Source organism: Diadema antillarum, unplaced genomic scaffold, assembly GCF_040938485.1.
Source record: "Diadema antillarum isolate AM-2024a unplaced genomic scaffold, OU_Dant_1.0 scf00000032, whole genome shotgun sequence".
NCBI lineage: Eukaryota > Metazoa > Echinodermata > Echinoidea > Diadematoida > Diadematidae > Diadema > Diadema antillarum.
This window is the reverse complement of record NW_027270921.1, coordinates 1395074-1467162: the sequence shown is the minus strand read 5'-3', so window position 1 is coordinate 1467162 and position 72089 is coordinate 1395074. Positions and strand designations below refer to the sequence as shown.

Below are 72089 nucleotides of genomic sequence, written 5' to 3'. Positions count from 1 at the left end.
ACAATGCATAACTTTTTTGTGTGTCCAATTTTCCCACAAAATTGTCAACTATCTACTTATCTGTTTTTACAAAAAGTATCCTGATATCAGGATGAAGTTTCCCATCAACAATTCAGTATCCAGCAGTGTTCTGTGGAAGTGCAAAAATTATTATGACAATATTTCCTGCCATAAATTTGCATTTGTAGTGTAGTGACAGTCAGAATTTACATTACCCTTTTCACCAGAGTAAAGTCTGATCAGGAGGTGAACAATTATGTCACATGCACATTCATAGGAATCAAATTCAAATCCCACCCATTGAACAAGAGTACCTCAGTAAAACTGTTATCCCCTCGTGGGGAACCACCCGTATACTGGTACTCAGCTTTCATAATACACAGTACCTTTTACAGCGCAATGAAGATGCAATATTTTGCCGACAAAATTTTCTTTCATATGAGGCACCCAACCTGAAAGCAGCTCTAAAGATGTAAAGACACAATACAAATTGTATACTGCCCAATTAGACCTTTCTTCTTCTTTTTTTTTTTGGGGGGGGGGGGGGGGGGGAGGCGGGGTCAGAAACTTTGGTATCCACTGAAAATGGAAGGAATTTAATGAGTAATTCAGACATTCTCAGTTCCGAAAGTGAAAATAGATCTTGATGGAGCATTTCTGTAAAAGAAGAAATGTTGGGAACTTGAACGACAACAATGAAAATAGGATAGATAATACAGTGTATGTAAACACTGTCTCTTTGTACCCCTGTGACCTTTGGGGGAGTATGTTACCCAGCATGTTTTCATGGAGTTGTGGCTGCAAATGTATGATCAATGACTAACCACCCCAATGAAGAGAGACAGAGGAACAGACAGACAGAGACAGACAGACAGACAGGCCGACAGAAGTGGATTTTGGTTTATCTCTACAGAAGGGCACATGTAGAAGGATGCCGAAAGATATTCTGCCAGAATAAGCTTTTATGAACTTCAAGGAAAGCAAGCAATGGTATAATACATGTACAATGTATAAATGTCCTTACTATCTTTCAATTTTCCTATCATAATTTCATGGTTTTTACACATAGTTTTACCTCCAGGGTAGGTTTCATTGAGAGTGACGTGAGTTCTGCTATGTTTCCATAATAACCCTTTGGGGATTAGCGGATATTTCTATAAACACGTTTCCGTAGATACCTGCCCGAGTATACTACGGACTAGTCTTCAATAGGTTTCAAGAGAGATTGTGTAAGACACTAAGAAGGACACTGTATATTGTTGGCAGTCTCCTTGGAAATTGCAGGATGCCATAATTTACTGTAAAATTGGGGTCAAACTGTGGCAAAATGAATGGAGAATATAAAGGTGATCGGATTAACGCTCAAATTTTTTTTGCAACATATGCACCATATCATTGTAATCCAAACAACTTCTTGATTTCTTTGAGAGGATTAAGCAAAAACAAAAACAGAAACAAAGATGCTGAAACAGGAATAGTATTCTGTATCAAATCCCTCTGGTTCCAGCTGAATGGAAGGCTTGATAAGAATGTGATATCACAAACATATTTTGTTTGTTAGGAGATTTCCATGAGATGCTTCAAGCAAGATTAATTTGATTAATCCCGTCGCCATCAGTGCCCATATTACATTCTATTTCTATGTTCTATTGAGTCGCCTCTTTGCCTATTTCATTGCAACATAACGGTCATTCTGCACATTCCTGCATTGTCCTCTTTGCATATTTCTCATGAGCCTTCATGAGAATACAAGTATGTGAAATTATGTGTTGTTTACCTCCCAATAACTTCATGATGTTTGAGCACACTACTGACAGACCATGCATAGTTTGAGTTATTTAAAACTACTTGTAGGTTTGGTCTCTACTGGGCATGCTCCACAGAGGCAAAAAGCTTGTACCGTCCTTGAATGTAAAAAAAAACAAACGCGGAACAGCGTAAAGAAAAATATGCAATGCGCGTAAACAACATGAATGGATGTGATCACCTGACAAACTTCTCAAATTTTCAGCCATACACGGTCACACTACGTAAAATTACAAGAAATTTTGCAAGAAGTGAGAAACTTCCCAAGGGAATGCAAGAAGTTTGCAGTTACACTTCCCAAACTACTGTACACAAAGCAAAACATAGGGTAGCGAAAGTATACATTTGTAGTAAAATACAGCTGTACAGCTGCAGGGTAGCAAAAGTACAATGTATGTGTAGTTTTTGTGTCATGTAACCGCAGCTATTGTGCTCTCTCTGTACAACTGAACATTACAAACATGACACACAGTCAGAATTCCCCTTGATCATGCTTGCAAACAAACAGAAAAGGTTCTTGCAAAGCAAGGAGCCTTGTGTTTTTGGCATGCTGTTCTGCTTGTTCATACATTTATATGTACATACATGTATGTCCCTTTTGTATCCATTGTGAGATATCTTGTGTAATGATGTAGACTTGTTACAATGTGTAAGTACAGCTGTAGGTGGGTCTAGGGAAATTACTACCCCCTGGGCAATTACCCAAGACCCTTCCCCTGACCCTAACCCTATTCCTAATCCTATTTCTGAACCTAATCCTAACCCTAACCCAAACTCTAACCTAACCCTAACCTTAATCTTTACTCTAACCTTATCACAAACCAGTATTTAGGGGGGGGGGGGAGGGGAGGGTTAAAAACAGCATTGTCCCTTCTAGCAAAAGGAGATAACTGTTTTTGCTGCAGTCTATTTCATTGAACAATTTCAAATGTTGATAAATAATGTAAAGTACATGTATACAATGTATGCTTTATAGCCTATGGGCTATGATACATGACTTGAATTTAAATAGGCCTAGACCTTTCAATAAAATGAAAATTGGAGTTACGTGTATGAAACCATGCCCACGACACTAGCTTAATGACAATGTTTATATATTGTACAATGCTATATTTGTACATGCATACACTACATACAACGGTGTATTCTAGAAGTGAGCTGCTCTTTTCTGTGACTACGAAGTGTATACCATGGTATTGTATGGCGTGAATCTTATCTGCTAACTTTGAATGTCCAAGAGAACTTTGATAGCTTACAGGCAAGGCAGAACCTGTCATGTGAACTTTGGAGTGCATTTTGTAGGCTGATGTTTTGTCTCCAAATAGAGTTATGACGTAGTCCAGAGTCCAAAATTAGAGACTTCAGCAGTAGTCATGAGGTGTCATTCATAGCCAAGCAGACTTTACAGTACAAGGACAAGTACATGCATATGGCATGTATGCAGATACAATGCACTACCTGAATGTAAATTGTCCATTCAGAGTGATTGCAATCTAAAGGCATTTTTGTAGTGCACATACATTGTATGCATTGTTGGAATTTAGACATTTTTTGAATAGATCAATGTTTTTGTTCTGTTTTTTTTTTTTTCAGCCAGATCACTTATCACTGCTCTGTTTCCTTTGTTTTGTTTTGTTTTTTGTGCTTTAATGCCTAATAGCTTTGTGATGGAAAATCGATGTCGGGTCACATTTTACTATAAAGGTCCGGTTGCTTTAGAACACAATTGACAATGACAGAAAAATTGCAACAATGGTGGATTTGAATAGTATTCTCTGACTCATTCTGTTTGTGTTGACAGAATATGTTCAGTGATCCATATATGCCTTTCAGAAAACAAAATATAATTTGACATGTATTTTTCTTTTGTGACTGCAGGAACTGATCAAACAGACTAGCAAAGGCAAGATAGGAATCTACATAAGGAGGGAGTTGATCCACCCACAGTGTCTGGGGTGGGGCATGGCACTGACTCCAATACACAGGACCTGTGGGAGTTTCTCACAATATTACCAAGTTTGCTCAATTTGCTGAGTGGAGCACATGGGTGCCATGCCCAGAGCTGGTCCTAGGGGAGCAGTTTGAGTCAAGCCTGGACCAGTGGAGAGACAGACAGCTTGATTCTTGATGCTGGGTGGAAGCCTCATCAGGTGATAAGCGGTTTCAGAGCTAGCAGGGATTGCTCATCATCGTCCTTTCTGATCATCCGGAGTTGTAGGACTGGCGCCTAAGAGAGAAACGCGAATGTGTTGCCGTCTCATTTTTGCTCGGTGTTGCTGCTATGAATGCAAGAGTTGATGCTGTGGTTGTTAGCGTGTATTTCATGTCATCTTGCAACTACATTTGTAGCTTGTAGTTGAGTTTGTTATCTTCTTCAGACCATATAAAGTAAACTCTGACAATATGGCTTCAGCAGCAGGCTCACAGTCACAGAGCAAGAAATCTAAGTCCAAGAAGAAGACAAAGAACCCAGTGGTTAGCACTCCAAACACCATCTCATATGGCCCTCCTCAGCCTGTGTTGTCTCAACCGGGACCGTTTCCGGGCACCCATGCCCAGCCCCTCCCAGCCGGTGTCGTGTACTCCACCCCGCCTGGGATCCAGCCTGCAGTGTACCCGGTGTATCCTGCACCACCGATGGTGATCCAAGGTCCCATCACACCAGGCATGCCAATGGTGCCGGGAGGTGTACCTGTGGTACCACAGGTACCACAGCGTTCTGCAACTATGACATCAAGCAGACAATCACAGAGACAACTGGATTTCACCCAGGCCATGGCAGATTTTCAGGTACAGTAGATGGAACTTACTAAAAGTTGATCAACTGAAATCACAATCAGTACACAGTTATTAAAAAGTGTTTTGTGAATGAAGACACAAACATGCATGCCTTTTCTCACATGAGGTTCATTTCACGCACACACACTCCATCATTCTTCGCATGACACACTGAAATGTCATTTAAAATCCTGACACTCAGCTTGCATCACTTTGAAAACCTTAAGTTCAAACAAGCACAAATAAATTGTTAGGAAACATATGAAAACATGCAGAAATTATGAAGTGTCTTATCAACTGTAATGCAGAAAAGTGATGAAGTTTTGATTAGAACAAAATCACTCAAGTTTTTTCTCCATTGCCTATGAAAGTCAGGATGAGGCTTATCTGGCTGTGTTGTCTTATCAGCAGTGATCATGTGTAAATTTCTCTGCACTTTTGTAACATCACAAAATGTTGTGATAACCTTTCAATTCAGTAATGATGAAACCTGGATTAACCTAAATTTTCAAATTCCCTTCTTTTGAATGGATTTTGGATTTCCCTGAAACTTCATTGGTGTGTTCTACTAATTTGTGCACTCGCTGGATCCACGGTTAAAGCATTTGCCTGTTGATATCGGGTGATTTTGGTGCTGTATGCAATCTACATGTATACATACTATAGCGCAAGTTTTCGTATTAGGTTCAAAGAAAAGATTATTCTCCCCATGGCATTTCACCACTATGATTGCATCATAAGAATCGTCCCCAGGACGACAAGAGCTCAAATTATCTAAAAAATCATGAATTTTCAAGAAAGGAAAAATCTTTGTCATTTTTGCAATTAATACCAAAATAGCATCAGTGTAGACATCAACTAGTAGTTAAACATTGTTTTAGATTACATTAATATTTATGATGTTTTGAAACTTACGTTGGTATCTTTTATAGTTTAAATTGAGTTAGGGTTTTTTTGAATACCTGTGACATGTACCAATTGAGATACAAGGTCTTGTCACCCCAGGGATAATATTAATTGGGATGGAGGGTGAATGATGTTGTGATTCATGCCATATTATGTTCCTTCGTCTCCCCGCAGAGAATGTTCCCCTCGATGGACCGGGAAGTGATCGAGACGGTCCTGCGGTCAAACAACGGCAAAGTTGACGAGACGATAGACCAGCTCCTGGCGCTGAGTGCCGACGCGCCCTCGGGCCCACCCAGGCCCCCTCCCATGCACACGATGTCGATGTCCCAGCCTATACCCCCGTCACAACTGCCACCTGAGGTAATTCTGAACAACACCGTTCATTAAAAGTCCCTTGAAGTATTTCTGAAATGTAACCTTAAAAAGTTTCTCAGATCATTTCCCAGTCGACCTGGAAATGCTTGATTATTTTTAGTCAACAATGTTGATATCCATTTTATAGTATTATTCATGAGGGTTAATTCTTTTCTTTCTACGTTAGGGGTGTGAAGGTATAAAACTGACTGAAAGCCTTTTTTGTTTTTTTAGATTACTCGTAGTCTGGTATTTCTTTTGTACAGCATTGTTTGTTTCTGAATTTGGCATTGCTGAGGTGCAAAAAAGTTCATTTGCTGCATTCAGAAAACAACAACAACAAATGTCATAAAAGTTATCACTGGCAATAACCATTGGTCAATTCACTAAGTCACATGACTTTGAAGTCGTAGAAGCGAAGTGAGAAGCTTTTGAGATCAGTAGTTGCCAACTAGCTGTATCCTCAACACTTCTCAACAGTGTGGGGCTGTCGAGTCGTGTCCATTCTTTATGACTATGAACTCTGTTAACCTGCTGAATACAAATCCTTTTCATACTTGGACAGGTGTCTTTGGGAAGTACGTGTCATGATGAAAAAAGTCTGCTCATCCTCAGCGGATTAATCATTATTAGAGTGCACTTTAATGACTGCATCTAGTTCTGGGATTATAGGAAAGCCTCCTTTAAAGTGGTTGCTGTTGCCTTTACATCCATTCGCGTGTCTGCACACATGCATATACAATGAAGTGAGAGTCATTAATATCAATTGACTCTTGTCTTCAAGGGCCCTTTTCTCAATAGTAACATATGAAGAGACTAAATTTCATATGACTTATATTGTCTCTTAGGTGAGGAACATCCATTCTGTGAGCTTTTTAAAAGAATTTCTACTTATGCAAGTTTTGTGATGCGTGATCTCCTCATTTTAGTGACATGTACTGTAGTATTTTTTTCCTCATTTTGCTCTTTTTTCCCCCATGGCTTATGCTGCCTTTGTGCTAAAAATGCTGTAATTACAGCAATCATTCATCTCTGGTTTCATTTGCATTTCTTTTTTCTTTTTTATTTCCACTTTCCAGGAAAGAGGAAAACAAAACAAAAAACAAACAAACCAAGAGTCCCCAAACCCTTGCACGTGAACATTAATGTGAAACTCATGATTTATTGCCTATGCTCATTTTTCAAGTGAGCCATGGTACCTACAAGTACCATTGGTCGACAGTCATGATGTCAGTTGAGTCAAATATCATTTTTAATCCCTTTCTAGGTAATTTTTGTTTTGTTGTCCCACCTGGTGTGTGTAATTGAAAGTGACGGAAAGTATTTCAGTTTTCCTATAAATATATAATTATATTGTCTAACGCAGCACTATTTCCTTGTGTACCCGGGGGGCTTGGCTAGAAGAATATTCTTGTTTGTCTGAAACTTAGGACTATGGAGGATTTACTACACAATGTATCACATCAATAAATAATGGAATTTCATATAAACCTGTTGACGATTGATCATGATTACACTAATGTTTTGAAATACTTGTTTGTCATGACATTTGCCAAATGTGCTAGATTTGGTGGTTTTGATATATACTGTACCTTGGTTGTTTCTTTTCTGTACATACATCTTTATGCCTCTTTTACAGTTCATTCCTCCAGATGCTATGGCTGAGCCACCTCCTTACACACCCCCTGAGCCTGACAGTCCCTTTTCAAGGGTGAGAGTGTCACCTGTTTTCATTAGTTGTGTTTCATATCCACTTGTTGGTGAGAGGACAGCTGTCATCCCTTTGAATGAGTTTCTTTTCTTTTATTGCTTGGACTGTTACAGACTTTTGTCCTAATTTGTTTTTGTTCTTGCCATGAACTTTCCTTGAAAACAAAAGGAAGAAAAAAGTTTGGCATGATTTTTCGCTTTTAGTTTGATAATGAATTATTAAGAATTGACGGGGTAATATCACTGCTGTGTTGTTATCAAATCAGTACAGCAAATGCATTTGCTAAATGTTTTTGATATTTTAGCTGTAATGCCACAAATCAAGTGAGTGTTCATTTCTGTTGATACCTACTCAGTCGAAAAAAGATGCCTGTAGTCGTGTAAATGCAACCAGGACAACGTACTGTAAAAGTGGAAATTTTAGCAGTGTTAAAATTTTTGCGCATTTCGCACAACCAGAAACTAGTGCAAAAATAAAAGCATGTGAATATTTTTGCCTGCCATATGTTCCAGTAGTTGATGTTTTCAGTCCACGGAATTAAAAACACGCGAAACTCTTTTTTCTCGGCCGATGGCGAAAAATTAGTCGCGCGAAAATATTCACTTTTACAGTATATGATTGATGCCAATAGTCATATCCAAGTGTTTACAGTGTACATACACCCTGCCTACGTAACAATTAAAAGGAGGGCATTGTGCACACGTCTGTGTATACACGCCACGTACGTAACAATCAAAATGAGGGCCGTTTGCATGCTATAAGGGCCATTTAGATGCCACAAGGGCAGTTTGGATGCTGTAAATCTGCACACAGAGCAGGCAGTGGTTGAATTTATGCCCATGATTTCAAGCAATCAGAATCGAGGATTTATCAAATGAGGTATGATATAATTGCCAATAATAATACATTCCACACAGGAAGTGGCCAAGAGTCTAAGATGAGGCAGATGGAAGGAAGGAAGAGATTTGTAATAACTATGATATTTCCATCTATTTCCTTGAATATCTTACTCTCATCTTCAGTTTGAAGAAGTCTGAGTCTGTATAAACTATGTAAATTATATAAATTGAATGTCCTTTTCTTTGTAGTTCAGCACCAGAGCTTCCTCACCCCCCACACAGCCAGCCCCACCACGACAGACAACAACACCAGTGAGTGGAAGCAGCGAACCAAACTACGAGCGCACCGTGCGCCAAATGCCTCCCAACTTGCCTCCCCCGCGGATGACGCACAGCTGGTCAGCCGAGGATGCTGAGACGGCGCTCAGGGCCAACGAGTCGAATGCCGCGATGAGGACCGACTGGTCCAACTCGTCGCGGCAGTGGAACCCGCCTGTCGTAGGCAACCTCCCCAGCGACTTCCTTCGGCTCTCGGTGTCTGGGTCCACTCCCCCAACATCACAAGCTCCAACTCGAGCCCCAGAGCCCTCGCCTCAACAACAAGTGAGTTTTCGATTTATCATGACTGTACTTTCCAGACCCTTTCTTTGTCTTTTGTTGGGTATTATATCAAAATTCAGATGAGCATCCTATCTTCCCGTCCTGATATATATTAGTTATCAATTAAGTCAGATCATTTGTATATTGTGGAAAGTAGGCGAGAGATATAAAAGCCAAGTCATTGAAGAGAATTTTGCAAAGTCAAATTGAGCAAAGACATGTTGCAGTCAATGTAGAATACTTAAATGCCCTTTTCTTTTTTTTAAGTGCTGATATTCTCAGTGTCCCATATGATTGAGACTTTGATTACTCTTTTAACTATACCGGGGCAAAGTCATGTGTGTTTCATGCAGAATAAAGGAGAAGAGATAGAAGTGCTTTTGGTGTTTTAGATGTTATTTTATTAGAAACATTCTAGTATCTAGAGTTCTGAATCAGGAAAAAGAAAGAATGCATCAACAATGCATAGCATATGGGCTATACTTGTCTTAAAGACATGGTTGCATGGAGATTCATGGGTGGTCCAATTCATTCACTGCCCTCCAGGGTACATACAAAAACTGCAAACAGCACTGGACAGCGATTATGTGCATCGTTCATGTATGCTCATTGGTAACAGTCGACTCCAGGTCAGATTCTTTGGCTGTGTGTCTACCTACATAGAGCTCAGTGATATAGTTTTACACAATTCATCACAGGAATTCTTAAATATATCCAAACTGGGCCAGCCTTCCCTCCCCATGAATCCCCATGCTATCGAGTCTTTAACCCGTTGAGGACAAGTCCCGAGTATACTCGGGCAGGTCTCTATGGGAAATGCATGTTGTAGCAACATCAAACAGTCCTCAATGGGTTAAGAACATACTGTCTGCATTGAGTGTAGAATCAAGACCAGTGTCTGTAATATACATTCTGAAGGCATGATAGCATCTCATATCTCTCTCTCTCTCTCTTTCTATCTATCTTCCTTCCTCCTCTGTCCTACCTTGTCTTCTCTCTTTCTCTCTCTCTCTGTCTCTCTCTCTCTCTCTGTCTTTGTTGCCTTCTCTCCTTATCTCCATCAGACCCCCCAGCCCCGAGTGGCACGAGGGATTCAGGCACGGCTGGACCAGAACTCAATGCGGCAGCGCTCCATCCACCACGGTGATGCCACCTCTGCCCAGATGCTGGAGGATGAGCGCATCGCTCTGCTTCTACAGAACGAGGAGTTCCTCCAACGTCTGCAGAGCAATCCTGAGTTCATGTCTGCCCTGGAGAGAGGTCAGCCCTTGAGTCATTGTAATAGAAATGCCTGCCTAGCAAACAGGTTCTGGGTATATGGCTTGCGCCTCAGAAAAATCACAGAAAAATGATGATTATGATATATGAAAGAGCTTACAAAACTCTGTCAAATTATGTCACAAACCAAAATTCAATTTTTGGTTGAAATTTCATGCCGGGAAGCCAATGGTAGTGTGAATTGATTACACACGCACAATCATTAAAGCATTTGAATGTACACAGCGTGTGTGCTTAGAATTTTTTTTTTACATATATCATACGGGCAGAATTTTCCTTCCACATGGAGAGCATGTGCTTTACAATATTATTCGGTCAGCCTGCACTGTATGATTTGTAAATGGAAAACCAGTCAAAGATTTTCTAGTTTTGTTAGATTATTCCTGCCGTCCTTGATGCCATTTTCTTTTCTACAGAAAGTTTGTCACTATTAATCTTTTGTGTTTCAGTCAGTGACTCAAATACTGTAGCTTTCTTTTTATTGATGGTTGGTTGTTTTTTTCCCCCTAGCTGTCAATAGAAAGAGTTGAATTTGATACGTCATCAAATTCATTTTCCTATTCTCTGATTTCCTAAAGTAAATGTGTGAAGAGTTGTGTAATATCATAAAAAGTTAATTTTTCTCTTTTCTTCTCATTTCATATGTTGGTTTGTTTTTAGATTACCAAGATTCACTGCGAGATGGTGATGTCCAAAATGGGACGAGTCATGAGACTGCCACTCCCCCATCTCGAACCACACCCCTCCCAGCTCCGCCCCAGAACCGGGCCTCGACTCCCCCAAACATGGCCAACCGCCCCCTCCCCTCTACCCCTGGCCCAGAGCTTCCAGCCAGGCCCCCCAGCATGAGGAGAGATAGCAGTGGGGCATCCCTACCACCGCCCCCCTCTCCGGGACCGGGGCTTTCCAATGGGTCGTCGCGGAGAGACAGCAGCGGGGCATCCCAGCCCCTCACTTCCCCAAGATCTGGGCCTTCTGATGGCGTGTCGGGGGGCAGTGGAGGTGCAGCATCACCTGACGATATCGAGTTCAGGAAAAAGCTCAATTACATGGGCAAATGTAAGTATATCCATCGTTGCTGTTTGTCTCTCTCGCTCTCTTATTCTTTCTATCTCTATCTCTATCTCTCTCTCTCAACCTCTCTCTGTATGTTGTTTTCATAAATCTAAAGACAAAATACTTTGCATGATAAGTGTATTTACTCTAAATAATTCCATGTGTGCATTTTCATGAATGTTAGTAATATCATGATTCAGCTTATTATGCTAAATATTGGGTCAGAAAAAAAAAATCCCTGTTGATACCCATTGAGGATGAGGTGATTTTGCTCTAACACGCATTTCCTATAGACACCTGCCCAAGTATACTCCAAACTAGTCTCCATTGACTTAAGACAGGTTTAGTTTTGTATCATGGATGTCATGGTGACTTATTCATAGGCTTATCCAGTGAGAATCCGATTGTAAGATGATTTGTAAGAAGAAAATGTGGTAGAGCTGAATGAATATACTTTGTCATTAGAGAAATCATCTGAGGAAAAAAAGGGTAGGTGTCATATAAAGGAAAGGTATATACTGTGATTTGATTGTGCATATAATTCATAGAAATAATTTGGAAAGATTGCAATGTCATTTGGAGACTATTATACCCATATTACCATCTTTTTTGGTTCAATTTCCTTGCTCATTTTACAGCTTCCAAGACAAAGTTATCCATCTTAGCTGGATTCTACAAGAAGAAGAAACCATCAAAGAAGTATCCTTCTCTATTCAAATTACAAATGACCATAATTTTGAGTGAGGAGCTGAAGAAATCATGATTGACTTTTTGTGATTTGTGATTTGTCAGCCAAATGGTTCTTACTCATCGTTATGGTTACACTTGTTTCAGTGATAGGTTTTGGTTGCTATGGTTGCTTTTAGGATTATCAGGCTCCTATACCAACAAATGAAGTTAATCTTAAAATTGTGAAAGAAGTATAATAGAGGATGAAAATGCTCTGATGTGATGAGGTAACAATTCAAGTGCCTCGTGAGACAGAGAAAAGCAATCCGTAATTGGAACAAGAAGTGATAGAAGGTTTTGGTTTTCAACGAACGAAGGAAGATTAGGTTCAGTGGGAGCAGCAGTATATTATTTCTTCCAACTGCACATTGAAATGCACTAGCATTGTGTATTTTTCTTAAAGATGTTACAGATGTGATTTACCGTTAACACTCTCACATACACACATACATTCATTTAACTGTCTATTACCATCAAATACATCAGAAGCTTTTGCAGCGCAGAAGAATAAATGTCTATAAGTTTTGCGCCTTATAAATTGATATACATTATGCACTCATATCAGTTTTTCTCTACATTGGCATTTAGTGTAGGGCATTCTCAAAGTCGTAAAATAAATCCTGCTTCTCCTTCAGGGGGGCCTGCTCATAAGAATGAGATCTGCCAAAATGGAATAAGGCTTGACTATGTAAAAAGTAGGTCATGTATCCCTAACTTGAATCCTTTGTGTTCAATCAACATGTTGTCATTTGCAAAATGTTAAGAAAAAAGGTAACAGGTGGAGGAAAAAGAAAAATGAACAAACAAGGAAACAGAAATGTAGCCCTCTTCCAAACTTCCAGTGCACTTTCCTTAATTCTGGGGAACCCTCAAGGTATGCATCGGATGCGGGTGGGGCCACTGATGCACTCCTACAGGAGAGCATATATGAGGAGTTGAGAGAGGACAGCCCACTGACCAGACAGAAGAGCATTGCAGGAGATAACATCTACCACGAGGTGAGTGATGTCCGCCGCCTACTGGTGACTAATATCTATCATCAGGGAGCTTTGATATGTAACCCTCTTCATACCATATTAATTTCCTGTCCATAGGGTTGTTGTGTAAAATTTGTGCACATTTGACTCATAGACATTGACACAGAAAAGGTTAAATGGGTCCACCTCTCTCATGAAGGGCAGTATGATGCATTTGCTACCAAATCTCGTAGTTGTGGATGGTTTCATTCAGCCCTTGTGTGCAAATCAGTATGTGTTTGTGGCAAAAGGGAACATGTCTTTTGAGCAAAAGTGTCATTCATTTTAAATGTAAAGCCGAAGGCAGTGGCCCATCTTTTCCTTTATGCCCTCATTGGGGTTGTTGTAGTTGCTTGAGAATTGCTTTCATCTTAGAATGACAAGATAATTTTTCTCCATTACTCTGCATTGTATCCAATCTGACGCTTATGCCTGTGAAAGTAAACACCTCTGTGTTCCTACACCGGATCCAATATTTGTGTGTAACATCATTAAAAAAAAAAAAAGAATACAGGACACATTGCAACTGATTTATTCACTGAAACTTGAGTTGTAAAGTCCCCTGATTCTGCTAGGGTCTTCCTAAAAATGTTAATATCTCTCTAGTTAGAGAATATACAACTTTTCCTGATTCATGGCTTGTCTTTACACACAGAGATGCATTATAAAAAGTATCTCCCTGATGTTCTTTGGAATCTCCCAGATTTTTATGGTGATTTGTGGGTGCCCTGCTTGAATTATTCAGAGTTGTTGTTGTTGTTGGGTTTTTTTTAGAGTGAAAATTATCAAATGTAAGGTTGTGTGGTCAATGAAGAGGGCGTGGGAGTTGATGCGAGTTTGTGCAACTCATATCCTTTTGGGGGGAATTCCAGGAATGGTCAGTGTCCAGTTCATGTCATCACAGCTGAGCAAAGTCATCAACATTTAAATGTTGTGCTGTCATCATTGTTTTCTGTCAAAAGTCATGTAGATTGTCATGGTGCAACACCTACTAAATTCTAGATCAACCCTGTAAAGGCCACTATTAGATATCATTGATAGTGTTTATAGCTGATTAGTTGTCACTGGTGGTAGTGAGAGACCTTTGAATGATATTCACCACTAGTCTTTATTTCATATTCTTTATGGCACATTTAACAAAAACTACATCGGTTTCCGATGAGAGATCATGCGTATTAAGCGAATAGATGCTGTTTCAACAGTGTTGTGGCAGACTTTTTTTGCAATGTTCAAGTTCATTAAAAATCTCCCGTATATGTATACAAAAGTTTTGTGTATTGTGATGTCACTATCAAGAGATCTGTGAACAAATGTCAACTGTTGTAGCTAAACACTATTAGTACACGACTGTGTATTAGAAGAACCGAGTATAGTAAATCTGGTCACTCAGATTTTGACTTTTTTCGAAGCAGTTATTTATCTCCAATCCCTATACTTTTTGTAACTTCATATTTATGCAATAGCAGACTGAGAATCTAAAAGCACCTATGACAGTTTAGCTCAAGTTTTTAGATTGGAAACATTGTTGAACAGTGCCTTCAAACCAGAACCTTCAAGGGAATGTACATATATAATTTCCAGTAGAGTTTTGTACATGGCACAGCTGGCTCTTTTAGAAGCATTGTTTTATTGTGAAATTTTTAATTTTCTTTTCAATTTTTTGAGTGTTTGGCTTTTCTTTTCTTTTTTCACTTTTATCATTGCAAGAAATTAGGCAAAAGTACTCATGACTTTATACTCACATGTCTGGGTTGTTTATAAAAATAGTAGTCAAAGATGCATGTAAGCCACTTTGCATCATAGAGATAATAATTTTGTCTCATCGTGCTTTGTCTGGTTTTCCCACTCCACCCCATTTCAACTGAATGATCAAACTTACACCCACATAGTACATGACGAGGCTGGTTCTGAGAGAAAGTGATCCTGCTCACACGACCGGTATATAGGCTCAGTTTGATTTATAAATTTATAGTCCATGATATAAACAAGAGCTTCGGTGTAGAAAAGGATTTCATTCATTATCATTCCATGCTTATCCACTGTATCTCACTGCAGCACACTTATTGGAAGTTAACGAATGCTTTTCATTTTGATGGATTTCATCAATGAGAACATTTTATTACGAAGATGCAATTATGAAGTCATGCATTATAAATTCTGTCTGGCTACATTATCTAATAAAGTGTTAGTCCACTATTTGGGTTTATACATGTAATTCATGTTGTTCTATGGTCCCAACATCTCTCTTTCAAATCCAGTATACTCAGATGGCTTTTCATGTGTACAGCATACATGTATTTAGCATTGAGCTGTATTCTTTCAGTTGTTGGTATTGTTCATGTTCTAAAATCATTCACCCTGGCTCTCAGACATCTTTATGTGGAAAACTAGAATGATTTCTCTATGCTCCAAAGCTTATCACTTGCCTTAACTCTGTGAGTTACGGATGTATAATCCACATGCATTCATATCTAGGAGAGCCTCATTCACTTTTCATTATCTATGCATTGGTACCAGAGCAGGAAAAAAAGGTGAATATCATGATAATGCAAATGCCTTGTCAAATCCATCAACTGCATTCTAGCTCTGACAGGGCAATAGACCAGTTTGTAGTTCCACTTTGCACATGAGCAGAAAAGGGTCATTTGTACCAACAGGCATTTTGGTTTGTTGATTAGTCACTGAGATAAGCATCTTGTGATGTGATGATTATTTAAGTAATCCTTAGAAATAATGCTTGCCAGCACATTCACCAGACAGCAAGCGTAGTATTTGGCAATATCGAAATAAAGTTTTGTAATATTCAAAATGCATTTTGTACAAAACAATGAAATGTATGCTTCCTCAAGTGTCAATTGACAGACCATTCCAGTCTGTGCGAATTCAATTTTTGTGCAAGCAGGATTTTCATCAATTGTTATGTCGAGCAAGCTTTTGCATTAGTAGTAACATTCAGACGGTGATCCTTAATCTTGAGGATAAGCTAACTTTGATAATAAGCTCTATGGGGCGCCAAGTGTCAATCAGTCATTTCGCTTTGAAAATGAGTGAAGTGCCTGGAAACTGACAAAAAAAGAAAAGTCATTTGTACCAATGTGTACTGTATGGGCTTATTGCAAACTGGCTTATTGATATGGTGCAATTTATATCACTCTTCCCCCATCTCCCATGCTTCCACTGACCACCATCATGTATTTCCCAAAAGGTCGGGAAATCATCAAAGAAACGACACTCCCTTGGCCAACATGATCCTCTATTGCGCTATGATGACAATGACCCCCATTATTTCTCAAGATGAACGGTAACGAGTGTGAACATTTACCACTGTTCCCCGTATTGTGTTGCTTTGGTTTTGGTTTTCGCAGCATGATGTTTGTGTTGGTATCCCCTGTTTATTTCTGTATTCCATTCCTGCGGCACTTTGTATGGCTTATTTATATGCCTATTCCCATGCATTTTAGAGATCTTGAGTTATAAGATTGTTTGTGTGTGCTTCTGTGCATTTGAAAAGTTCATAAAGACGTGTGCTATAAAGTGTTCTAACCTGCTTGTTCATGTGTATTATACCTACTGAAGGGGGGGGGGTATTTGTTTTGATGTTTGTTTTTGTTTTGATTTGTTTGGTTGTTTTAGCTCTGCTTAGTAACTGTAGTACCATGTGCCCCAATCATGCTGCAATAGTGCAAAGTACTTGTATCTATGTGTCACACAGTGGAAAAGCATGTTTATTAACCCTCAAAACACCCCAAATTTGTCTTTTTTAGGCTTGCACAAATATGTGTTTCATCAAGTGTCATGTCAACTCTCGGGGAGAAACTTAATTATTCGATGTTCAATATAATTTTGATGCCACTAATCAAAAGAAAGTCATTATAGCACACTTGAAGAAGTTAAGCATTAAGATCACTTGTGAAAGATGTGCAACCTTTTAACCCATTGAGGACTGACTGATTTTGCTACAATACGTATATTCCCATAGACACCTGCCTGAGTATACTCGGGACTCGTCCTCAACAGGTTAAATCTCACATTAATTCTCAAGATGGTAATATCAGTGACCCAAACACATAATTATGAAAGCAAAATGAGGTAATGACATCATTGCCCCTTAACCCTCCAATTTGATTTTTCAATGGAAATTATGTTTGTAGGGATTGATTTAGTAACTAGCGGTTAACCCTTTCCTCCTGAAGAGTCCTCATTGCAAAGTCACAGCTCTGTTCTACAAAGAAAGTGATTCCCTCAGTAGATTTTGTTTGTACTTTCTTTTGTTTCAGATAATGAAGATTTATGACTTAGAAAAAGGCTATGGCAACATCACCTCACCTAATTTGCAAAGTAATGCACTTGTGACCAATATTCTGATCACTTTGAAAAAAAAAAATCCACAACTTTGTTATTTTATGTCCAGTTGATAAACATATTTTGAAGTGGCTGCTTGATTTAAAAAAAAAAAAGAGAGAGCACATAGAGATGAAAACCTGCTTGTCTATTCAGTAGTAGAGGACTCTTCTGCTTTTTGAATTGCCATGAGGAGTAAGAGTGCAGGGAAGGGAAGAGGGAGCATTCATGTGTTAACCCTTGCGTGTTTTGTTCACCAATTGCACGCTTGAGTGCTCTCTCCACCAGTAGACCCATGTCTGGAAACTGGCTATCAATGAATAGAGATTACCTAATCCACTAATCCCTATTGTGTCACCATGGCCTTCCTGTTGGACAGAAAAAGACACATGGCTGCACCTTTGAGTGGGCTTTGCTGATCTAAAACACTAGGGTGAAGTTTGGCTGAATTACTGTATGCTGATAAAAAAACTTCACAAGTCTAATTTGATATCATAAAGCTAAATGTCTTGGTGCATAAATAAGAATATGTGCACATGATGCAATGTTCACATTGATATCTGCCATACAATCAGTCAGTATTTACATACTTGTTCTGCCACGGTGAATGTCATGGCACATGAATGTTGCATGTTCATTGCTGATAGCTCCTTGGAAAGATAACTCGCCATGTTTACACAGGCTCTGCTTGGGAATACCTTGCTAGCCCAAGTGTGACATTTGACAAAATTGCTTGCTCACCAAATGTGACTTTGGCACAAACACAAATGCAATATTGTACATTTATAGTTCTTTCTTCTAGTGTACACATGTGTGATACTCAAAAGCAGTCATGCGATCACTAATCTTGTCTTCCTGGTCTCTCCCATTCATACTGAATAAGTGGTTAGGGCAGACTTTGTACAGATATATTGCCTTTTTAATGGTGTAATATGATACTGGACTGAAATATCAGTCTGTATATTATATTGTTGGGGGAAGATGTTCCACGGAGACTGCATCTGGCTTCACGGAATCCATCTGGAGGAGAACTGTAAAAGTGAAAACATGTTATAAAACTCTTCCAGACAGACAGATTTTTCTGTCCAATACATGTATATTATATATAACACTTGACATCCCTACAGGAGTTATATTTCTTATAAATTGTCTATATTCTTCATTTTTTCTATTCTTATAGTATATCTTATTTGTAAATTATATATTTATTTATGCTTTATACCTGGTGATCTCTGGTTTCAGTGGGGAATGAGTAATGATAGGTTGATATACAGGAGACTCTACCCAAGGGATTGTCATAATATAGTCTTCCTGTAGATATTAGATCACACCTCCCAACCGACAGCTTCCACTGGATTAGTCGTAGAGAATGGTACAATGTATGTCTCAATCAATCAACTCAAATGTTTTCAGCTATGGGAGAGACTACAGTGTTCCTTGTAGTTAGTTGAGTAAAGATAAAATATTAACATCACATAAGTGAGTACTATGCATGACTGGAAGCAGGGCCACCTACAGTTTGTAGAAGTGTGCTACTGAAAGTCATCCATTATAGTACAGTCAACCTTGCCTACAGTCGAATCTGGACTGAAGTAATAGCTTCAACTTAGAGAAAAATTTGACTTATGAGGGGTTACAATCAGCATAATATAAAGATGAGAGGACTTGAAAAGACCTTCAACTTAGGCTATTATTCAACTGATGCGAGGTTGATTTAAGTAAGGTTGACTTTGTTACAGTCATGCACTGTCAAGATTTAAGGCGTCCTACTTCCTCCAATAGTACCTGGCAATCATAGAATTGTTGACCTATACCCTGATAGAGTCACCAAGCTTAAAGCCCCCCCCCCCAAAAAAAAAAAAAAATAAAATAAAATAAAATAAATTAAAAAAATAAATAAATAAATAAAATAATAAATAAAATAATAATAATAAGTTAATTAAATGAAATTGATTAATTAGTAAAAAAATAGAAAAAAAAAACAAAGCTGCGATATAAATCAATTTGTTCTGCTAATAGACTTTGTGCCAGGCTCAAAATGTTGATTAACATGTGGTGACTGGCTCTCTTTCTGTTTATGACGTTTCTTTCTGGAAATAAAGTCGTGCAAAATTGATCATGATAGAGCTCTGATTCTGGAGTATTCTAGACTACAATCATTAGACAGTCAATGGTTGGTCATTTTGTGAGAGGTATGAAATAAACGGGTCAAGTTCATAATCATAAACAAAAAATATGTACACCCATCCTCTAGCAATGTAGTCTTCTGTTTGTATTTTGGACAACAGATTAGAAGTGCTCATATCCGTGCAATTTGTTATTCCCTGAGACAGAAATCGGCATTTATATTTGGGTTCATCCAGCTGTCATTATGCAGGGATAGATAATTAAAGATCAGGGTGAAAATGAATGCATGAATCTACAATTGCCCTGCTTGGAAGCCGTAGAGAAAGGGAGGAGGACTAAGAAATGGACTTTGATGAGTCAAAGTCAGTTTATTATCAAGGGAGGGAGGTTAAAACTGGTTGTTAGCCGATGTGAGAAGTGTATTTGTTCAGGGCAATTAACGATGACATTTCCAGTCACAATGCAAGGTAGTCCATTGATATGACAGGAAGAATATGTCAGCCATATTTTACACTAATGAGATGAGGTATATGTGTATATTAATACTGTACTAGGGTAATCATGCAAGGTGATGTTTCGTGACAAATTGTAAACTGCTTGTGTGTAAGTGATGCTTTGCTTTTGAACTGCCGCACCTCACATTTACCAAAACCTTTGATTGAATGTATTCATGTTAATTATATTATTTTGTCACTTCAGTATTTAGTGGTTTGGTGTGTGTTGGTTATTTTGCTTTGATGGCTGCTGGTACCTTTGTGCTTTTATTTGTATTATATGTTGAGCTGTTCAATAGAATTCCATGTATAAAATTAACATTAATTGCCTTATGTATTTCATTCAATGAAAACTGAATAGTGAACAAAGCAGAAGACCAGTGAAGAAGTATATCAATCTTGTATCAACAGCCATATATGACTGCTGCATACAACAAAGTGTATTGTGTTATATATATATATGCTGTCTTTTCTTCTATAACCACATGCAGTAGTAAATAATGGTAAAAAAAAATCTATCATTTTATCTCACATGCAAAACATATCAAAGTAGCCATACATCTGAGAACCTTTCCCATGTGTCATAAGTCCCGTGCTTTTCATCATCTGCCTTTTTGATAATTTCTGAATTATATCAGCAAGTCTTCTTTTACCTCCCAACCTCCAAGCATTTGTAACAGGCACTGAAAGTGAGCTGCTGTGTTGTCTTTGTTATTTATTCCCCCTTCTAATGTCCTGTCTATAAAACTGACCTTCATTCCAGACTCTGTGACATCTGACTCCACACATTGTTGAGGCACCCTGACCTGGTCTCACAGACTGGACAATCCTACCTACATGTATCTGATCTGCAACCGATGCGACCTTTCTCCGTGTGACCCCATCACTATGGTTACGGCTTCAACCAGAGGAAAAAGTTGCCCCTGTCAATTTCTTTGTCTTTTTTTGGAGGGGATGTGGGGGTGGGGGAGAGATGATAGCACAGATTTTTTTTATTTTTTAAAAAAAAACCCATAGAAATGAATTTCATTGCCAGATGGAAATACTGTATAAGTGAAAATTTTCATGTGAGTAATTTTTTGCATTCAATTGGGTGAAATGATTTTTGCACGTTTTTGATAGTAGAATCAAAGATATGACACAACACATTCCAAATCACAAGCAAAATATTTGCGCACTTTTATTTTTGCGCTACTTTCATCTTGAGTGAAAATTTCCACTTTTACAGTTGCTTTGCAGAGCTTAGCTTTATCACCTGCCTATTGCATGACATTAAACGTCATCTGCGCCTGGAGGAAATTGCAGAAATGCCATGCCTTGTGACCAAACATTTCACTACAACTTACAGGTAATGATGGCTTGAAGAATAGTGGACGGCAAGCTGTCTATTATTATCATGGATTATATTTCATGATATGCTCAGCTCGCAAAGGAAAGATCTATACCCATTGTGTATTGAAACGCTGCTGTGCCCTGTTGGGAATTGTGATATCACATAGGCGAAGGCTTAGCTGAATTTTTGATTGCAAAAGTTACATAGTTATCAAACATTTCACAATATGTGTGTTGATTGTAACCTTCATGTGATGTAATCTGTGCTACTTAGACAATGCAAAATCTTGTATTTGCTTGTATGAAGCTATTCTCCATTGTTTAAAAAAGTATTCACATCATGTTTCATGTAGACTCCATGTACAGTATATCTGTGGCCTTATACATGTAAGTAAAAATGTTTGTGAAAGGAAATTTGACTTATGTTAACACTCACAAACATGTTCATGCATACACACACAAACAAATAACAAATGATACTTTGAGACTGTGTGGGTAAATGCTGTGGACTTTAAGAATTATTCTTAAGTTTGTGCATTTAATACCGAGTGCAGGATTAGTTTGAAATAATTGCCAACATTGAATGAGACGCTTTTCATGCAGAGCACCCCGGACGACCTGGATGAGAATGAAGGGATGTCAACATACACGTACATTTACAGCCTTTTGAATGTGGCAAAAAGCAACACAGCTGACTGTGTGCTGTGCTATGTCAGTACTGATATACACACTTCTATAGTTTGAACCAATTAAGCACATGCATACATATTAAAACACACACAAACTAGTGATGACTGCTGTTGGTTTTCAAGTAAATGTAATGTTCAGACAACCTTGCCCTCAAAAGTAAGATCTTCTCAAATAGTAGCCTTTTGTCAAGGCCCTCTTGCTGTAATGGGCGAGCGAAGCGAGCCCAGCTGAGCACGCCAGCGCGATGGCCTTTTGAGATCTGCTTCACATATTATTATTCATGACATGCGAACCCTACTGAATATTCATATTAACGGGTTCTGGTTGACCAATGGAATGGTGCGCTCCCCACATCTTCAGCCTTTGTGTTGTCATGTCTGTTCGCATGCATCACTGACCACTGACTGGAGGTCTGTGGCGTGCATTCAAATTAGGTTCAAGCAGACAGACACGCTGGTTGGTCGACTTTTGCCCCTGAAATTGGGGAGCAAAAGTCAGTAATTCAAAGGGCTAACAAAAGGATGCGAAGCAGATCTCAAAAGGCCCTCGCGCAACCCCACTCAGCTGGGCTCTCTTCACCATACTGCGAGAGGGCCTCGACAAAAGATTACTCAAACAGCTACTCAAATATGCCAGCACTTCACCATATGAGCAGAAGTCATATTACAAATAGTTGACATGTTATTTGTATTTTTTTGAAGTCTTATGTTTTTGACCAATGCATGTACTTCTGCTTGAAATTTTTCTGTTTTGCACAATGACATGAAAACAAGGCATGTTTTCTGAGGGAAAATTGATAATTGCTAGTGTGTAGAATTTACTCTGCCCTATGCATTTAATCCCCCCTTTGAATGCCTTTAAATCCTTCAATTGTCCTTTCAGTTGGGGCAATATTCAGTATAAAGCTGTTGGTTAGAATGGAACGTATTGGTTCAATGTAGAAAATCTGTAATTGTCCACAATTTCTTTGGGTATTTTCATTAGCATGGCACTCTTGTGCTAGTATGCCTCTGTATGTGATGGCAAATATGTCTAGATATCTCTACTCTTGACTATAATGTATTGCATTCCAGCTTTGAAATTGAAGATATTTGAATTCTTCTGTCATATCAACTCAAGTACTGCTTTTGTGAATAAACTGAATTCTCATTCTGATTGTATAGATTTGTAGGCAATGTGATGAATGTTAAAAAAAAAAAAATCATGCTTTGCCTTTTTTGCTGCTATTCAGATCAGTACCTGTGTTATTGTGTCTGTCCCATTCAGTAAATGTATTCCAGAGTTTCCATCCACTTTTAGCATTATCAGTAGACCAGAAAGTCCATGAAAATACCACAATTTAGCTCCATGGGTAATGCAGAAATTACTGCAGAGCAATTTGTCAGTGTCTCATTCAATAACATATGAAATGTGTTCCTATGAATTATGTGTGTCTGTCATAAAAAGATTGTATGAAAGCAAGAAGCAGCTTAAAACTTAATCAGCAGGATTTTTTTTTTTTTTTTTTAAGTTTCATGGCGGGATTTAAAAAAAATTCATGTCAGTCACACGTCAAATGTATAAAAGTGTATTCAGGTATATTCAAAGTTATTTTTTTTGGTGAAAAAGAAACAAAAAATGTTATGAGAGAAAAGATAGGCAATGATATCTTGAGATTTTTATCGTGTTTGATAATGCCCTTGTGCCTCTAACCTTGATTTGAATCACCTTGTGTAATCTACCATGAAAAGTACATCAAAATATTTTGAAATGAAGCGCACAGAATGTTCATTCTGTATGTTTGATAATATATGATGTAGGTTGTGAATTTAGGATATATCAAACTCTTGAATATAAGCCTAAATGTTAGTCACCATTTTTATCTTTTTTTTTATTCATTACAGTCTTGCATGATTCGTAGTTAGGCAAAAATCATTCTTGTTCTCCAATTAGCCAGTAGGGAATTAGCGTTTTTCAAAATTTGGAGGAAAAGCCAATGATATTCTATTCATTCTGGTTTTTGGAAGGTCATGTTTATGGTAATTAATTCATGCCCAAACAGCCAAAGTAACAACTATTAAAGAGAGTATTTAGTGTAAATTGTTGTTGGTACGGTATTTTTACTATTGATAACTCATAAGCAAGGGTAAGACAACATGTTTCTGTTGATCAGTGTGAAATTTATAGTGCAGAATTTGAAGTCTACATTTCTTTCAAATGCATGGCTTGTTTCGACCATGTCAAAGCAGTAATCCACAATGTATGCTCCACAATGTATTCTTATACCACTTCAAGTTATTCAAGGAGTATTGATCTGTTGCTTGGTAACTTTACTATTTTGAAGTTTAGCACAACCAATATTTATTGTACAAGTATGTAGTCTGGTTTCTTGACAGTTCCTTGCAACCGCTGATATTAGATTATAATTATGCGAATATAGAACCATCTGTTGCTACAATAAATTCTACTGAAATTAGGAAATATATGAAGGGTTTGTTTGCAAAAACCGATAGGTCCATTCTTTAAGATTTTGAAGTACAGTCTCTTTCATAAAGTAAAAAATAATACCCTTTAAATGATATATTGGTCACTACTTATAAAGGTACATTTGTGAAGTTATGGTCAAAAGAAGCAAAAATTTTCTTATTATTCTCTTTATTTTTCTTGACCTTTAGTCACAAATATCTCCATTTCGCAAGTATGGACTTATCGGTTTTTGCGAACAAACTCTTCATATAGTGCTTAGTAAAAGCTGATCACTTTTTATTGAACATAATATTTTCTAACGGATGTCGCTTTTCTAGAAATTCTGTAGTTGACGTCAGCAAGGTATGTTTTCTATGATCTACTCATATAGTACTCAAGAAGGAATAATGCATTCATACATTCTAGATATACATTGCATTAGGAGCAAATTAGCTGGATATGTTAAACCTAATTAATCCATTGACCACACAGATACCTAGTTGGTTGTGTACAAAGTCTATTGGAATAGCAGTAACTGGTAGGGAAATAGTTAAACCAGCCACATGTTGTGCTGCATAATATGTGATAGTGCTATGTTGCACAACTTTTTGTCAAGTATATAAAAGGAGGGATATAGATGATATGGTTTCCTGATTATCAACCTACAGGCTACGGAAACCTGATGGATTACCCACAGGGTCTATGGGAACTTGAAAGGCTTGTGTGGAATTGGTTAAGTTAAATAGTGCAGACTTTTTACTTTAAGTATGCCCTTCACCCATCAAACTAGGTTAAAATACAAAGAACAGTCAACTCTACACAAGTAAAGGTGGCATTTCCAAGTTGAATTTTCCCTATGACATGTCTGACACCGACCTGATAGCTGACCAACACAAGTCGGATTCATCGGACTTTGATCCGATACACTTTGATGGGTGGTCAGAAGCAATAAATTTTGCTTCTGATGAGTGACCGATGAGAAAAAAATCTCTGTGGAATGGGGGTATTAGTGAAGTTAATGGGCCCTGTATCTTGGGAAGTGCATTATGCTGGAAGTGCAAAACATTATGAGAAATCATGCACAAAACTACCATTTTGTCAAGAGGTTTGAAAATGGTACAGATAAATTGATGCCATATGACACTATTGAGTAGAGCTTGAAGATCACCCAGATCAAGTCAACACATTGTTTTCAGGATGCCTTTCTTCAGCCTTCAACTGAACCATGATGTGTATTAATACCATGATGTATATTTGCTGTCTTTTTCAGTGAAGTTAGACTTTGCATAAATTTACCATAGAAACTGTGCTATGCATTTTCTAATGTTCAGAAAAACTTGTTTGTCTGGTACTAACCTTGTGAAACTTGTTTGTTTTCCTTAAGAAAGGAAGAAAGTAGCAGGCTTTTATCACTTTCAATTTATGAAATGGTGTATCATCTGCAGTGTAGAAAGTACTGTATGTGTATCAAACAGTAGTGTGTGTTTGATGCAAGAATTCCATACAAGTGTGTGGATGATACCTAAAGCCAGTATACCCCAGAATGGATTGGTGTGAAAAGTGACCGTGATTGAATCTTGAATGTCAGTTTGGCGTGATTTGATTGGCCCAAATAGTTATAGCCATCATAAATGTGTGCATTTTATCCCCGTGTGTAGATGTGTCATTCAACTATGCTTTGCTGTTAATGTGAGACTATTAGTACAGTACTCCATTTTCGTATTCTATATGAATTTAGTTTCTCTCAGAACCCTTTAAAGTTAGAGCGTACAACAGCAAAACAATGTCAAGTATCAGAACTATGTAATTGACCTTAGAGTTATACAGTTGAACATCTCTTATCCGGCCTCCCTTTATCCGGATCTCTCTATTATACGGACGCAATCTCGTGATTTCTTTTTAATAATTACGGGAGGAAAAGGGGATTCCCAACTCCTTGAGAACTCCTACACAAACACACATGAATTACATATACTTGGTACATTTCTTAATAATTATTAAGGTAAATCATCCCAAGAATTTATAAAAGAAAATGATTTCATTCTTGCAAACACGAACCTCTATTTTGGGGTCTGTTACTGAGTGTAACAATGAAAAGGTTGCAGTATACACATTAACTACATGTGGTACTACAATGGGCTACATCAGTACATGTGTATGTATTATGTACATGTATAAAGCATTGAGTCTCCCGTATCCGGCCAAATCCCTTATCCGGATGAGCCCTGGTCCCGACTTGTCCGGGTACGAGAGGTTCAACTGTATGTTTTATCACGTATCATCACTTGTACCTTGAGAATGTTGCAGCTTATGTATGGAAATTCCCAAAAGAGTCAACTCCATGTTCACCAAATGTCTCATTATGTGGTGTGGTCATCTTTGCAGTCAACGTTTCATGTAGCGTAAAACCAGAAACAACTGTGGCATGAAACTTCCGCATATTGCCGATTGTGAACAAATTCTGAGTGTATAACATATACTGGATTGTGTAAACAAAAACTTACAGCATGCATTTTTGCGAATCGTGGCTCCATGCAAAATTTGCCAGAGTTTCATGCACACAGAAATTTCTGGTTTAATAGATGTACCCACTGTTTGGGATTTTTCTTCTTGTGGCTGTGATTGAAGAATTTGCCCCAAAGGCAATGTTTAAAACAGTCTTCTTACACAGTAGATAAATATATGTCGTGTGCACATGTTCCTTTGACAAAATAAATCACATACTGTATATACTTTGAAATAGAAAAATGAAAGATTTGACAATTGGGATACAAATCATATATCATTTGATAGCCTGGAATTTGCAGATTAAGAAAAGAAAGAGATAAAAACAACCTGAGAGCATAGGGCTTTTGTGATGAACCAGGCACATTTTAGAAAGTTATGCCAGCAGAATTTAGGTGTCTGGTCATGATTCCGGACAGGACTGACCATACTGACAGGACATTGCATTAATTGACCGACTGATAGCGAGTTGGTCATAATTCATCTGTCACTTGGCTGGTTTTTCTCAAATTTTCCTCAAGCTGTTGTTTTGTTTTAATTCAAGGTAATGTCTATATAGGGAGAATTCTTCAATATTATATAAGCATTGAAATGAAGGTGCCATAGTGAATATATATTTTGATTTTGTGTAGTATTACAGTGAGGTGCAAGGTACGGTGCATGAAACATTTTGTATTCATCATGATAATGATCCTGTGGATAGCTTTTGTGGTTGTATTTGTTTTGTATGTGTGTTTGTTTACTTGTTTTGTTTATATGGTCATTAATGTACCTCCTGCTGCAGGGGTGTATCCAGGATTTTTTCTGGGGGGGTCGTAACCAAAATTTTTGGACCTTTACCTTTGCGAGGGAGCGGAGCGACCGAGCGGGGGGAGGGTGTGGGAGGGGGGTGTCCCCCCTTCCACGGTAGGGAGTTTTTGAATTCTATATCTTAAAATGGGGGAATTTGGTGCATACAAAAGTGACTTTTTCGGCATGGCAGTGCAGCTTAGAAATAAGGTAAATTATGGCATACTAAAACTAAGTTACGAAATTTACGAGGTTTTTGACAATTTGCTGGAACACCACCTGGTCACTTTTTTTTTCCTGTTGTAGGCCTATATAGAGTAAAAAGCCCTCAAAAAAATGTCTTTTACAAAAAGTGGACCTCTTGAAAATTTGGGGGGGTCGTACGACCCTCCCGACCCCCCCTTGCATACACCCATGTGCTGTACATTGTAATGATGACACCCATCCCCCTTCCATTTGAGTGGATGTTCATACTTTAGACAAATATTGTTATCCCCTATTCGCAGAATGAGACAAAACTAGATATTGAAATGTTTCAGAGTTTCCAAACAAAAAGAGACAAGGAAAGCTATGATTGAAGGCTCTATGGGCAGTTAGCCTTGTCCTTAATGTGAAGCCGTGAACAGAGAACAATGCTATTCAGTGTTCTTTTCGTAATACAATATATGTATATTTTTTTCCTCGTAAACTTAATGGTATGATATAGTGTTGTAATAAACTATCTTGTATTCAAGAGAAAAAATGTCTAGACTTTTTATTAAAGTCCAAGACTTCCAACACAGATGTGGGTATGTAGGACTACTGTATATGCATTGCAGGTGCCCCTATTTCCTTTCTGAAAATAGTCATTCTGTCAAATATTGGTGTATGAACATTTTTTTTTTTCTTCATAGACCGGAACTGTCACAATTATGTGTCATCTTTATTAGAGGTATGAAGTAAAAGGTAAACTTAAGATTCTTGACTTTGGGGTTTTTGGTAATGGTAGCATTCCTGAGGGATAATCATCCAAGCATGAGGGAGTTGTGTGTGGAAACACTGTTGGTGGTTTAGCATGGCTTTATCATATGTTGTTGATTTTGACTCATTCATCGTAAACAGAGAGCTGTTGTCTCCCGAAAGTTGTATTTTGTGGGCAAAGATTTCTGGTGTTTAAAAAGTTTTCTTTTTCTCTGCATAATTTCAAAGTTGGTTGACAGATTCTCTGTGCAGTGAGGAATTTCTGTATGTACTTGTTAATGGCCAAAAGAAAGCAAGAATCATGTGCCTGTTTGACTTCTTATGGTGTTCAAAACTTGTATTCAGTAGAACTATTCTGTAAATGTGTTGATAATGTGACCAACAGCTAAGCTGTGAGAAAATAATTACATTTTGGATTCTGAATCATTAGATCTTGTATATTCTAGGGCTTATGCGTGTATGTGTCTATCAAAGGGGGAGTAATGTCCACTTTTTACTTCTCAACAGTTTGAAATAAAGACACCACGTGTATTGTACAGTTTAGATACATTATACATGTACTATTTTTTTGTGAAGTAGAACTATAGAACTATTGCCGCATTTCCCGAGAAGTGACCAAAGTCTTTTTCCTGACTTCATATTTTTAATTGATCTTTTTGTACTTGTAACATAATTCTGAGAGTACTTTATCATGTTTACAAATATGGAGCTATATAACTGCAATAAAGTGTTAATTGGTGCATATTCTTGTGTTTGCACAATCATCACAATTTTTGTTTGGTTTTCAGTTACTTATTTGTGGTGTTATAGGATAAAGAAAAGTATTCTGAATAGTTTGTGTGTGTGTGTGTGTGTGTGTGTGTGTGTGTGTGTGTGTGTATGTGTGTGAGTGTGTGTGTATGTGTGTGAGTGTGTGTGTGTGTGTGTGTGTGCACAGATAAACAGAATAGTAAGTTTCACCTATTAAAATCAAACAGAAGATGAGAAAATATGGAATCTTAAAGTTTCAGGTTCCCCCCAAATAGCACCTAGTAAAAGAACACAAATGAAGTTGAAGAGGCAATTTCAGTGCCACATATTAAACTGACAGTACACTATTCTAAACTAGTTTGAATAGAAAAATATAGAAATGATGTGCTTCTGTGATGATTTAGCTAAAACTTGTTTTCTCTATTCGTCAACGCGAGGCTATTATATGACTTCAATGATATGATGCAAAGGAAATACAGTGCATCGTATAATTTATCAATTTCATAGAAAAATAGGAATTAAGGGAGGTACCATTGACTTTGATCCCCCCCCCCCATCCCCCACCCTGAAAAACATTCCACAGCCCCTGATATCAACACACATCTTAAAAAGTCTTTTCACACACTCCACATCAACAGATCTCTTTAAAAGTTTCTTCACACACTACATCAACAGAAGTCTTGAAAAGTATACTCCTAGAATAAGGCACAAGACACAAAATTGTGGTGTGTATACACTGTACTGGAATCTTTAATTGTCACAATATTTTACTCTGTATTACATACAAAAATATACTGCATATGAGGGAACAATACCGTGTCCATGCAGAGACAAGGAGTGTATCAACTATAGAAAGAGTATATTCACACTTGAAAGATTACTACACTGAAATGTACCATGGCTATATATCACATGTTTAATACTGCAAAAAGTCCAATGACAGAAATTATTCCTCATTAGAATACATGAGCAGATAATGATTGAGTGGGGTCAATGACTGAGGATACTTTGTGCGCATACAAAAAGAGGTCAATACACTGTATTATTGATGGAATCACAGAAGATAGGGATATATAAAAGAATTTAGGGAAATAGTGCCTAATTCACAAGGTAAAGTGACAATTAAAGCACTGGAGTTGATCACTTATCTTGGAGACCCATGAGGTGTAATAAATAAACCTTCGCGATATTACACATCATGTTTGGTTTCCTTGGTCCTTCCTCAGTATCTTGTACATACAGCTACAGTACTAATATTCCAGTACTTTGGTGCTCAGACCACAATTTGTGATGGTGTAATATCTAAGCCCTGCCGTCGTTATTGGCTTATGATGTATGCTTTGCAAATAATTCAAGTAGGTAGTCCCAGCCAATCTCACATCAAGTGCTCAATTATCATCTGTTCAAATGGTGGTCAATGAATCATGTACCATAGTCTCAGCCTTGCCTTTAACCCTTTCTGTGCCTTAGACTTTGGACAGTGTGTACAATGCCATGGGATTTTTCTGCGCACACCAGGTACACAGAGGGTTGATTAGACTGCACATAATTTTTGCATTATTGAACAAAATGCCAAACAGCCTATAAGTCAACTGATGGATAATAAATCACAAGACCAGTGAGATGCCAGGTACAGCATGCTAGGCTATTTTTCCTAAATTGCAGAGTTGACAGTTACGACAAGATATTTTCAATTTAATTTTCTCCAACCATACTCAGTATTCAGTCAAAGTTAAGTGTGGCATATAACCAAAATAATATGTGACCCCCAGCTCAAAACTAACAAAGGTAGGCCAAAAGCTCTAAGCTTTAAAAATTATATATAACTTGTTAAAATTGACTTTCCTATTAAACCCATTCAGAAAGTGATTGAAATAAGAGTTAGGAGGTGCAGTTTTATAGACAAGGGAGAAAACATGATTTAAAGACTAGAGCCATTCAGGCATTCTGTGCAGAAGTATCAATGAAAACATGTTCTATTTCCCATTGAAAGCAGTGCCTATCCAAACAAACAAAAAATGATCCTGGAAAACTGCTCACAATATCTCAATTTCAGTTTTGTTTAATTTGCCAAATTTTGAAGGTAGGTAGAGACAAGATTACTCTGCCAGGTAAGACAAACATTTTAAAAAAAAATTGAGTCTGTCAACCAAAATGATTATTTTGGTCCATTACAGAGAATCCTAATCTTGGACTTTTTGTGGGGTTTGAGCTGGGCTGTCGTATATACAGTTACAACAGCAAAGTGGCCTTCAGCATCCCCCTCATTATCCAGGCAGAGCATTTTCATCCTGCAGAAAATAGTCCTGAACATAGCAGTTTGTATGTTGGTATACTAAGTGCAGCTGGTATGAGTTGCAATTACAATCAAGTCAATGGATGCTGTAAAATGCATATCAAACTATGCAAATTGAATGCTAATCATGGCAACACTGTACACTTGATTCTGACTGGTCAGTATGAAGTAACATTTGACTGCATTTTCATGAGCAAGTGACTGTTCGATGTTCTATGTCAAGGGGCCCACCTTAAATTGATGAAGGTGATTATAATGTATTCTATTTTCAATCATTCCAGTAGACCAATACTCAATACACAATTTAAATTACAATTCCTAGTAAATATCACCAATAATACAACACATTTTCAAATAAAATGTACTTTCCACATGATGTATACTCTTCAAATGAAGTGTTTATATTCAGCATTCTTTACATTCACTCTTTATATTAAGATAGACATTCACAACTTTAACAATTTGATTGCACAGGGAATAAACAATAGGTCTCTAATGTTCACTGAGTAGGTATATCTTGTCTTGGTCTCTAAAACACACAACCATACAAAACAGAAAATACAGGATTGATTAAAATTTTCATTCCAATCCAAAGACAAAGATCTTTCACATGAAAACATTCAGTACACTTGTTTTTGCAATAGAATATCTGAGAACCTTGAACCAAGAACATCACACACACACACAGATACACACAATGAGGAAATACATAAAGATTGATCTGGCCAACATAGTACCATAGAACTTAACAGATCTAAGTATGACATATCAACATCTACATAGTGTAAATAACACAAATATGATTATATCAAAGTAAAATTCCTGCATTTAGTTTTGAACTAGTCAATCTATAAACTCTGGTCCAGCTGCTTGATGTGTAGATCACCTTTTGCTTTGCCAAGTTCCTCTTTTATCTCTACATCTCAAGTGACATATGGCTCAAGAAGAATAAGTAACATGAGAACTATGGTCTAAAAACCAAGTCCAGGGCACTGTTTCATGAAAGTTGTCAGCCTTGACATGTTGTCAGTCTCTGACAATTTAAGTAAAACCCTTGGTTTTGATTGGCTGAGAAGCTCTGGTCACTGACTGTTACTATGGTGATTGCAAGAGCTGATGACAACCTCTCAGGGCTGACAACTTTCATGGAACGGTGCCCTGAAGCACCAAGTTCAACTATTGTAACACAACAGAATCAAAGTCCAGGAAGACATATGACTCTCTACCTTTGGGCAGTCTCCCTGGGATGGAGAGATGAATGCTAAGTTATTGCTACCGGTCCTTAACCCATTGAAGACTAGTACTGAGTATACTCAGGCAGGTGTCTATGGGAAATGGATGTTTAAGGTAAATCAGCTGGTCCTTAACCCATTGAGGATGAGCTGATTTTGCTATAACATGCATTACCCATGGACACCTGCCTGAGTATACTCAGTACTAGTCTTCAACAGGGTTAATGGGTTACAGACGTGACACTTATAGCTCAAAGGTTTCCGGAGCTTGGCAACCATAACCCGTTGAGGACAAGTCCCGAGTATACTCAGGCAAGTGTCTATGGGAAATGTGTGTTGTAGCAAAATCAGCCCGTCCTCAACGGGTTAAGAGGTCACACAAATAAACAGCTTTGTCCCTGCACAGCAAGGTGTGCTGTGCAAGGCAAAACGTCATGCAAAGCACAGTGTCTGGTCAGGCTAACACCTGTCCAGAGCAATTATGTCTATGGAAGACTAATGTTGAGGCATGGTCATACTGCTTAAAGGCAAACAAGAGCTCCCAGAAGGTTCATGCTTTAAATACTGAGATTTATTTTAGACAACGCTGCACACTGGCGCTGGTCTGACGGTCCCTGACCAGTAAAAATCACTGTCGGACCAGTAACTTTTTCAGCAATGGACCAGAAAAAATTGAAAAACTGGGTACCTACTGGTCTGACAGAAAGGTTGGACCAGTAGAAAAAAACAGGTTAGGGTGCAGCCCTGTTTTAGAAAATGACAATCAAGTCTTATTTTTTATACGCATATGACAAAGCTTAATTTTAAGTGGGGAAAAAATATGCCTTTTAAAAAGCAGGAGACCCAACTAGAGCAGGAGAAATTCAAACTCAAGCAGGGGACCAGATTTTGAGGAAATGGCCTGTACTAAAGCAGAAGAGGTGGAGTCTCTGGAAATGTCTGCTGGAGACAGGGTACTAGGTCACAGCAAGAGAAAACATACTGGAATGTACCTCAGCATATACCATGGTAGCTCAGGGAGAGATTTTATGTCATTTCGTAGAGGAAATAAACAAAGCAGAGCATCTCATAAATCTTCTCACAGTTTTTTTTTTTCTGCACATCAGAAAAATAATGCAGACATCTATAAAACTTGTTAACACAAATGGAAAGAAAAAGCAAAGGATCCCCTCTATCCTTCAAGCAATAGGCAAAATGAATGTAATATGTTAAGAGGAAGCAAATGTCACATTATCTGGCTCTAAAATTCTCCCTAAACATTTGTTTAGACATTTTGCATTCATACTGAAGCTGAGAAAGTGTTAAGTGTTTTGTTAAAGACTTTTTTGGAACGAATGGCTCCTTAAATGGCGAGAGTCTATAATATGACCATGCAACAATTTTTCAATGTGTTTTGTATTTGTATTGGACAGTCAGGGCAGATACAAATACAAATTCATGCAATCATCATCAACTGTAGGAGGAATAGACTCATAAAACAGATAATACAGTGGAAACTCGATATAACGAGATGGTCGGGACCGAGTCATTTTCCTCGTTATAGCCGATGTCTCGTTATATCAGTAGGCATAAAAGAAGGCATAAAATAAAGACATTAATTTGCACATGTGGGACTACCCATCATATTTCAATCAATACTGATAAGGCCAAGTAAAAAAAGAAAGTAGTTTCTCGTCCGGGTTTTTTGAGCAAGGCGATGAGGGAGGTCCTTACTATTTGATATCTTACTATTTTTTCAAGGATCGTCAAAATGAAAGTAATATGTGTTTCTCGTCCGGTAATTCTGAGAAAGGTAACGAGAGAGGGCTTTACAATTTCCTATATTCAATTTATGAAATGAAACATCACTCTGGTAGCTGTGTTATGAGACCAGGTCCCAAGTGTACGTCTTGCCTGCACTCTGTGCATTTTCAAACAAATAGATATATGTGCCATACTTGAAATGAAACTTCATGCATGCAGAAATACATTTGGTTTTTCTTTCCACTACAGATGTCAAGGGAAAATGACCATCTTAATACTGGTATTTAGTGTTGTAATGGCTTTTCTGATACCAGTGTACTTGCAATTCTGATGTATTGTGCTATTAATTGAAACAGGTATAAAACATGTCTTTCAACAAATGTACGACTGAAATAAATTCCATGATATTCAAAACACTAGCTTTATTTATTGGTGTTTGTGACTTTTTGTGTCCACACAGCTGGTATGTTTATCTGCAGTTCTTCACAGTACAATTGTAGCACATTCAACTGGAAACTGGCTTGTACAATTGCAGATGGATGTCAAAATGATACTGATATGGCATTCTAGCATTAAACGTTTAAAGATGTTTCTTCATGTTCTAAAAAGACATTTGATAATCACTCATTATTTGGATGATGAATGATTGTATAACAGTACACACTACAGATGATACCACTCACGGCTGTGTCCGTGAATTTACATCGTGAAGAAAAGTATCCCGCAGAAATACGAGACAAACCAGAATCCGTGGAAAAGTTATTTATTTTGTAGATACACCCATTTAATAATTCTACATTTGCTGGAAAAGCGCATTCATTTTCTCTGCAAAATAGAATGTATCGCCGTGACAGACCAGGGGATGGGGACCCTGGACAGCTACAAAACACGCACACTTTGCCGATATACGGTGCGGCACGGCCACTGCACTGGCACCAGGGAGGTGTGGACCTCCCTGCTGGCACCGTACCTTCCGACACTGCACACACACTGCACATAGTCACAATGACATGAAAATGTATACAAACTCGATACCGTACAATCCTCACAAGCATTTGTACAGTACAATTCATCCGCTTAATATATCAGAAACGGGGAAAAATACGAACAACGCGCGAAATATGCGTGGAATAACAGCGATTGTTCGCAAAAATGTTGCCGCTATCGCGTTCACGACGTACCGAGTGCGCTGTACATCACAGCCCAGTAGGCCGGCCCGCCGCGCCGCCCATCCAACTACAGTGCAGTTCGACTGCTTTGTGGGTCATTCCTTCTTGCCGATCGGCCGAGCTCGCAGTGTGAAATGCATGCGTTATTACATACGCACTACACACAGAAGCTACAGCTGTACTACAGTCTACAGCTAAGTAGAGGACGCAAGGCGTAAAAATTAGAAATGAGACGTCACGATTGGTAGGTGAATTGTCGATCTTTTTTTTTTCGGCGGCCGAAAAAATAGTAAATATCAAAAAAGTCGATGCGGCAACTGAAAATCGATGCGGGCGGGGAGCGGGCTGGGACGAGAATTATGAATTTCTTGGTATTTTCAGCGCCATTTTGAAAATAGTAAATAGTAAAAAAATCGATGCGGCGGCCAAAATCGATGCGCGCGAGGACGAGAAACTGGTTTCTTTTTTTACTTGGCCTAACTTCATATTGTGTGTGAGGGAATTACTCACCTTTATGGGTAAGAAGATGTTTTTCGCCAAGGAAATCCAATATCAAGAATGTGTTTCTTATTAATTGTAGATGTTTGAATTTGTAAATTTATATAGCTTGCGATTGTATCAAGATCGTCTGTGGATTGGTGTGTGGTTATCGTACGGGTGTGTGTTGTGTGGAAAGCTTGAATATGGCCTGCACAGCACATTCTGTATGTACATTATGACTGCGTGTGTGTGTGTGTGTGAAGACGGGGAATTCCCTAAGTAGAAGGCCAATCACAGCATCAGATTGCCTCACACCTGCTAAACGTCATGATGATGTAATGTATACGTATGGCCGTCCCAACACATTTTCTGCATGTATCAGTGTGCGTGCACACACACATACTTCACACGTACAACATGTAGTGCTAGCTGGAGTGCACTTAAGAAAATGAATATGTGTGAACAAGACAGTTTTTGACGCATCAAGCTTTGTACATACAATCTCGGAAGATGATAGCACAGGCGAAGTAAAGCTTTACCGAAGGCATTTTGCTTTACCTCGCTATAGCAGGTTTGATTTACTATGTTTTTCTTTGTTTGGAAGTCACAAAATTTATCTCGTTATATCAGTTATTTCGTTATAGCCGATCTCGCTATAAGAGTAGCATTTTACATAGACTTGTGTGGAAGGAAATTTGGGACCGAGAAAATTTCCTCGTTATAACCGATATCTCGTTATAGCAGTGTTCGTTATACCGAGTTTCTCCTGTAGTACAAAACACAGCGGCAAGTATAGTTGTTCTTCATTTTTTCCTTCTAATTTTTGCCATGACATTGACATGGTTAAAGAACTATATCATTTTATTGTTGCTTTTTCTTGGTTTTTTTGTTTGTTTTGTCTGTATTACGCCATGGAACAAGTACTAGACTTTTTCTGGAGCCCTTGGTAGCTTGATATTGCTTTGGTCCTGCACAATCTGTCAATACTGTCACATACTTCTACATTGTAGCTCCACAAGGTGCTAGTCTCTGGCCAGGGTTTTTGTGCGTTATATATAAAACTTGAGACACTACAGCAGGAACTGGAACAATAATGGCACGTCGAGTGGAGTTGGCATCACACAGTCGCTTCACGAGGAAGCTAAAACAAAATACTGACGTGTTTGAAAGTACTCATTGCTTCCTCTCCTGTCACAGTTCTTCTGAGATGTCCAATTAAACCTGTCCAGCAGATTAGTAGTGATTGTCGTCAGCGTTCCTCCTCCTCTTCCTCCTTCACCAACTCGATGTGATGGAGGACCTTCTTGGAGCGAACCCAGCTGTAGGAGTTGTCAAACAGGATGACATCTACAGACAAACAGACAGACAGACAGACACAAGAAAAAGATTCAGGGGTATTCACAAGCTAGACCAACTTTCTTCAGCAGCAAACGAAGGGAGAGGATGCAATCTCCACAAGGAAATCATTCATAAAATATTATCTGGCACAAAGATGCGCTATATATCAATCTGGAAATCATTTACTATAAAATTTTGTGTGCTTATTTTGACAGATTTCTGAAACAGTACAACAAAGGAACTATTCTTTAGGAACAAACTTTTTTGTTGACATCAATGTCTGACAAGTTTCTTTTCTTGTACATGTATATCAAAATCAGATAATAAAATACAGTTATATACTGATCTACTAAGTATCTAGTATGTATTGCATTTGTATACATTGATATGTTTTGTACTTCACATTAGTTGGTTGGGTTTCATTTCATTTTAGCCACATGTTTGTACTCCAGGTTTACAGCTTACTGCTTGTTCCCTCCCCCCCCCCCCCCCCCACTCTTGCTGTTGCCATTTCACTCTTCATCTATTCTTTACCCATGTGTTCTCCCTTATCTTGTTTGATGCTGCCTCCCTATTCATCTTTATCCTTCAAAGGCTGCCCCCTATGATCCTTATGGAATCATCACTGGCTCACCTCTGCCTTTTGTCTGGTCACCCCCTTGCTTTAATCCCCCTTCCTTTTATACTTGTCTGGTTGCCTGCCTTTTACCTCTAACCTACCCTTTTGTTTTCTTTGTTCTGTGTCCCTAGCCCTTCTCTGACTGCTCGTTGTGTGTAGTCTCCATGTGTGTTTGCTTTATTAATACCCTATAGTACATGTTTGTCATTTTGCCTCTATCAAAGATTCTGCTAGGATTGAAAGCTAGCTCCTTTTGTCTCCATTTTACCATCACTTGTGCGCCACTATTATTGATAAGCAGTTTTCAGCAGATTTCCCATAGACACCTGCTCCAGTATACTCGGGACTAGACCTAGTCTTCAACGGGTTAATGAGAGACCATTTAGGAAAATTGGCCATGCTTACATGTGCCTGGCTTGGTGCAGGAGTGTCCTCCAATCTCCGGGACGATGTGACAGTGGCACCGTGTCTTCTCTACCACCGCTTCCCACTGGTCCTTGGAGGCTCCTGGCTCCGAGTGGTAGAACACCCCAAAGCCTATGTTGGCGTGTCTGGTCATGAACTCCCATCTACAGACAATGATACAAACAGTTAACAAGCATTCACTACTTTGAATGAATACAAAATGTATGCAGTACCCACTGTATATTGTAAGGATTAAAACCAGCCCTGGTTATCAGGCAGAAGCTTGTTAATAGTCTAGTGGATACAATGCCTGTCCAGTATATTCAGGAAGTGGTATGCTCCACTCCAACCAGAGTACGTATGCCCATGCCCATAGCTACACAGTACTTCTGAATCACTGAATAATCAATGCTTATTTACATCCATGAAGGGAAATTTGTCAATCAGCTGCAGTAACAAGAACTTCACATTCCTGAACACTTAGATTAAAGTTGTGAATGGAACATACAATGCAATTTTGAAAAGAAATAAGGAGTCACTATGATCAAACCTGTCTGCTGGAAAGTCAGAATAAAAGGCAGAGAGAAAAGACCCTGAACATGGACAATCTCAAGGGTATAATAACAAAGCAGTTTGTTCAAAAGATTCAGATGCATTCAAAATGCATGTATGAAACTACAGTCCTTGTAAGGACATAAGGTGAGCCTTACTTCAAAACTTCTTAAAGAAAACAACAATGCAAAATCAAGAGAACTTTAAGAGTGCTCACTTGAGGACATAGCCTGACCCACTGACTTCAAACGGCAGTTCAACCTTTGACCCTGGATGGACATGAATTTCTGTGAATCTGCTGTCCTGCATGAATTCATGTTTGAGGTAGTATGACTCCGGAACCTTCCCACCGAACCTGATCTGTAACATGATCAGAGAAACAAACGCGCTCATAAAAACTGCAAACATCATTCTGACATGCATTTACTCATGACACTGATCCTGATGACGTAATTTATAAGACATATTTTTGTGGCTTGTCAGCAACCCCTGAAAAAAGCTAATGGATATTGATTTTCTGATTTTGGCAGCTTTCAATTCTACAGACCCAACAAGCTTTCCAAAGAAGTGTCAATTGTCCCACTTTATTTCAAAACCTACATGTACTACAAAGCTTGAAACAAATCCAGCCACCAACTTAAGATGAAATGGAGAAAGTGTTGCAGTTGACATACACTCACGCATGAAGAAGACTGCAGAAAACACAAAAAAGCAACAAAAGTGTATTTCATTAAAAAACAAAATTCAAATCCTAAGGCATTCATGGGCTTTGAAAACTGGACAGGAGGCATTAGTGACATTAAACCTTTTATTTTGTAGCTTACATTATTTAGCATATGTGACCCTGCACCTCAAAACAAACAAAAAGTTGCCAGACATGAATTTTTAGTTAAGACCATATTCTGAAAGAGCAGACTTTAAGCTTTAGAATGATATATAACTCAAATCAAATGGACTCTCCTAACCTATCTAAATATTGGAAAGGAAGCACAAACTCGGGAACAGTGGGAACTGAGAAAAGAGGCTCTGAAGTACAGTGTCTATTCAAGCGCTTAATCTTTACCAAACCGTGCTGGCTGTGCAATGAATGGGACAAAAAACAGGAAGTAAACCACCAGAGTAACAACAATGAAGGGATTATCGGATTAAACTGAAATTAAGCATGCCTCATTAACACATTCTGTCCATAATTAATGCCAACTTTCAAGCAGTAGCACTATCCCTTCAAAAGTTATTAGAGTTGAAAGTGAAGAGTGTGGACAAGGTTTTTCAGAAATGAACTAGAAATGTCGCTATGGCGACTGGTGTATGCCTCTGCCATAATGCATGGTTCTCCTAATAGGTCTATAGTACAATGTCTTGACAATGTGTGATGACAGTTTTACACAATTGGCAAAATATTAAAATGACAGGTTTGCCACAAATGTGCTGAATGTTCACTTTCCTAGAACTAGGTTCAATTGGATGAATGATTAAAACGTCAGAGTGCAGGTATTTGGGGGAACTGATGATTTTCACTTGACTTTTGACCCTTTTATAAGTTTATGCATTTAGTAATTTTCAAGGTATTGAGAAAAAGTGTAATTTCAGTATCAAATGGTAAAATAGTATTATCTAAACCTGGCCTTTGACCTTTGACCCCACAGTTCCAAAAAGAATCACTGTTAGGTAGAACATGCATAAATATGTAAGTTTCATGATAATACCTTGAGTTACTTTCGAGATATGGAGGAAGAAGTGCAATTTAGCACTTTCACTTGACCTTTGACCTTTTGACCTTTGACCTTTTGGCAAGTTTTAAAAAAATCCTTCAGGCATTGCATAAATATAAGGAAAGTAGTGATATTTTGAGGAGTTGACCTTGACCTTTGACCCATGACCCCCCAACTTCCCTAGATAATCACTGCCCATCGGTACATGCATATATACTAAGTTCCATGAAGATACCTTGAACCATTTGCGAGATATGGAGAAAAACATGAAATTTCAACCTTTTTTTTCACAAAATAACCTGTGACCTTTGACCCCATGACCCTAAAATCGAAACAAAGTATTATCCCCCCAGGATATACCCTCATACCAAGTTTGATGCAAAACCACCTCACGGTTCTTGAGATATCGACAAAAACAAAACGGGACGGACGGACGGACGGACGACCCGAAAACATAATGCCTCTGGCCACTTCGTTGGCGGAGGCATAAAAAGGGATTCTAAAGACACACCTAATCACACTATTCTACCAAAAATGTTCGAGATAAACTGCTAAAAAAAACACACTTTCCTGCCCGTTTTATGATACCAAATTTTAGCACAATGTAAAAGAAGACCCGCTCTTTCAGAAAATATGAAAAAGTCAAGTTCGGCTAGGTTGACCCATTTCACTTATTTTCAGTCCTCACGCAAAATCAGTGTGTGCGACTTTATGTTCATTTTGAGGTGCACGGTCACATATGTGACTTAACATGGAAATAGCCACATACCATGAAGCTTGTTCTTGGAATAATGCCAAGCTAATAAGCTGGCCTAAATAAGAGATCCATCAGATTCAATACTATATGAAAATTTCTATATCTTTTGTCATTGGTCATTTAGAAAACATCCTATACACAAATTCTTCAGAAACATTTTCAAAACTGAAAAAATGGACACCCCCCCCCCCCCCCCCCCCACAAAATTACTTGCATTTTTATGTCCAAATACTCTTTGAAGCATCATGGATGCTTCAATCTTCATGTAGAAAACATGCATTCATGGCATGACTGGTTTCACCTTTGACACACAGCGAGGGTCACCATCGGGGTCACAAGCTGTGCCTCCAAAATAAGCTGGGAGGTCTTCTCCTATTGCATCCCGTAAGACAGTCTGATAGTTCCCTGATGGTGAATAAAAAATGATCAATTATGAGGCATGAGAATGTCATAAAAGTCATTATGACATGATAATGTGCATTGCATGAATATCTAATTAGTAGAATGTGGTCAGGATAAAAGAAAGAGGGGAAGGTAGTCAAGATCTTGGCACATATATAAGTTACAATGACAATGTTATACAGATATTGCCTCTTTAGAGATGTATAATACAACACTAGACATCCCAGTGGCAAAGTATAGTTGTATATTCTGCAGAACAATGCAGCCCAGATCCAGACAACCAAGGATTTCCATGTTTGTTTTGTTCGTACCTAGATAAATCGACAGCTGCATAGATAGATGGATAGATAAGGATATCGTATGTAAGCTGCATATACCAGTTAGGCTCGACACTAACTTTTTTCCCTGGTGGCCCATTCCAGCCACTAGTATCTTTAGATTTTAAAATGTGGTGGTCTGAAAAGAAATTGTGAAGTCCAAAATAAAGGGAAACATAAAAATAGATATTGAATCCTATTCGACAGATCGGGCCACCAAACAACGTTTTTGGAAGTCTGGTGGCCCAACATCAATTTTTGGTGGCCCAGGGATACCGCTAAAGTCAAGCCCTGTATAGCATGTATATGTACAAGTATATGGTTTGATAGACAGAAACACCTGCAAGTCATCTCATCAAACATTGGCCTTTCAACCTAATTCAATGCCCATCCCTCCCCCCCCAAAAAAAAGAACCCTAAATGTCTCAGCACAACAGATTAATGCTGCAGTGCACCTTCCTCCTTCCATATGTTTGTAAAGCTCAACATGAACATATCATTTGACTGTTTCATTACCATTTGCCAAACAAAGTACACTGTACGTGACAATTTTTTTAGTACTTCAGCTCATATTGACTGCAATATCTAAACAGGCGCAAATCACTTGACATATAATGAGAGTATATCATGTATAATGCCTAAAGTGTGAGAATTAGTTTACAGGGTCTACATTTTATTTCTTTGTTTACACAGTAAGCCTAGGGCATACCAATGATAAACTTTTGTCTGGAAGGCATGTATTTACTCACTGTGCCCTGCTGATGCTTCATTTTATGTCATGTCTTTGCAGCATGCATGCATAGTACAATGTGATTTTGAAAATCTTTGTTACCTTCTCAGTAAATTGTTATCAGTGTACAAAGTTGAATGTACCAGTAAAACAAAAATAATCACTGCTGCACAGTTTGCCCACTCAGAGGCCATATCACGGTCATGAACCATCTCTGCTTGCTTGGCTCTGAACTGTTTTCACATTACATATTGTACAAGGTGCATTTTCTCTCAAATTAAATATCCAAGGTGAAAAGGCAAATGCACACGTTTATTAAACTGCAAACTGCACAGCAGTGCAGAAATGCCACTTTTATGCATAACACGCAAATGAAAATTTGATTATTATTCTGATCTCCTAGTCTTCAATGACAGCGACTAAAAGAGCGATAAATCTGGTGAAGGCTGGAGTCAAGTGTTGATAACTGCTCTACATGTAATCCCCTTTGACAAAACATAGTACATAAATAGGATTTTACTATATTCTCTCTCATGTCTTTGGAATATCTTTGTTTGTTTGTTTGTTTGTTTGTTTGTGGGGGGGGGGGTGTGGGAGGAACTGCTTTGTTATCTCAGATCATATCCTCCAAACAGGTCCAGAGTTCATAAACCTGTATGAAGCTTACACTGAAAATGACAAATATAGACACATATTCCTTAGATTTGCTTGAATTAACAAGACGATAATAATTATGATGATAACAACAATTACAATGATAAGTGCATCATTTGAAAGTAGAGATAGCTTACAAATTTGTCAGAAGATATTTGGTTTGTGAGAACAGAGACAAAAAAAAAAATATCAAAACAATTCACAGCTACTGCGAGCTGAGTGCTCAATGATTCACTGGTCATGATTTGAGATGACCTGTAAAGATATAGCCCACATTCAGTGTAGATATAGCCCACATTCAGTGTACAGTGAGCAATATCATAGCATGAGGGTGGCACAGAAAACATACAGTTCAGAATGGAAGTTGAGCAGCTCATCAAACATTTGAATGAGTACACCACAGGCCTACTGTAAAGCACTGACCTCCCAGGATAGTGACTTTATTTTTTGTTTCTTCACTCAGCAATGGCTTGATGAGGTTGAATCCCAGTGAAAAGAAGCCTGGAGCTGTAAAACAAAGCACAAATATCCTACTGTTACTACCTTCACATAATAACACTTTAATACTAGGGATCAAATTTTCCTTGATATTGAAGCTACAATTCACTACAGTTAACAAAGCGCAAGTATGAAATTACATGTTACGCAGAAATCATGATGAGTAAAATTTTAGGGTAATATTGTAAGGATGATAACCCCCCCCCCCCCCCCCGAGATTTTGCATCTCAAAACATATCTGATCAATATCGTCCTTTGTATTTATGTCTGATTTATATCAATTGATTTCTCTATTGTTATTCAACACTATGCACACCACTGGCACATAATAACTAGCAAACAATCATGACTGTAACACACTACACCATCTGTCAAATGTGGTTTTCATTACAAGACACACCACACAGGGTCTTCGAAACGAAACAAAATTTCGATGTATAAAGAAAAGAAATCTTCCAGTCCCATGAACTTTGTTGTAACACGAGTCCACTAGCTTTTATATCTAAAGAGCAGAATGCATCAACTAAGTTTGAGGAAAATCGGACAATTGGTTGAAAAATTGCAGTTATCACTGGATGAGAAGACTGCTACAGTTTGTGATGCCATGTATGTACGATTATGTAAAGAAATCATAAAGAGAATTCCATAAAATTTCATTTCTTATGAAAAGTGCAAATTCTCTCACAGTTATTAAGTATGTTAGGAGTAATATTATTCCTCCTTTCTGAAAAGGGAAGTCAAGTGCTCTTTCATTATGCTAGAAAAGTGAAAATATGTTGCATTTTCTTCGTATTATTTTTTATCATTGCCCATACATGACGTCACAAAGCCTTCAAGTTTTTTCATAAAGTCTTCAAGTTTTTTCATCCAGTCATGACCACACTAAAACTTTACAAACTGATATCATTTGTAAGGTAGTATTGTTTGATTTTTCTCAAACTTTGCTGATGTGTTCTACCAATATTACTGCACTTCCTCAATTCATATTATATATTTGTGGGGTTCATTCTGCTATAATATCAATGGCCAGCAGTACTGCTACTTTATTTCTGTTTTTTCCATAGTCTGTATACATTACCATTGATCACAAAGCACTTTTTCAGCATCTCTGGGTAGTGGGCTTCAAATATTGCAAGAATCAAATTGTATCTGTCGATGAAGGGCTTCCATATATGAGAGAGACCAACTTTCTGTAAGTCAAAGACAATCACCATGCGGTCCACACGCTTCTGCAGCTGTTGTACAAATACACAAATGTATGCACACGGATGAGATTATTGCTAGGGTATTCAGTGTTTGTGGGTTAATAATCCATCAAAAATGCTTATCAACTAGTAATAAAGTAGTGGCACTATGTAAAATAATCCTTTGAAAGATGCACATTCATATGAGGTGGAATTTACTTCTTCAACTTTTTTTTTCCAGAAAAAAAGGCAAATACAACCTTTAAATAGTCAAAATGAGGATGGCAACTTAATAATACTCTGTTTTAACCACATCTTTCTTTTTTTTTAATACAAGAGCAAAATAAAGTGATAATGGGAAAAATGCCCTCAGTAACACTGGCATAGAAGGTACTAACTCATAGCCCAATGAAGACTAGTCCAAAGTATACTTGGGCAGATGTCTATGGGAAATGAGTGTTATAGCAAAATCAGTTTGATCTCAGTGGATTAAATACATTGAATTTCAAAGACAAATAAAGTTAAAAAGGGCTCCTTCCCCCAATGACAAACATTCAGTGCAATCAGATCAGAGGATATTTATCATATCACACTGAGTCTTGCAATTATTACAACAACAAAAAAAAAAAATCACTTGCTGACACACAAGACGAAGCATGATTAATGACGACCTTGCACAACACTGCTATGTTGCCTTCACACTCTATGACTACAGACGCTTAATTATCATCACAGGCACAGTGCCCTGGGTGCAGATTTCATGCATAAACTTACATAATCCTAAAGGTTGAATCCACAATGTTAGATGCACCAGAGTTAAAAACAGCACATCTTTGTACATTACATTATTGTTGATGTCCACTTTTTGTACTTGCACAGTCAAATGTCCAACCCCCCCCCCCCCAAAAAAAAAGAAAAAAAAGAAAAGCAAAGCAAAAAAAAAAAAAAAAAAAACAGAACAGCATTTACATTAGAGAGCCTACCCTAGGCAATGAAGACTACATGTGACCTGCCATGACTTGAATGATCAATTAAGTCACAAAACATTAATTTCCTGGTGTGGCATTTTAAAATTACTACAAATTATTGGAATAAATGTTCAAACAGGACAACATATTATGATGCATCACCACGAAAGCCATATAATGTCAGGGGATTTTTTTTTTCTTTTTGGTGGGATATGAATTTTCCAGATGCTACACTTTAACCTGTTGAGGACAAGTCCCGAGTATACTTGGGCAAGGGTCTATAGGAAATGTGTTTTGTAGCAAAATCAGTCTGTCCTCGATGGGTCAAAACTGACATAATTAACCTACTTTATTGCTAGGAAAATATCTTTTTAAAAGGGATCAGAAGTTAGAAAATTGTAAAGGTTACATTGCCAAAGTCAGCTCTATGTGCATTTTCGTTCTTTTTATGACCTCCAACTCTATGCGGGCAATGTGATGATGCACTACATGTACAGGAATCACGATTTGTTCTATTTCATCAAAAAAGTTGTTGCAAAACAGTTTGACAGCCAGCCACTGGATAAACAAAAGTTTTGAGAAAAATGGGCTTGGAGGTGATGAGGTATTGAAATTCAACATTTCTATACATTTTGTTTGGTTTTAAAAGCTGCATTTTTATCAAGGTAACTGGACTGATGAATTACATGATTTATTGCTATCATCATCATGATGCACTGCAACTTGTCAATGACATAACAACTGAACATGCTACAAAATGTATGTCTGTGAATGTTCTCAGTCATCCAGGTAAGTAGATCATGAAGAATATCAGTAAATCTAGTCTACTGGATTTACTTACAACTAATTGCTGCTTCCAAATATCAGCTGGCTTGACGAAGCATCCCAAAGAGAACATGAAACGTCATTACTCCAAAACACAAGACCAGCTGACTTGATTTACTGATATACTTCGTAATTGGACCTGTCGTTTTCCTCACCTTTTCTGTTTGTGATCTGAGGTGGCTGAGAATATCTTCACAGATGACAATCTTCATCTTCTTCAAATCTCTAGGCGTACTGGAGAGGACGATGCCTTTCGGATCAAAGTGACCAAAAGGTTCGTACCACACCGGTGACCCTTCCTTGTCATAGCCACACAAACCCCCTACCATGTACTTGTCCAGGACCTACAGAAAAACATTAATGCAAAAATGAAAGGATGAAAACATAATATATATAAAATGGCTTTTCACATTACTAGAGTTATGAAAACATGCTGGGTAGATAATTCCCAGGTTACAGAGCTACTGCTCATTTTTTTCTTTTCCCAGTGAAAATACACAATGCTTGTCTAATCATACTCTACCATAACAAACTTCATAAAAGGTGCTTCACTTAAAAGTTACAGAATTCTCTCAGAGGCAAAAGATATGACCAAAGTTTTTCCACATGATACGATCATACATTCTTCTGATATACTGTGATATACATTAAACTGCTGTCAGTAATGTAAGTTAGAGATGAAAGAAGTATTTTGGCTTACAGTTCAAGTCTTACAATGGCAATGAGTTACAGTTACTGATTATGACATCTATGATAAAGTATAACTTACCTCAGGAGGTTGCCAGTTGTCAACTAGTGATTGTACATTCCACTCTTCCCTGAATGATATATGCTGGAGAAATAAAAAAAGCAACTCTTATTCAGACAGGAAGGAGAAGAAAAAAGATGTGTCTTACACACAATGCAATTGACTTTTCACTTTCCGGCTATAAAGAGGAGCAATTTTGTCTGAAAAAACAAACATAAATAAACCCACCCAAATCTGCCTGACATTATTCATTTCCACAATTTTAAAGGTAGAGGGGTATTGTTGCTTACATATTTACACTGCATCATTCATACAGCTATGATTATGTACACCATACCTCAAGGTTCAGTTGATCTGTCTCTACTCCACAAGACTGGTGTGGAATTTTCAGTGGTTTTCCCCCCTTCACTCTAACAATTACTGAAAAAAAAAAAAGTCCCCTCACTGATGAAGTCTGATGACTGCGACATAATCACAAATGAGCTATTTGTATTTCAAGTGCATAAAGTTGATACTGGATGATCTTGTTGGACATAATGGCAGAAACGACTCCATGAAACTGCAAATGGACAATAAATCACATAACACTGTATGGCAACTTCAGTACATTTTGTCACTATATGTTACTCAGGTGTGTTCTTAACCAGCAGCCCCAAAGTGGGCCGCATGAAAGTGGACTTCATAATCAAAGTTAACTGCTCTCTATGACAACAAGAATAACTCACATCTCTGAGCATCTTCTCTGCTTTGTCGACATTGAATCCTCTCGCTGTAAAATCATACAAGAAGTGAAATAGTCTTTGTTACAAAAGTCAAGTACAAGTACCCATGAAAATACACCAACCAGAATTCATCATTCTACAGCATGATTGGTACCAGTATATCATGATCACAAGTTTTCACAAGCTAAAAGTACTGCATTTGCACTATGAAATGTCAATGCTATGCTGGTGAGAAGTGTGATAAACAAGAATCAATGATGGTTATTTAGAAGAAAAAAAGCAAAAACAAAAAGTTTAGTTTGATGGCTGAGATTCTTGGAATTTACTTTTCTAGATACACAGAGTTTCTATTTGCTTGAAACACAAACAATTTTATGGGAATTGTAGTTCTCAATACGACAACAGTCTGTTTTACTGTTCACTTCACACTTGATCTGGTAAATCAGGCATGTGTCTAGATCTATATGTGATCCAGGAGAGAAAGGTATTTTACATTACAGTATATCTAAGATCCATTTTTAGAGGGGTTTAAAAAGATATACCGGTAAGTGAAAGTTCGAGCAAAAAAGCAAACAAAAACAAAAACAAAAACAAAAACACACTTCATGGCACAAAGTCAAAAGGTGACATAATATAGGTCTACACGATCTAGTTGGCAATGTGTTGATGTCATCACTTTTTTTTTTTTTCAAAAATGAGAACTTACCCCGTAGCCATTTCAGGAGATAGTCATCACCAGACTCTGGAAGGGAGATGCCATCTATTCTGGATTTTAGCTGGATGGAATCAATAGAAATCCAAAACACAGTACAGAGCAAATCAAATTAGACCAAAACTCTAGATTTTGACAGTGTTGTTGAACCTAGAAATTGATTAGGATTGACCATAAAAGTAAAAGAGAGGATGGGAGTTCTTCAATTAGAACTCTAAATTTACTTCTCTAACGTTATTAGTATGGTAGGTGTCCAACCTACCGACCGGGTCCATAAAGACCGGCCGCGCATTATAATGGCATTGCGCGTACAGAAAGAAAATGTACGCATGGGACTACGCGCAACGGTGTTCGATTCTTCACTGGGCTACGCTACCGAGTAAAATGTGGCAAAAACAACTAAGTATTCCCTCTAAATTACCGAAATTTAGCAAAATCGAGTAAGGTTTATCGTGTAACTACATATAACTAGGCCTACCTTTGCTGACTCGTTGTTAGATGTAGAGTATCCTTCCGTAATAAATTTGACGATTTTGACCGCAAAATTGTCACCGCCGCTTGTACGATCGTGCACACACGTTACACATATACATGACACAAACATTTTGTCACCCGCTACGACCGTACGAGTTGATGCAGAAACGAGAAATGAATGTGAAACAACAAACCGACTCATCTAATTTATTTCAATTACGAAGAAAAGTTTCCTAATGAAAATCAAGTCAAATTCATCAAACAGTCCTTCAAAAGTAATATCGAAGGATTCAAAATATATTCAAATATTATTGGGGAAAAAATGACGGCTAGAAAAAAACAGCGGCCTGTCGAAAAAAACGCATTTAAGTGCCCTTTATACGCATTGTCAGGGTGGTCGGTTGAAATGAGCAGGGCAACTGAGTGCGGAAAAAATGACACCCCCACGCGTTCGAAGACGCCATCTAAGAGCGCGTACCTCAGATCGCATTTTTAGTGCGCGCTTGTGAATCCGGAGTATTTTCTCCACACGTGAGTAAAATTTCAGTCAAATTGTGAGATTTTTCACATTTCTATTGATAGAAAAAAACGTTAGGTGTCCGGTATTATGAACACCCAACCATACATTTTTTGTAGGTTCTACCTAGTAGCTTCTGAAATAGAATCTAAAACTAAAATTTACTGTACATATAGTAACGTTAGACTAGCTGTTCAGTTAATCAGAGTCATACACAATTGTAAAATTAACTATACACAGCCCTGTCGCTGTATACAAGGGTCGGGCTAAATAATAGTGAATACAGGCGTATACAGCTGCTGATACAGATTTGATGTATGATGAATGAAACTATCGAAAGCTTGCAAATTGGGTAAAAAAACAAACAAACAAACAAACAAAAAAACTCCCTCCGTCAGTGCCATCGGGTTCTACTATTACTAGCTACAAGGAAACCATCTATCGGTATCAAGATGTGATGCTGATCAAACTGAGACACCCTAGGATTTGCTAAAACGTAAAAGGAACCGAACCTACCCTAGTCGGCAGAGAAGGTAAAAAATCAACACGTCATTACACATACACAGATATGCATTAATGGGACTACAGATTGATACTACGTCGTCTGTTGCCTTGCCCTGAACTTTACCTCAGATAACGCTTTCGATTGAGAACTGCTCAAATCTCCAACGAATCCACTCATCCTGGAGAGGTTACTTCCGGCGCTGTATAGTCGACAGGTAGGTATTCATCAAACAATTGTTTCTGTCGTTTTAGAGCCAGCGTACATCATACTCTAGACACCATCAACATGACCAATGGTTTCTTTTTGACAATAATGATCACCCCATCTCTCTGACCTCTGCTCATTGACCCATATCCGCACTACATCCATGCGGGCAGCTAGCTGGTTATTCGTTCGTGCGTGTGAGTGGTGTGCTCATGCCTCACATTCATCCATGACGTAAGAGAAAAATGTTCCACCTATCCAACACTTAACCACAGAAACCTGAAAAATAAATCCACATGTATTGATAATCACTTTAAAGGGATGGGGTATAGTATTGGTGGAGGTGGAGACTGGGTTTTTAACTCTTTGCGAGATACATAAAAAACCACACTGATTAAATAATACAGAACATGCCATCAAGTTTATTTGATGAAAATTGGTTTTGGGATGACTGAGACATCCAAAAACAAAGTAAAACAAAGCGAGCCTAATAAAAGGTGGGACCCACCTTTTATTACGATTGCTCTGTTTTGGATTTCTCAGCCATTTCCAAAACAATTCTCATCATATAAACGTTGATCCTTCATATTTCAATAGGTTTCTCATTATCTCCCCCTCCCCACCCCCCCCCCCCCGAAAAAGTTGGAAACCTGAAATTTGGTCTCAACCAAAACTATACTATCTCTTTAAGAACGTCACCGACTTTACAAAGTCCCTTTTTACTTTATTTGCATGATGGTGTACATGTGCTAAAAAGTTTGTTTCAATGAGAAGCGGTTCCTGTAAACCAGACTATAGTGTTCCGCGCTGCCACATAGAGGACTTTATCCCGAAATAGACACGGGCGCCACCTCCCTGGGCAATGCAATGAGCAGCGTTCTGTTATCACATGGAAATCCAGTCCAAATATAAATTAGCTTGATAAGAAAGAACAAGATATTACGAGTTCAACGGTAAAATTTTGATCGAAATCGGGTGAAAAATAAGGAAGTTATGACACTTTGGAGTTTCGCTAATTTTTCGGGAAACAGTTCTTGAACTGTCAATGAATACGCCAATGGCAAAGTGAGCATGGCGCATTGTCATACCCTCACAACTTGCCATATAGTTATGATAAACTTTGTACGTAGAATTTTGGAATTTCTAGTTTTTCATTCAAACGCAATTATGCCCGGTGAGGCTCAGATCCTGATATATCTAACTGATCACTATTCTGAAGTTATTCAACCAGGATACTAAGTTAGCCTTCAATGACAGAAACATTGAATTTTCATCATTTTTTTTTTTTTTACACGATCAAGGGAAAATTGTGAGTTTATGACATGGTCAGCACATTCATTTGCATATTCTATATTCTATATTATATCCATAACTAACATCATCATCATCAGTACCCTGCAGAACAAGAGTAGATTACAGAAAAGCGTCCCGGTGTGAGAGAGGAAGAGAGCTAGAGCTTTGGAGAAGGAGAGAGAAAAAAAAGAGAGGGAGAGAGTTATGAGGAGGGAGCGGGGCGGGCGGAGAGAATACTGCGAGACTCTTGGACGAGCATCGTCAGTAAAACCCTACCTGCATAATAACAGCAAGTGCAGATACACTTGTATAATATCATTATATGTTACTTCAGCTCCTCGTATATGGAAAAGGGGCTATGAGGTCGGAAGGTGCTGTTCAGACAACGCCTCGTTAGAATTGAATGGTATATACTCTCTAAAAAAAAATCGAGTGAAGATATTATTCACTCTTGAAGGAGTGAATACAAAAAAGAGTGAATTTAGAGTGAAATTGGAGCGAATTTTGAGTGAAAATGTTCGTTTTCACTCGTTTTTAGAGTGACGTCAGGGATCACTCGAAGATTTTGGAGTGATCCCTGTGATGAGGTCACTCCAAAATGAGTGAAAATGAACATTTTCACTCAAAATTCACTCCAATTTTACTCTAAATTCACTCTTTTTTTGTATTCACTCCTTCAAGAGTGAATGTTTTCACTCGATTTTTTTTTTAGAGAGCATATATCAACTTTTGTGATTTACTGCGAAAAGCTGCGATCGTAAACGTGCGAGGCCAAAATGTTCCACTTGTCAGAGAACTCCGCTGACCTTCCATGAACTTAGAAGTCTGTTTTGTTAATACAAACATGCAAAAGTTGAATCATTGCTTGCCATAAGCCTATTCTGGCATTCACTTTGAAATTGAAGCGACTATAAAAAAGAAAAAGATTGGTTGGATGAAAGCTTTGATATCTAAACAAATCTAGACCTACTCACAATATTCAACAAGGTGTACTTTAAATTGCGTCATTTCATCGTTGGTATATATTATAATGTTGAATCTAATTATTTTGATGTACACTTTGTGCTCAAAAAGTTGCATTCATTCTTGAGGAAATGTGTGCACTGTTTTAATCTGCTAAGTGTCTATGCAGATTGCAGAATCAATTAAACATATAATTAAAACCATAACAAAACCGCGTGACTCGAGAATTATTCATCATAATCATTCACACATTATTTCCGTATTGGGCCCTAGTCTCCACGATGCCACCTATATTTCTTTTCCTAAATATAGACGATGGTCCAGGATCTCATACTTGTATAACGTCTGAAAGACGAGGAGGTGTTTGTGCGAATTCGGACAAAGATTTTACTCTATATCTGGTATAACGCTTACAGCTATAAGTAAACACAAACGTATGAATGAAGTTCTTGCTTAGATGTTGGAAAAAAGAGTTATAAGAAATGTCAAAGGGAAAAGTTATGTTATTGTCATCGCCAAAAACCTTTAAAACTAAGGATATTTTTTAACCTATAGATATCGATGGAACAGGCAATTGATGCAGGAAACAGATACACAATTTCAAGAGAGAAAACACACGATCCTGCAGACAATGATATTTTGTCATCCGTCAAGAACCCCCCCCCCCAATATATAGGGCCTACTCGTTCATTTTGTTGTTGGCATGCTGTCAATGTTGGAAGATCAGTTAGTGCTATAAGATACTTTATATGGAAGTGTTTTGGTACACAGAGCATTGTGTGTTAGCAGATATATTTGTGTCACCATTGTGAATAGAGAAGCAATGTCAGGAGTTGATAGACACACGTTTTTGCTGATGCACTCTCTGTGTCATGAATTTGGGACGTGTTTTTTTTTTCTCTCTCTCTCTCTCTCATTTCAGATTCTAAATCAAACATACTCTGTGGACATTATCAAATGTGAGAGCAGGGGCAGCTTGAACTAGTCCGTTGAGTAAATAAAGTTATCCAACTCCAACGAGATCCGTGGAGTAAAGTCCGCTGTGAATGCGACAAAGCGTCCAATTAGTGAACCGTGATACTGCAGCCGCAAACGAGTGTTGTTCTACATCATGTAAAGCTAAGAGAAGTTGAAGTTCATCCAACATTGTCCAAGCCAGACCGGGGCTATACTCACTATAAGGCCTTCTTTGTTCGCCTAACTGTTTTCTATTCTGGTAATGCAGCGATAAGTCTTATCCCAGCAAGGTCCATAGGATGCTATTCCGATGTTGTTGGTGATATGCACTCAGTGAACTCAGGCAAGGATTTCGTGAACGAATCATGCACGATTGTACGATGATATTGGATTGACAAGCGGCAACCCAGCCATCAGCTGATTACACGAATCGGTCTGCATCGTCTGCAACCCGCCAAGACACCGGGACAAACGATATGACAGAAGTGTCCTCGAGACTAATTCTTCTACGTGTGATTCGCTTGCCCAGCCAACTCTAGTATCTCAACATCGAAGCTTTATCATCACTGATTTAAGTGACGATACCCCGCTAAGAACAGCTTTGTCGAAGTAAAGTTATAGTTTCATATTTCTCTTTGTAAGTTCTGATTGTCGGCATGGCCCGGTGGTGCACTAGCCCAGCAGGGAGGCAGACACACCTGAGCGATAACTTCAAATGGTTGCTCATCATCCTCTTCGTGGTGTTGGCGAGAATAGCCAGTGTCACTTCATACTCCGATTATTTCCGTGAGTGTCATATTCTGTAACCAAGAAAGGAAAGTTACACATTTTATGTATCAAGATTAGTTAGCATAACACTTCACTATAGGGTCATTGCAATTCATTGTGAATTCATTCTAATCAATGTGGCTATCAAACGTGACCGACGTCTCACGCAACTTATCAATCAGTTAAAAGATGTAAAAATTGCTTGCCCGGCACCAATCGACCTCTTTTGCTCTTAGTTACCTATTAACTCATCCAGCTCAGAAACCATATTTTGTTTGGCACGGCCCTGTATTTGTTTCTTAGCATAGGCTTTGATATTCATCTTTAGTGCTTCACACAATTAAAAGAGCTGAAGGGGGGGGGGGGTTATTTGGTTCATAATCGCTGGTTTAGGTGGCGGATGTTTTGTCAAAAGCTTCTTGATTACTATGAATTTAACGAATTTTTAAATTGGCAACACATCTTAGAATCGAATTGTTTTTCGCCGAATTTTGCCGTTTTTGATTTGTTTTTCTGATTTTGCGCAGATTTCATTGATTCAACTCATTCTATCCAATCCCTTCCGCAAAGAAAAAAGAAAAAAAAATGGTAGTGAAATTCATAGCTTGAACTTTAATACACACACTGACAAGAAGATTATAACCCCCGACACAACTGATATCATAGGACTCGATGGATTTTCTTCAAAAGTTTTTCTTATGGGGGCGCTGTGGCATAGTGGATTGACTCCCGACTCCCAATCGGACGACCCGAGTTCGAATCCAGCCCAGTGGTTACGTCTTTGAGCTTTACCCACAATACTCTCGACCAAGGTGTATAATGGGTACCTGGCAAGGCCCTCTGGTAGAGCATGCAGTGGCATCACTGAACAGGCTACCCTTAATAAATAAGTAAATAAGACATATAGAATTATAAACATTATTATTATTATTATTATCATTATTATTATTATTGTTATTATTATTATTATTATTATTATTATTATTATTATTATTATTATTATTATTATTATCATTATTATTGTTATTATCATACTGACGAGTCAATTCGATCCTTGGAGATGGAATTGGCTGAGAACGCCGCGGTGATTGCATGAGACCACTATACAATCATGTCAACTTGGCAGAGAATAGACAAATATGCACAATATCAATCGAGGCTGTCTGATCGCAATTTGTGTACTAGCTGTCACATTTGATGTATTTCATAGTTCTTGTTTTTTTTTCTTTGTTGTTGCTGTGTTTTTCGTTTTGTTTGTTTTGTTGTTGTTGTTTGTTTGTTCGTTAGGTGTTTTTTTTTTTTTAAGGGGGGGGGGGGGGGGAGTGACTGCGAGCCGTGCGTGCATCGTAGACTTTAACCCCAGCAGCCACTGTGTCGGGGAAAACACACCACAAAACAAAACAAAACAAAACAAAACGAAAAACGCTGCTAAGCAATATCAATTAACATTGTATTATGTGTGCATACGGCCGATTTAATTATCAGCGCACCGAAATATGTTATTATCTTATGGTCATAATAATATTGAAAAGAACAGCGCCATTCATAAAAACCTAAATGTGAGAAATGCTTATAGCGTGGCACTGAAATCATACCTGACGATACCTCAGGCCAGGAGGCATATAAGTTAGGCGCTCAGACTAGTATTTGAGGAGCCGAGACGTTATGTTGACTGGCCATTTACAATTTCAGACAATGGGAACCTGTTTCATGCATTTCATGTTATACTCTGATACGTGAATTCCATTTCATTGTTATTACGCGATGGTTGGAAGTATAATGGCATGGCCGAACAATCGCCGTATAATGTCGGATTATGAGACAAATCGAGTCAATTTCTGAAAATGTACTCAGTTCGTGCTTCATAAGTTTCTGGTATATCATAGTTTTCTGTTCAGTGGTGGCCCCCAATGTTACAATGAACGACTTACAAATAGTAATACTTGTAATGCATGCCGCGCAATCCGACGCGACGCACCTTGTTTTGTACTTGTATAGTGACATCCTGTTTGAGCTTTAGGAGTGATGAAAGCAAATTGAATGCAGGTTATACCTAAATACGAGACACGTAACATAATCTGAACATACCTATTTCATTAATTACAGCCTTTCACAGAATTATTTAGGCCTACTTGACATTACTAGATTGGTAATGGTAATACACTCAGCAAGAAAAGAAAGTAAACACTTTTTCGAGTTCATATTTTTCATAGAAGATTTTTATGAAAATTAATGTATTATGTACCATGTTAAACTTAATCTAATTGGCTATAAGGCAATTGCTTTATTACAAAGAAAACTTTACGCATGAGTGAGCACATTCGTTTTTGTCCTCCAAGGCACAAAATCAAAAATTGCAAAAATTGACATGTTCTCTTTCACTTGCAAATGCCCTTCACGATCAACATTGACAACAAAAGACCAGTTTAACACATTGAGAGACATGAATGAAATATGAAAAATAAGGTTTTTTTTCTCTATATGTCTTTATAACCTCTAAGAAAAACAAAGTGGTAAACTAAAGGGGAAAATAAGAATTTTCTGTCAAGTCATACCTCAAATGACATAGTGAATTAGAAGCATAAAGATGATTAAACGAGCAGAATTTCTTTATCTATTTCTTTTAATCTAGCGATTCAAGAGTCCATGTGACAATTTCAAGACCAAAAATTATCTACAATTTCCTAATTTGAAAAAAAACCCTCACATTTCTACAATTTTTGCTAATTTTTACTTCTTCTCTTATTTCATTTGAATTTAGATTAGTCATTAAGATGCTTTATTTTCCTCCATTATTTTAGCTTCATTGATCTTTTGGGCTTTAAACATATCAAAGAGATCAAAGGTTGATTTTCAACTTAATTCATGTTTCTTTTGTGTGAAATTTGTTGTTTGTTCTTTATTGCTCTATGGAAGAGCACATACGTGTGAATGGCAACTTGTTGAGTTTTGCAATTTTTACTTTTGTGTTTACTTTTTTGTTTTGGAAGGGAAAAACAATAGTGTTCACTCATGCATAAAGTTTCCCTTTTTGTTGACCTACCAAGTTGATAGCCAATTAAATCACCTTCAATATGGTATATAATACGTTAGCTTTCAGCCAAATATTCTATGAGAAATCTAAACTTGAAAAAGCGTTTACTTTCTTTTTTTTGCTGAGTGTAGATTTTATTTATTTATTTATTTATTTATTTATTTATTTATTTATTTATTTATTTATTTATTTATTTTAGCATATTTTGACAGGATAACAAGATCAGCAGGTGAATGCTGTTTTACATTAAGTATTTACATCAAGGTACTGTACAATCCAACTGTATAAATATAAAATCATGTTACGTAAATATAGTCAATTTTCAAAAAGCATCACAGTTTTGTTTTTTCATCCACAGGTTGTAATAAAAATCGAGAGGAATGATGCCCTATACTGATGTTTTCCGATTTATTAACTCTTAAATCATAATCATTTTTGCCTTAACCTTATTGTTTTGTAACGTCTAAATGTTGTCTCTTTGATGATGTGAATAGAAAACGACGAAAAGGTCTTAATATTTGGGATGGTTTTACAAAAACTGAATGGGACCTTTAATCAGCATTCCCTAAAAACGCGCCTCGAATCAATAAGATAGTGAGCACGAAACTGTGGGTGACACTAATTAAAACCTGTCTCGAATTTCACGTTGTATTATACTTAAAGGTAATCTTTGGACTGCTTAGGTCTGAGGATCTATCAAACGCAAGCAAAATGCGCTGTTGGTGATCCGACTTAAAGAGGATCACGATGTTGAGGACAACATGTTTTTATCTTATACCTATCTATAATTATGTAGGACTTTGCATGTATGCATTATGTATAAAAGTGTGTTTACGTGTGCGAGTATGTATATATATATATATATATATATATATATATATATATATATAAAGATTTTTAGCTTAACACTTTTAAGAACACTTTACATGTTGTTACTCCTTCAACCTTTTGTTAACTGTTAAATCTAAAATTTACAAAAAGGTTGCAGGAATGATAACATTCAAAATGTTAATTTATCACATGAGAGTGTATAATATGTCAAAGAAGGACAGAAAGATACATTTTAGATATAGATAGACAGAAAGATAGATAGACAGAAAGATAGATGGATAGATAGACAGATAGACAGATAGATAGATAGCTGAATAGAAGTAATGACTATTTCTGTTGTGGAGAGAAAGGGAAATAAGATAAGCAGGTATAACGAGGATTAAACTTATGATATGCAGTGCAAGTGAATATGCGCATGCAAGTATCGTGGAGATAAAGTTAAGGTATAAACTTTAAAAACAAGTATACTGTACATATTACTACACCTCCAATATGTTTTCATATTACCTGCATCATATAATCATATTAGTCATAAAACTGTAAATATAGATAAACTTTGGATACATGATATGATATTGTTTCCTGAGTGATTCACGTTTTGCAACTCCGCTTTTCTGTAGCTAAATATCTAACATAGATCTTGTGATAGATACCGGTAGATAAATAAATAGCAAACCATACAATTTCACGTAAAGTCTAGTAAAATCATTTCTTGTAAGCTCATTACCTACCCATGCCCATTCCTCATTTAATTACTTTGCTTATGAATGCAACAGAATATTCGATGATAATTATCATAATAAACCAGTTATCTTATCAGGCATTCCACTGTGGTCTATAGTGATTGTGACTGAGTGAATGTATGAGGGGCCAGCCATATATCTATCATATACACTGAATACGTAATTAAAAGTAACCCATATCGATGACTGTTTATTGCATGTTTCTATAGCTACTCCGAGTCGCTGAACTTGACCGCCGGGTTCGTCGTCTATGTCATGGTAGAGCTGATAATGATATACGCTCTCGACTTGAATGTTTGAGATAGCGCAGAAGTCATGGGTTGTACAAGGTTCATTCCACCATATCACACAGCGTGTGCCCTCCTGCCGCCCTAGATGTACATTTCTGCAATGCCATCTCTCCTCCCCAGGTCATGTATCAGTATACGTGCGAACAATCCATGCTAATGATTCATCGTTATATTGACACATCAATTCTTGTACAATGATTCAGTCCATGCTATAAAACCATTACAAAAGACTTGAACTCTTTGGACTGTCTTCCGTCCGCCGTAGGCCTATACTGCTCAGGGTCCACAAGGAGGATAGGGAGGAGTGGGTGGGGGTAGGGAAGGTATATCTCTGTCACACTTGCATACAAGTGTATTAAAACATTTCATATATCTGAAATAAAAGATTTGCCGGTGAACCCAAACTAATCAACCCAACGCAACTACCAATGACTGTATCACAAATAGCAAGAAACAACACGCACAAGCACATCCGAAACTTAAATACACAAACAAGTCACTCAGCAAGAAAGCAAGAATATGACTATAGAGAAGTAAGAAATGTTCAGAAATTCAAAATTCGACGCGCTTTCTCGATACTGATATCGGTGGCAGGTACTTGTCATAACATGCAGATGGGACGAGGCTCGGATATCAGTTCTCCCATCATGCAATGGTTTGAAGAAAAAAAAATAAAGATCAAGTCTATGGCCAATGATGTTTTAATATCAACTATAGAAACATATTTAATTTCATTTTCATTTCATTAAATTTATTGATTTCATTTCCGATTTCTTTTTCTCCCATCATTTGCGGTTGCATTTGTATGCACGTAATCTCACAAATTCAGTAAAACTCTATAATAAAGGAAAATACATTGCGATAAAAGTTTTGACAACCCTCCAAGAATTCAATACGGATATATTTCATCCATTTTATCTAATTTCTAAGCTAGAATTTCAGCGTGTGTAGCATACATACCTATTGTGATAGACGCATGAGGTAATACTCATATCATTGCTTCATCCATGTTAATTTGACTGAGACCACTGTCATTGTGCTAATGGAAGCTCGTGTAAAGCCTGATAATGTCACAACTCCCGTATAGTATTCCCGATATCATTGAAATATTTCACTGTAAAAACATCGGTGTTAGATTTAACACCACGGGTGTTAAATCTAACACCGATCAAACTTCAATAAAGGACCACACCCACAGGTGTTAAAAATGCACTGTGATGGTGTTGAAAAGTGTTCAACTGGCACTTCGTGGTGTTAATTTGACACTGTACCTTGTGTTATTTTGACACTGGATACTGGTGTTAATTCAAAAGTGACACCACATGGTGTTGATTTGATATTTGTTGGTGTTAATATCAATGGTTTAACACCCGTCCAGCTTCAATAAGAGACCACACCAGCTGGTGTTACTTTGGTGTAAATTTATTTTCACATTTTTTCAAAAATCTAGTATTTTAATGTAAAATTCTTGATCGTCTTGTTCAAATTAAAAATCAACAAGAAGTGCAGTTACTAAGAAACTCTTCAACAAACAGTTTGAAATTTGGAAATGACACCCGGAGGTGTTAATTTAACACCATAAATGAGCACCGAAAATTTAACACCAGCTCGGTGTTCACTATTTAACACCGGACTTTTTGCAGTGTTCTGTCCTGTTTTTTTGGTGTCTGCTTTTATCACTAGCATTCATAGAATTAGCAGAGGCAAAATCAGAAGGGGGGGGGGGGGGTTATAAGTAGACCGACAAGCGCCTCTTTCTCAGGTGTGTGTATATTAAAATGGCGATAGCCGCGGCACCCAGTGTATACCCGAGTGTCATCATCTCGATCAATCAAGTCAGTTGATTGGGCCTCAGAGGCGATGATGAGGTGGAAAGAAGCGGCTGTTGGCCCAGCTAGTCATTGATCACCCCGAGGGACATTATAGAGGCCTGTTCTATCATCGGGGTAAACCAACCTTCAGTATATATATATATTCGTGGCATGTTTCATCTTAAATGTCTCTTGGATTCTTAAATGATGTAACGTTGAGTACCCCGACAATCATCTCTGTAGATAATGATCTCTACTCGCGATATCAATCATGATGATAATAAGAATGACGACCCTACTAACAACATCATCAACAACAACAATGATTAGAATGATGACGATGATAACAATGATAAGGATAAAAACAATGATAATGATAATGAAAACGCTATATGATAGTTATAACATTGATCATGATATTCATATAACGATGATAGGTTCAGAGCCATATCCGTCGAGTTATGATGCCAAAGGCCTCTCGTATGATGCACACATTACACTCCCCGACGAGGTCGTCAGCCAGATAGCCAAGCTTCGTATTTTATAGTTAATCCATGCACGTGACACCAAAGTAATTTTTCTCTTATGCATTCACTATTGATCGAATACAACATAATAAAAAGAAAATGTCATTGACACCATAAAGAAACAGTGTGATGACGTAATGTCAATATCAAAGCGATGTCCTATGGGGAAAAACAGTGTCATGCTCTGGTATTAAATCATTAATGGTCTTTTCGTGATTAGTTGAAGGATTGTGTCGATTCTCTTCAATTGCAATACCAGACTCCTCGAGCATACACTGGACTTCCCAAGAAAGGAAAGTGAAACCGTGTGCCGTCGATAGGTATTCATTTTGAGAGAATGTAACGACTAAACCTTCACAATATTCTGGTTTGGGGAATTCGTCCCAAATGCTTAACTTAATTTGTGAGAGGGTTGAAAGATGGTATGAAAAGGTTTTACCGTCTTCACATAATTCACGAGAAATGACCATCCGATATCAACTATGAACTCCACCTCATTCTGTTAGTTAGAATAACGGGGAAAATAGATCCTTTATCCTTCTGTCTTTTGAAGATGTGAGGCTCTAGAACTAAAATGTTCGTGTTCATGCATTTGCAAGGATGTGAGCGTGCGTGTATGTGTGTTTGTCTATTAACATTCTACATATACATGTAGAGGTTATCGGTTTTATAGCTGCATGTATAATACAGAGGTAAAGTTTTAATGAGACGTCTCTGCAAGACAATATAGGGCCTACGTATACATCCCGAATAATCGGAGATATACCGTTTGAACCCACCTCCCCCCCCCCCCCCCCCACACACACACACTCACACACACGCAAGCACACATACGTATACACTCGGTATATATTCCTTGTGAGGTGTTTGTCTCAGCAGTGACCACAGTACTTCATTCCGTCAAGCTTCTGGGGTACAATGACCAACTCACGGGGAAAAGAGAACATTAACGAAAGCGTATACCCCCACACCTCAATGTGTGTGTGTGTGTGTGTGTGTGTGTGTGTGTGTGTGTGTGTGTGTGTGAGTTTTGTCATGAAACTACAAAAGCTGCGTGGTGTTACTTTCAGTTTCCATTCAATATTGTACACTTGCATCGGTTTTGATTTCGGTTATGGATGGTGAACCGTGCGTGATGTGACGGTTGAGATGAAAATAACGGATTCTCCTTGCACGTAATATTTAAAGAAAATACAATGATAGCGCAGCGTCACGCACAAGTGACTGTTCATGTTCAGGGTAAATATTTGATGACTCATCGTTACAGGTCTACATGTCTCTTTGAATTGAGGATGTTTAAGACGAGATACAATAATTGCAAGTGTACTCATTCTACTACTTATGGGCTTGTTATCTGTATACATCGCTGTATTCTCCATGTATCAATTTCGCTCATCTATAATGCTTTCGGTTTTTTTTTTTCATTCTTCTTCTTCTCTTTCCAGAAGAGAACAGAAGCGAGGACTCATTTGGGCGCCAATTTTACATCGTCCTTCCGGTCGAGAATAGCACAAGGATACGGATGGTCCACAACCTACGGATATCATCTCGGAGCAGGTAACGCCGTATCACACGCATATCATGAATGTCAAACGTATCATGAATTAACACAATGTAACATGCATTTGCATATAGTTCCTTTACCATGCTAGTGACATGGTGCACGAACATGCTTCCGCTGTGACTGAAGGAGCATTGCAATCATCATCCGTGGTTCAGTCATTCATTTCATTTTATTTCATTTCTGCCATAAGTATACAATACAATATGACATTTGCTACAAAAAAAAAATAGAGTACAATGTGACTTTTGCATATTCAAGCGAAATTAATGCAGATCATTTTTTTACACAATAAAACAAAACATACAATGTACTTGTAGTTTAAGGAAATGCATTGTCAAACTGTAACTGCTTCGAGTACTGTCATGCTAAATCCAGTGGTTGGCCGTTCAAGGTTATAACACCAATGCTGTATAGTTTTCTACAGTTTTGTTTGGAAATAGTTTCGATTTAGAGTTCCTTCTGTTACGATTTAGAGTTCCTTCTGTTTTAATGTGTGCCAAAATTCAAACGAAACGAATGACTCTTACTCACAAAGATATATCAGGTCCTTGTCTAAATTTAGTCCATCAACTAAAGTGAGACCCCCGTCCCCCCTCCCCCCACTAAAAGCGTATATCGTTCGTGTGCGTGTCAACGTGCTTTATTTTAGGATGTATGTTGGTGTATTAGCTGTGTTGTGCTTAATCCTCAGACCACATTTTAAACTCCCTTTGCGACGTCTGACGCGTGTCTGGCGCTCATACTTCATCATCAGATAGGCCCTGTCTCAAGTTACTTCAGCAGTAGATGTTGAATTATTAACATGCGTTTCGAAGTGTTCTTTTGTTCTGAGGATCATTAAAAGCAAGGGATTATCAAGCAGAGGGGTGAAGATTGAAGTGTGAATTTTCTTCAATTTTTCTCCGTCTATACAAATGAAATGTGCAAGAACGCAACTGCTGATCTACATTTTTTTTTTTTACGTTTGTTCATTATTGTACAAAGGGAGACAAGTTGAAGAAAACTCATACCTCCAGAAGATCATTATTATCATCATCATCAATGTCCTCCGCGATTGATGTATCCACACTTATTGCTGGCGCAGTTTCCATGACAACGGCTCCGAATCACCTCCGCCCAGCGGAGCAGAAATGGCCGCTAATGTAGAAATCAGGTGTGACCCACAACCGGGCATTTAAGATGCAGCCATGGAGTTGCTCCTTGGTATAATGACGATGAAAATCTCTCCCCTCTCTCTTCCTACATCCATCTCACCCCCTCTCTTTCTCATCCCCCACCCTCATTACTTGTCTGCACATCTGTACGCTGTTTGACTTGTTATTCCAGCTCACCTTCTTTATTTCCCTACTTGCTATTCCTCTTTTCCCCTTGGGAAATAACGTTGCCGTGTGTTATTGACCAACACAAAATTTCAGCAGATCAAGAGAGAATAAGTGATATATTACCGCTGGCTCCATGCAATCGTGATGATTGAGTCGGTATAGTGGTGGGCTTGAAGAATAACTGTAATGGTTGCTGAGGGATATATATTATGTCAGCAACTTTGTAAATTGCATTAACGCGGTCGGTTGAGTCATAGTTTTGTTAGGTCTTTTTGTTCACAGTATAATACCTATTTCATCATTTTCTGGTATGAATGATATAGGACTCAATCAGTATCATGGATTATGAAAACCATAAGACAAACTCACTTTATGTGGGCACCGTAGTCTACGTTATAAGCAGATATAGATACTTTATGCAAGATATTCTCACATGATAGCAGTCCAAGTTTGAAATTCCTGACAAGATAATGATTGTCCTTTACGAACAATAAACATGGAGTCAGTATCCAATAGGACTGGCCAATTCTCGATTTTGAATATCCCCTCTTTCTTCTTATCTATCTTTCTATCTATCTATCTATCTATCTATCTATTTATCTACCTATCCATCTCAACTAGATACTGTTTTGATAAAACATTCTGCTGTAGTGAGAAAGCTGTATGTGGAAGTTTGAATGACTGTTACATGCCTAACTTGCCGAAAATAGAAGCAGTGAAATTCAGTTTTAAATATAAGTTTTTGAGGTGTAAAACTCTATTCAAAACTCTGTAACATTCAGAACTCGAAAGCCTCGTGTTTCTCCATAGCAAAGGGTATAGTATAGGTATACTACGTACCAAAACTGCCTATAATATCGATGCCATTGTACGTGTGTCTGAAGAGTGGTGAAAAGGGAGTAGATACAAGTAGCGGCTTATCGGGGCAGGGGCCATAGTTCCGTACTTGTAACGTATACTCTGCATTTGTTTTTGAGACAATCACGAATTTGCACACAATTCAGTACCGCCATTTTGTAGACCTATAAGTTAGTCTTATGGTGACCTTTTCTTCACACGTCTTTCTTACCATAAATCACCATATTATCAGCTATAGATAACACCCTGGCTGCAAGTATAGGACACGTTGTAAACATAATATGCCGACGGATGGACATTGGACTAATTAAAATGATTGAGACAGAATCAAAAGCTCTGAAATCTCGCAGAGACAATGAATACATAGGCCTGTGTGATGAGTAATGCATGTTTTTAATCTTCGAGTGATCTTTCAAAATTAATCTTTGCAAAGGTTGTGGAACCGCAAAACAAGATACGCAATGTGCCAATGTGTATCTGCCTAGTTTGTCAAATGGAAACAGTTACCATAATGCATGTATATTGTATTTAGTTTGTAGTTATATATATACCATATATATATATGGACAAAATAATTGATCATTCACTGTGATATCAGTTCAATTCCACGACAACTTGACTCCATATATTCCATATAATAAGATGATTAACTTGACATTCAGACAGCGCATGGTTTGAAAATTTAGATACAATGCAAATGAATCACAGTTCAGCGTTTGATGATTTGCCAACATAATTTGTCAATAGCATTTGTCAATACGGCGTCGAATGGCATCGGTATTAGGTTGTGTGTCTCGCTATCTGTTTTTCCCATAGTTATCAATTTCGTTGGGTTTGGGCATGTTGGGGGTTGGCCACGCACAGGCACAATCATTCAGCTATGTAATTTTGTGTATGTGCGTTATCTACGTCGGATGAGGAGTCTTTCCCAGCATACTTACATACTAATCTTAGCTGTTTTATGTGTTCGATGCCATGCATTCAAAGTCGTGTTGTGATGGAGTCTGGCATGTTTCAATGTTTGCCATGTTGATATAACATCAATATTTTCAGAACAATCTAACTTCATACCAGAATTACGTCCATGTATACATTAGAATCTATATCCACTCTCCTCCTCATGTCTGTCTGCCTGTCTGCCTGTCTGTCTGTCTGTCTGTCTGTCTCCCTGCTGTTATCATTTAGTCTGCGTACAGATTTATGCACACCTCTTTGCATTTTCATATCACCCTGTCAATGATGTGACCATCAGAGTTACCGTTCCAGGTTTGGCAATATTATGCGTAAGCGCCTTCGACATAATTATGTAGAATTATGTAATTTACTGTTTGAACGTTCAAATTCAGTGTTTCTCATTCAATTTTCTTTAAACGAGTCATCCGAAAAAGAAGGTGCATTTTCATGAATAAACTTTCAAATTCACTTTCTTTCATTCGAATTTGTTTCCCCGCAAGATATTCTTCAAATGCATCATCCAAAGTTAGACTATAAAAGCAAGCGATCCGAGGAATGTGCATACGAAATATTTTCCTTCTTTCGAATTGATTATCATTTTGTTCAAAACAAAAATCAAACAGATTGTTCAAATTCAACTAAGAAACATAATGTTTAGCAAACGGGCACTTAAATTTAGATGCCCACCGTCTTGGACGTTGTCCTATTCTGTAAATATTAACGTGATTAAAATTGCACTTTTGTCGACTTCAAGAAAAAAATGAATCAGCCTCGAGATAGTTAAACAATTGATGAGAGTAAGTTTTTTTTTCTACTAGTTGATAATTAAAGATTTACGAATTAGATTTGTGTGGATGTGCTGTTCCTTACATTATGCCTTTCAGATGTCAAAGACCAAGTATGTAGAGTGATACAGAGTTTATTGTGATGAGGGATGTTTAGTTGGTTTTTTTTATCGCAGTTATTGCAGTTTCCTGCATAAGGTTTTTAATTCATTGCTCTCCTCAGGGATACAGTCACGGTCAACGTGACAAGACCTGGTTCGTCATGGGCGGGGAAGAGTGTGGACATTCAAGCACACATTGCCGGAAACATCACCCTCGACATGGCTGGACCCATCAGATACCCCTACAATCCGAATGGAATCACCGTCCAAGTCAAAGCGGACGATGCTATATCGGTGTGGGTGGTTCCCGGGCGCGGCGACTTCATTCTGGACGGGTACAGAGCGATACCCCAGGAAGCGTTGGGGAAAAATTACGCCAGTGTTTTGTATCCTGGAGCGGGTGGGTATACATCCGAAATCGTGTTATTTTCCCCCTATGATCTGTCGAACAACATCTACCTCGCTCACGCCAGAGTTAATATGACAGTCACAATAGACAATAAAACGTCGTTGCTACCATCTTTCATCAATCTCCCGAAGATGGATTCGGCAAAGATCGCCTCCTTGTCGGATCTGAGCGGCATGGGTTTCGTTGCCGACGAGCCGATTTCTGTCGTGAGTATGAGGATGTGCCGACAAACAGCCCCGAACCCAGGTCCTGCGTCCCAGTCTTGCAATAGTCTCATAGAGGAGGTACCTCCGCTGGGCGCATGGGGGCGCTCTTTCGTCATTCTTCCGCAAGTTTCTCCAGCGCCTGCCAAAATGCAGATACGCGTGGTTTCTGGTTTAAATAACACAGTCGTGTCAATCCTCAGACCGTCTGGGGTGCTTTACCAGACGTGGAATATGTCTGATGAGAACATCGTAAAGGACGTTAATGTAAGCTCAGGCGTTCCTCTTACACTGAGATCAAATAAACCAATATTAGTGACACAGTTTTTCACAAGCGGTAGAAAACGCCTGGACTATGGCGCTATGCTTAACGTACCTCCAGTAGAACAATTTACAAATCAAACCGTTGTGTTTCCCGCTCTAAATGACACACTTTTTAGGAACACATTGATATTGATCACTCGTTGTGAACATAGAAAGGACATTACTCTTGATGGGGAAGACATAACTGGACAATATCAGCATAGCGTAGTTTTCACCCAGGAGTTAAACCACACTGTTCACGGAACGTACTGTACGTTGAACACAACAGTGAAAGCTGGTTCGCACACGCTGCAGCTCCGGAAGAACGCCAACATCGGGACGGCGTACTCCGCCATTCTTTACGGCTCGGCCGCCGACCAGGCTTACGCATATCCGGTGGCAGCCGACATGCGGGAAATCGTGTGTAACCTCGTCAAACGCTTTGACATCGAGCTGTGCGATTACTACGTACCGCCTGATTACATCTATTCCACATCGACTTCCGTGCCATTAGGAACATCCGCGCCGAAATCAAATGGTGGTAAGAACTCTGTCATGTTTCATCTTTAGAGACGAAAGGTTACGATATTAATAGTTGAATCAGGTCACAAGTTCCCTTATTCAGAAAATAGAGGAAGCTAAACAAGGTCCAGACCTTCTCTCCTTTAGAACTGTCGTTTCATAATGACGATTAGCACTCCTCACGAAGCCTAAATTCAGACATCATTTTTTTTTTTACCGCATTCCTTCAAATTGAGTGAAAGTTAATGAAATCATTCGCTGAATAGGACCCCAGTTTGATCCTTTGATAGTTTATTCAGAACGAAAGACAAAGGTAAGCATGAGCATTCACTTAATGACAAAAAGATAGTAAAGACGGCATGACTACAGAATGCTCAATCGATTTAATCACCAACGTTGTTTCTTCTTCTTCTCTTTCTTCTTCATGGGTACTGTCCAACTGTCCAACACCCCTCTGCAGGGGCCAATCGGGCAGGGGGCGCGCTGATATTGGCAGCGCGGAGAGAGAAGTTAGAAGCTAGAGTTAATTATGTTTGGCTCTTGAATGTGGTGGAGGACTACTATGTTGAAAGTATATCCTAGTGTCACCGAGAAACGAAGTGGTTGAAAACGTCCTCGTTATACGTAAAAGAAAGCTGATAAAGCGTTTTAGATGGAACTTGATAAACCAATAATCTAACAAATCCGATTTCCAGTATGTAATATTAGTATTCCCCTATTTAGTTGATTGTGATATACATGTATTTGCTTTGTATATCACGCACGCAATCGAATGAACAGTGCGTCCGTGCGTGATTCTAGTCAATTCTACATCACTATATCCCCCACCTAAAAGTGAAATAAAAAAGAATGCGAAACCAATATACATGTACACTTAACAAATAACACCTTGATAGCCAAAAATTTAGCAAAAGCAGTAATATTACTTGTAGCAAATAACAAAAACAAAAACGTTTTTCCATCAGTAAAAAAAATACCTCCCTTACCTCGCTAACATGCACTTCAAAATATTTTTGGGATAATGGTACCAAAGAATCTATCTCTCCACCTTTTCCTGGTTTATCGCACGTTACTGTACACCTGTCCAGGATAATCATATAGCATTACTCAACATTATTACCTTTGTACGTTGTTTTTTCTTGACCCTGTCAGCGCCTGATCACAGCGTTGCTATCATCGTCGTGCTCGTAGTTCTCTCATCGTTGGCTGCACTCATCGTTGTCGTCATCGTCATTGGTCGTTGCGGCAGGACTAAGTAAGTGTAGGCTGGGCAGATTAATCTCTGCGTAGACAATGCTTGTGTTACAGTGTATTTAATAGTTGACACAAAAAAAACCCCAACAACACCCCAATATGAGACAGCGTGTCTTGGCGCCGGCCAAACAAAGAGGGCACTCTCAACAGTTCGTGCCATTGCCGTTTGGAGTCTAATCGTGTTCGTCGACGCTTTTGCGTCTTTGTGAAGTAACTCGTTCCCGCCTTCAGTTCGCAAGGACTTTGACAGAAGAGTGTGGTCAAAATTTATATCGTACTTTTCAACATCACAAGACCTTTTATGCCTTGATTTCCGTCCGTCGCGACAAACGCATCGGAGAAACGTTGCTATTTTGTTTTTGCTATATCACTAATATGTAATTGTTTATTTCTATTATTTTTTCGTACGTTATTGTATCTAGAGACAAAATTTGTTTTCAACATTCGGATATAGAATCAAAATGCCCAATATTTTTGTTTCCTTAATGAATGAATAAATCATTTTTGTAGAAAAAGACTCTAATTACGCAAATCGTTCACTACGTCTTATAGGAGTATGGTGTGAGATCCTTGGAATCCTTAGTTCCTACAACGATCTTATACGTAGAAAATGACATGATGGTGCCTATGGTATCTTAATGACTAGCATGATTGATTAGCTGGGATATTATTAATTGATATTGATCTGACTCGAGGAGATATTTTACAAAATTTATATGGCCTTAGCTCAGGCAATATCACTGATCACTCTTTCTCCACGGTATCAGTCAATAATGTCCGTCTTGTAACTCTGCAATAAAATGTTTGCTGTCTTTCTCAACCACTTCTTTTTCTCTTAATATAATTATGTTGGGTGGTTTTTTTTTTTCTTTTTCCTCAGGGATGGTTCAAGAGTAACCTGGAGTAGGCTCCAGAACACAGGCGACATCCACTACGATGTCAGCATCGACGGCGACGACGACGTCCCTATGGACAGTGTGTGAAACATGTCCCGATTCAATGACAGAAAATCATAGAATATTATGATGCTCCGCCGGAGCTCCTTCCGGAACTTTCCGCATTTCCGGCTCGACGTGCGTGCGCTCCACGGCTGCAATGGACTTGCGCCCACTTCTCATGAAAGAACGTCGTTGTGTCGACCACATGGCCTGGCTGGTCCTCAGCGGCTGCTATTACAACTTGATCTGCAGCCACGAACGTGGGCAGTGTGAATGACTCGAACAAAATGTTGCGACGAGATACACACATCAACTCGTCTTTGATGGCAGGTCACTGCGATGATACTTTGTGACGATTATTAAACAAATTGTGATATGCCGCGGAAG

The 72089-nt window shown here is 38.2% G+C and overlaps 3 protein-coding genes across 3 annotated transcripts; 2 read left to right on the top strand and 1 right to left on the bottom strand.

Annotated features, from left to right (window-relative positions):
• Positions 1 to 4209: 4209 nt before the first annotated feature.
• On the top strand, positions 4210 to 16649 carry LOC139742257 (uncharacterized). The gene is made up of 10 exons (XM_071652839.1): positions 4210 to 4596; positions 5665 to 5853; positions 7487 to 7558; positions 8647 to 9000; positions 10062 to 10257; positions 10936 to 11191; positions 11240 to 11334; positions 11970 to 12030; positions 12935 to 13058; positions 16282 to 16649. The coding sequence occupies exons 1-10, from the start codon at positions 4210 to 4212 to the stop codon at positions 16372 to 16374; spliced, it is 1827 nt and encodes a 608-aa protein (XP_071508940.1). The 3' UTR covers positions 16375 to 16649.
• Positions 16650 to 37301: 20652 nt separating this feature from the next.
• LOC139741931 (SEC14-like protein 2) lies at positions 37302 to 51245 on the bottom strand. Its single transcript, XM_071652505.1, has 11 exons — positions 51192 to 51245; positions 49567 to 49636; positions 48864 to 48907; positions 48160 to 48222; positions 47546 to 47734; positions 45492 to 45648; positions 44339 to 44422; positions 42114 to 42217; positions 39561 to 39703; positions 38792 to 38955; positions 37302 to 37776 (listed from the first exon to the last, which is right to left on the bottom strand). Exons 1-11 carry the CDS (start codon positions 51243 to 51245, stop codon positions 37679 to 37681), a joined length of 1170 nt encoding a protein of 389 aa, XP_071508606.1. The 3' UTR covers positions 37302 to 37678.
• Positions 51246 to 55141: 3896 nt separating this feature from the next.
• LOC139742247 (uncharacterized) lies at positions 55142 to 71747 on the top strand. Its single transcript, XM_071652828.1, has 5 exons — positions 55142 to 55271; positions 63935 to 64046; positions 68196 to 69529; positions 70663 to 70765; positions 71645 to 71747. Exons 1-5 carry the CDS (start codon positions 55142 to 55144, stop codon positions 71745 to 71747), a joined length of 1782 nt encoding a protein of 593 aa, XP_071508929.1.
• Positions 71748 to 72089: the final 342 nt, after the last annotated feature.

Excerpts from the sequence above, each read along its gene's own strand:
- LOC139742257 (XM_071652839.1), top strand. The coding sequence starts at position 4,210 with ATGGCTTCAGCAGCAGGCTCACAGTCACAGAGCAAGAAATCTAAGTCC. Across the intron at positions 5,854-7,486 it reads CGTCACAACTGCCACCTGAG|TTCATTCCTCCAGATGCTAT; the intron begins GTAATTCTGAAC and ends CCTCTTTTACAG. Across the intron at positions 11,335-11,969 it reads GCTCAATTACATGGGCAAAT|CTTCCAAGACAAAGTTATCC; the intron begins GTAAGTATATCC and ends CTCATTTTACAG.
- LOC139741931 (XM_071652505.1), bottom strand. The coding sequence starts at position 51,245 with ATGAGTGGATTCGTTGGAGATTTGAGCAGTTCTCAATCGAAAGCGTTA. Across the intron at positions 48,223-48,863 it reads CAGAGAAGATGCTCAGAGAT|CATATATCATTCAGGGAAGA; the intron begins GTGAGTTATTCT and ends TTATTTCTCCAG. Across the intron at positions 38,956-39,560 it reads GGGTCAGGCTATGTCCTCAA|ATGGGAGTTCATGACCAGAC; the intron begins GTGAGCACTCTT and ends CATTGTCTGTAG.
- LOC139742247 (XM_071652828.1), top strand. The coding sequence starts at position 55,142 with ATGGCCCGGTGGTGCACTAGCCCAGCAGGGAGGCAGACACACCTGAGC. Across the intron at positions 64,047-68,195 it reads CGGATATCATCTCGGAGCAG|GGATACAGTCACGGTCAACG; the intron begins GTAACGCCGTAT and ends TGCTCTCCTCAG. Across the intron at positions 69,530-70,662 it reads CGCGCCGAAATCAAATGGTG|CGCCTGATCACAGCGTTGCT; the intron begins GTAAGAACTCTG and ends TGACCCTGTCAG.